Source organism: Bombina bombina, chromosome 4 (genome assembly GCF_027579735.1).
Source record: "Bombina bombina isolate aBomBom1 chromosome 4, aBomBom1.pri, whole genome shotgun sequence".
NCBI lineage: Eukaryota > Metazoa > Chordata > Amphibia > Anura > Bombinatoridae > Bombina > Bombina bombina.
The window spans coordinates 667,761,021-667,833,109 of record NC_069502.1 but is presented as its reverse complement, the minus strand read 5'-3'; positions in this window follow the sequence as shown (position 1 = coordinate 667,833,109).

Genomic DNA, 72,089 nt, shown 5'->3' with positions numbered 1-72,089 from the left:
TGAATCCCAGTGGGTCACTGCTAAACCTAGTGCGCAACAGGCGATCAATGCAGAGAGATCGCTAATGCATCAGATAGCTGAGCCCTTTGATCAGCCTCCTGAGTCAAGCACACTAACGGCATGGGCATGCCTAAAATCTCGTGTAATGCTACCAGGTCAAATATGCACTGCATATGCCAAACGGAACTCCAGCCTCATATGCGATACTGAAGCTAAGGGTGGTGGACTTTCGGAAGTGAAATTCCTGTATAGATTACCTGCTACCAACCAAAATGTTGAGACTGATTTCTACCCATGGAGCAAAGATTGCACTTATATACCATCTCCCTCCTCCTATACTAAAGCTGGCATAGGCTAATATGATACTTTCTCTTGCATACCTATTGTCTGCCCCTAAGTATCCCTTTATTGGGCCATATGACTGACTCCCGTAGGATTCATGACGAGGGCCCATTACTAGAGTGTTATTTGTAGATGCAGTACCCATTTTAATTTATACAGATGTCATGCAAGACCTGTTCTATAAGGGGCATACAAATTCTAGTACCCTATATAAGAGACTGGACTATTTATTTTACTGGAGTTATTTGGTCAGCACCAGCACAACATTATTAACCCACAGTTCTCCCAATGTTCTGTATTTTTATGCTGCTTTTTGATTATGCCGTTAGGGTTATATGAATGTACCACTTAGCATTTAGGAGTGGGTTAGCCTGACAGCTTGCCTATAAGTTTGCATGTATTTCAGTGTTGTTTTTCTATATCATAATACTTAGAGAATTGTCTGAATGGGTATAAAGTGATCTGCAGTAAAAGCTGTCCCAATACCTCAAAAAAAAAAAAAAAAAAAGAGAGGAAAGAAAAGGAGATAAGTGGCTTCCATTGGCTTACAAGCCTTATATTTCCTTAGCTGTTAATTTACATTGGTTTTATTGTTAATGTGTTCTATCTTTAGATTTGTAGTTACTGCCCCCCATGTACTTTATTGCCCTCAATGTTTTACAGCCTTATTGCTGAATCAGTCTGACATTGACTTATATGTGCTCACCACTATCCACATAGGCAGCGTTATATGTATTGATACTGTTTAATCACAGTGAGTCTCCTAATAAGGGTCAAGTACCCATTCCACACTGCAAAGCAGGTATCCTTCCTATATGTAACTAGGCTGAGCATTAGAGATATATGTATAGACTGTAATCCTATTTCCCCAAATTAAGGTCAATTATTACATTACTATTTCAACTAGGCTATTTGATTTTAGTATGCTGTGGGTTGTTACATCAATATTTCTGAATAGAGTTCAGTGTTCAGGTCTTATCCCCATAATACTTAGCCACTAATATGGAGTTGACACACCTCATTATTAAGCACTACACAACATAGCTACTCCAAGACAGCATTCTCATAACTATAACCAGTATATATAAGCTAGCAGCTTCAGTAGCTCATCTTAAGCGCTACAGTAACAAAGTAAGCTATTCATTTAAACTTATTACTCCTGACTTAGAAATGTTTTATGCCTTGCAATACATATACTGGGCTATCACTTATACCAATTAGAAGTTTAACTGCTTAATTTGTTGTTTTAAAGTGTTGCTTATGTCCTTGCTCAGATATACTTGAAGTTTAAATATATATATTAGGGTATATCCACCTTGGAGGATTATTTAAAAAATCTGTAATGTATGTGTCATGAGATGCAGGACATATGCAGGACACAGCAATGATGGTACAACTCTATTTTATTACAGAGCATAGCAATACACATCCAGACAGGTTGATTGTACTAAACTAACTGCGACACAGACACCGGACCTAAGCCCCGCCCACATGCTAGTGACATCACATCCTGCTCTCATCACATCTTCCCCTTTTTCAAAGGCAAAGCATACATTCGCATATATTAAATAACAAGGTACACCAACAGGGTATACAACAACATTTTGTTTTAGAACATTATAAAAACAGATAGATTAGAAAACATGAACAAATAAATTACATCCTGACTTGGACATCGGGGTAGACTACCCTAGTCCACAGTGACCATGGGATTATTCTGCCCATACTTCCGGTCACTGTTCTAGCTAAAGTCAGTCCCTGTATCGGGCCGGAAGCCTCACCACTCTTCCGCTTGATGTAACTTTGCATGAACTGTCCTCTGATACAGAAGATGGTGAACAAGAGTCTGCTGGAGGCAAAGATATATCCCCGCTATGATCTTGCTGAGGGGAAGGCACCTCTCTTAGAACAGGGGATCCCACCGGCGGTGGTACTGAGGTATCCGGTTCCAGACTCTCAGGTACGGGCTGAAGATGTCTTCGGTTACGGCGTGTAACCGTCCCTCCCTCTGTAAGGACTGTGTAAGACCTTGGTTCTGGAGAGCGGCCCACTACCGTAGCAGGCGTCTTCCATTTCTTCTCATCATCCAGTTTAATTCTGACACTTTGGCCCGCTTTCAGTTCCTGTAAAGGCCTGACAGAATGTCTCCTGTCGTAGAAGAAACGATAACCCTTTTTGGCCTCTTCATCCCTCCTAAGGACTTCGTCCCGAGGAACAGGGCCAGGCGGCTTGAAGACACCCACTGAGGGTAAAGTGGTGCGAATCTGGCGTCCTAGCATCAGCTGTGCCGGGCTAAACCCGGTGGCTTGAATGGGCGTCGCCCTGTATGACAAGAGGGCTAGGTACGGTTCAGATTGCTTTAGAATGAATTTTGTTGTTTGAACTGCCCTTTCAGCCATTCCGTTGGCCTGCGGATAATGTGGACTTGACGTGGAATGTACAAAATCATATTCCCTGCTGAAAGCACTGAACTCTGTAGAAGCGAACTGCATGCCATTATCACTCACCAGCTCCATTGGAATGCCCCAGCGGGCGAACAAGCTCTTCAGGCGAATGATAACGGCCTGACTTGTGATATCATTCAGGGGTGCTATTTCCAAATACCTGGAATAGTAGTCGATAACAACAAGAAACTTTTTCCCGTGCAGTTCGCACAAATCAGCAGCTATTTTCTGCCACGGCCCCGCAGGCAGCGGAGTAGACATTAAGGGCTCCCTTCTCTGAGTAGGCCGGCGTTCCCGGCAAAAGGCACATTTAGACACGTGATTTGCAATGTCGGAGCTGATCCCAGGCCACCACACAGCTGTAGCTGCTCTTTCTCTGCACTTTGTAATGCCTAAGTGGCCATCGTGAATCCTGTTTAACATCTCCTTCCTCATGCTGACAGGAATTACAATACGGTCTTGGAACAGCACCAACCCCTCCAGCTCCGTGAGCTGCGACCTCTCTGGCTGGTAAGCATTTAAAGACATCCAGGCTGCCCGGCTCTCGGGCCAGCCATCTCTTATGTACCTTATAACTTCTTGCAGATCTGTGTCCAAATATGTCTCTTTCTTTATCTCTTCCAGTTTCCTTGAAGAAATGGACTTAGAGGCCAGAACTGAATCAACATACACTTTTACATCCGACTCTGTGGAGGATTCTTCAGCAGCAGCCAGCGGGAGCCTGGACAGTGTATCTGCCACAACCAGCTGCTTCCCCGGCACATGCACTGCCTGAACATTGAACCTGAGTAGTCTCATTAAAAGTCTCTGGCATCTCAAGGGTGTTTTGTCGATGTCATAAGAATTGATAAGAGGGACTAGCGGTTTGTGGTCAGTTTCCAGACTAAATTTCTCCAAACCCACTAGATAACGCTGAAAGCGCTCACAGGCCCAAACTGCAGCCAGGCACTCTTTCTCAATTTGAGCGTATTTTGACTCCGCAGCCGTCAGTGTGCGGGAACAGTAGGCGATGGGCTGTAGTTTGTTGTCATTCAGCTGCAGGAGTGCAGCCCCCAACCCATAACTGCTTGCATCAGCACTAACCACAGTCTTTTTTGAAGGGTCGTAGAACCCCAGCACTGGGGCAGACCCCAGCAGGGACTTAGCATGCAGGAACGCTTTTTCTTGTGAGGGTCCCCAGACCCAGGCAACATCTTTCTTAAGCAACTCTGTGATAGGGTGCAAAACTGTAGATAAATCTGGAAGAAACGTGCCCACGTAATTTACAAGGCCCAATATCTGTCTCAGCTCATGTACATCAGAAGGGCTTTTCATCTGTTCGATAGCCCGAATTTTCTCGGGGTCCGGCTTGATGCCATCCCCGTTGATGATATGCCCAAAGTAGCATAATTCAGTTTTCCTAAAATGACATTTTTCTTTATTCAGCTTCAGCCCAGACTCTTTGATAGCCTGCAGCACACAACTCAAACGCTGATCATGCTCCTCCACTGTAGACCCATACACTAGAATGTCGTCCATGACGACTGCTGTGCCCACGTGGCCACTCAGGAGAGAACTCATTTCCCTCTGAAAGATCTCAGGAGCGGAGGATATCCCAAAGGGAAGTCTGCAGAAACAGAACCGACCTACCGGAGTGATAAAGGTAGTCAGTTTGCGGCACTTTGGATCCAGGGGGATCTGCCAAAAGCCGCTAGAAGCGTCTAATGTGGAAAAGAACTTCGCCCCAGCCAACTTCGGGGCTATATCTTCCAGTGTCGGCAGCACAAATCTCTCCCTCTTCACTGCCTCATTCAACCTTTTCAGGTCCACACAGATGCGCACCTTTCCGTTTTTCTTTTCAACTGGAACAATGGGGGCACACCAATCAGTTGCTTCAACAACCTCTTCAATAACCCCCATAGACTTCATGCGCATGAGCTCTTTCTCCACTTGAGGCATGAGCGGGAACGGAATTCTACGAGGAGTAGAAATACTGTACGGGACTGCGTCACTTTTAAGTGCTATACGGACAGGTTTGCAGCTCAGTAGGCCCAACTCGCCAAACATATATTCAGAGATCTCATTCACTCTGGCCACGAGGCCCAAGTCACAGGCTGCTTTTCTGCTCAATAAACTGTTAACACACTGACCTCGGATCACATGCACCCACATGGTGAACTTCCTTTGTTTGTACTCACAGCTGGCAAGAAATTTCCCCACACAATCAATGCGGCCACCAGGACTATGAACATTTGTAGTAACCTTCGCCAGCTGGGGCTGTCGAGGCAGTTTCATAAATTCAGCAAAAGACATTACAGTGATATCAGCTCCTGTGTCAATCTTAAAATCAACATTGGCTCCCATTACAGTAAAGGTAACTTTCCAATCTTCCTCTGAGCTTGTCCGTTCCACAACAGACCCCACAAAAGACACTTCCTGACCCTCCTGGTCACTGTCCACCTGCATCTCCTTAATGTATTCAGTTTTACACACCACTTCAAAATGGCCTATTCTGTTACATTTTCTGCATCTTTTATCTCTGGCCGGGCATATAGCACTCTGATCATGAGCCCGGTAGCACCGTGTGCATCGGCCATGTTGCGCCCATCCACTTCTAGGCCTTTCCAGTACTTTAGATCTACCGCTCACACTGTGCCTTTCACTAGTAATTTTCCTAGACTGTTGCACTTCATCCACAATACTCTCAGACCTCAGATCAGCACTTTGCTTTTTCACCAGTTCACTCTGGCGGGCCATCCTAATAGCCCCGTCTAACGTTAAATCAGGCTCTAACTGCAGCTTCAGGGAGACTTCAGCATCTGCAATTCCAATAACTATTCTGTCTCTGATTTGCTCTTCTTTAGCAACACCAAACTCACAGAATTCAGCTAATTCATACAGGCTGCGCACAAATGACTCCACAGATTCTCCCACACGCTGATTACGTTTGTGAAAACAAGCTCTCTCATGAATCACATTTCTTTTGGGCACAAAGTGGGCACTGAGTTTATCCATAACTATATCAAAGTTAACTTCGTCCCCTTCTTGGAAAGTAAAAGCATTGAACACTGGCTCTACATCTTTCCCCATAGAATATAAAAGAGAATTAACTTGTACTTCACCACTCTCCTTGTTCAGTTTGGATGCAATCCTGAAGCGCTGAAACCGCTGACGCCATGTGGGCCAAGCTGCAGGCTGAGAAAAGTCAAAAGGCTCAGGTGGGGTAAACTTTGACATCGTCATCATCAGAAACAGAAGCGTAGTCCAGAACTTCTGACACCATGTCATGAGATGCAGGACATATGCAGGACACAGCAATGATGGTACAACTCTATTTTATTACAGAGCATAGCAATACACATCCAGACAGGTTGATTGTACTAAACTAACTGCGACACAGACACCGGACCTAAGCCCCGCCCACATGCTAGTGACATCACATCCTGCTCTCATCACAGTATGACCCCCTTAGTATGTGCCTCATTGCATATTAGTAAGGAAACTTATTTCTATAAGCAGTTCTGTTGTGTATTCTATTTTCTTAAACTTATATCTTACAGTACTCCACACCTTAAATATACACAGCGTTGCTTCTCCATCAAGCCATAGAAATATATATTAATATTTTTTTTTTCTATTATTTTTTTTTCTTTCTATATATAAATAGTCGCATGCAATGCTTAGCACTCTAACTACACATGGTACTGCATTTCCATCTTGGCATAATATTCTTTGGATAATGACTACATTTGTAGCTTGATTATAGCTCTCTTAAGCTAACTCTATGATGTATACCTCTAATATCTTGAAGATGGGCAGATTTGATTTGCGCATGTTGGGCTATAATATTTCAGCAGTATATTTTTTAATGACAAATTAACGTTGAGCATGTGTCCTACTAACCATTTTTAGATGTCCCCCAGTGTGTAGGACATATCACAATGTATTTAGCCCTAATTAGCACACAGCCATTAGCCTTCATCTCAAATGATCCAATTTTAAGTTAACTTAGTCCTTAAGCCTAAGTCAAGTCACCCTGCTCTATCATTATCCGAATAAGCTACCTTACTTAAGCTTATTGTAGTTACTAGTACCTCAGGGGTTTAGTTTTACAACCCCTTTTATATTAAAGACTGACCTGATTTTGTCTCGCCTGATTCTATGGAGCTCATACCCTGAACTAAATTGTATTTGTGGTATTCCCATAATATATTTGGGACACACTGACAGCAGTTGATAGCCCCTCCCTACTTATCAGTTATATATATATTGTTGATACACTGGTTATACTGCCTATCTTCTCTGATTTTGGGCCTTAAGCCAGAATTGGTTCCATGTGATACTGGCTTTAGTTCTAGTTGTACCCCCACATACCAGTTTTATAGTTCAGTAGTTGGGGCACACAGTTATCAGATTCTCATAAGCTGAAAGTTAGTTTCAACATATAGGTAATATTTATTACGCCATGCTAATTACCTTTGTCGCCCACTTGTATAGCAGTTAATGTATGTATGAACATCTATATATGTATATGTATATGCTATCATTATTAGTCACTGTAGAACTGTCATCACTAGCTCTTTCATAGTTTTTTCCACATTATCAGTATACATCACTTGTCCATTATAAGCCTCTCTCCTCCCTTTCCCGCCGGAGCTTATTGCCGGTGGGTCATATCCCCACTCCTTTTTCCAGCTTCGTCTATAGATGACACTCCCCTAGGAGAGGGGCTCATCCGGAGATCCCCTATACCCCGAACATTCTACAGCCCCCCTCTCCACATAATACTACAGAGTGATTGTTGAGGCCCCTTACCTCCCATAATTGAGCTCTGGATCTATCCTGGTCGCATATTCTACACAGTTGCCATTACTTTCTCATTATATGAGCAAAACACTATATTTAGATAATTACTTCACTCTGATGGAGCCATGCCCATCCCAGTAGTCATGTAAATAACAGGTCCCCCCTGTAAAGCCCACCCTTATAACTATCTAATAAGTCTTTTCATACCTACTCTCATGTCCTATTTGGCTCCGCCCCCACCCACCCCCCTCCCCACTCCACTTTGAGCGGCTCCTGCCCGCTGCGTTCCCTTATCCCTCTCCCCGCTAAATTGGTCCATAAGTGGCCAAACACAAGCTAATCCACGTTTATCCTACTTTTACTAGATTATATAACGCTATAAATGCTTTTTATGATAATGTGGAGAATATACTTTATCTCCCCCCTCCCTCTACCCCCATAAAACCAACCCTTCCTTGCTTCTATATTTATCCATCACAAGGAGGGGTCACTTCTAGTCTGCATATCATATAAAAAATAAAACTGAGGTCTTAATCTGGATAGTCCAAACTCTTCACTAATACCTTTAATAAATGGGATTTATATGCCCCTTCTATCTAGACCTATTGCCTAGTAAACTTCCATGCTCCTTCATAACTCTAACCAGCTATAGCTTCTCCATTCTTTTACTACTCACCATAGAGTACTACTCTTTAAATTTATGAATGTATACAATGTTGGCATAACTTGTGCTGTTTAACTGGCAAGATCATGGTATTAGTACTGTACTTTTCTCCTTTGTTACTATTATTGGACGTCTCATTATTGTTATATTTGTGTATGACTTCAATAAAAAACCATTTTTTTTAAAAAAATCTACCCCTAAATCTCTTTTCTCCAGACTTAAAGGGACATAATCTTTATTACCCTTTCCCCAGTTTTGCATAACCATCACAGATATATTAATATACTTTTTACCTCTGTGATTACCTTGTATCTAAGCATTTTCTGACAGCCCCCTGATCACATGACTTTGTATTTATTATCTATTGACTTGTATTAACTACTGTGTTGTGCTAGCTCTTAAATAACTCTACGGGCATGCACACAATTTTATCTGTATGGCCCACATGAACTAGCTGTCTCCTGTTGTGAAAAAAACTAATAAAAAGCTTATGATAGGAGGCTGTCTTTAGTGGCTTAGAAACAGGCAAAGGTTTAAATATTATAAAGTAGTTTAATATAACAATGTTGATTGTGCAAAGCTGGGGAATGGGTAGTAAAGGCATTATCTACCTTTTAAACAATAACAATTTTAGTGTAGACTTTCCCTTTAAATTGCCCAAAACAGTTTTCTTGGAATAAACAGAGCTTCTGACACTTCTGTATATGGGCCTTGAATATATTTATATAAAGTAATCATTTCACATATAATCATAAACATAGATAGTGATGGCAGATAAGAGCCATAGGCCCAGCAAGTCTGCCTGATATTTCCTAAAAGTATAAACTTATCTAGTTTGTAGGATAGCCTTATGCTTGTCCCAGGCATTCTTAATGACCACCACAGTGTTTGTCATGACCTCTTGTGGAAGTTTATTACATGAGTCAATCACCCTTTCTGCAAAGAAGTGCTTCCTCAAATTACTGCTGAATATACTACCCTTCAGCTTAAGATCATAACCCCTTGCTCTTGAATTTTCATTTTTATGTAAAATACTCACTGGCTCAGTTTTGATAAGCCCTTTAATATACTTAAAAGCTGCTACCATATCACCTCTTTCCTCTCCCTCCTCTAAGCTATACATATTTAGGTAATTGAGCCTCTCCTGGTAGTTTTATTTTTTAGACTATGGGGCCGATTTATTATGGCCCGTATTGTGTCTAATGCACATGTTTCCGTGCAAGCCTTCAGGCTTGCTGGAAACAGGAGTTAAGAAGTCTTAAGATCGCTGCTCCTTAACTCGTCCGCTGCCTCTGAGGCTGCGGACATCAATCCGCCCAATCTCATACGATTGGGTTGATGGACACCCCTTGCTAACTGCCGATTGGCCGCAAATCTGCAGGGAGGGCATTGCACAAGCAGTTCACCAGAACTGCTTGTTCAATGATAAATAAAAAAGCGTATGCTGTCGGCATTTATCGATGTCTGGCGGACATGATCGCTACAGTGGATCATGTCCGTCAGAGACTTGATAAATCGGCCCCCATGTCCCATTTTGGTTGGCCTCCTTTGAACAGATTCAAGTTTGTTTATATCCTTCTGAAGAAATGGCCTCCAGAACTGCACACAATACTCAAGATGAGGCCTAACTAATGATCTGTAAAGTGGCATTAGAACCTTATTATTTCTGCTGTAAAATACCTCTACCAATACATCCAAGCATTTTGATGGCTTTACTCACTGTAGTACTACATTGTTTACTAACTTTTAAATAATCTGAAATAATAAGTCTCATTCCTCATTTGTAGCAGTCAGTAAAACATCATTAGCCTAAAATTAACGTTTTGATTTTTCTTCCTTAAATGCATAATTTTACACTTTGCTGTCTTAAACTTTAGATCCCAGTCACCTCTCAAGAGCCTTTTTTCTAGAGAAAACAGTCCGCATTTGGATAGCCTCTCCTCATAGCTCAAATTCTCCATTTCCTTTATTAGATTTGTGGCACTTTTCTGAACTGAAATGTCTTTTTTAGAGATTGTTCCCCAGAACTGCACTCCATACTCAAGGTAAGATCTTACCATGGATTTATATAGTAACAGAATGATGCTTTCCTCTCTTGCATCAATGCCTCTATTATTACATGCTAGTATCTTATTAGTTCTAGAAGCCACTGCCCTGCATTGTGCATCCATCTTTAGCTTATTATCTATAACTACTCCCAAATCCCTTTTCTCCTCTCTCTCTAAATCTAATCCCATTTAAATAATAGGTTGTCTGCTTATGTTTACTTCCAAAATGTAGAACCTTACATTTTCCAGTATTAAATCTTATTTTCCATTTACCTGCCCATTCTTCTAATTTTTGTAAATCCCCTTGTAAAGAAATTTAATTCTGAACTGACCTAATGACCTTACACAACTTTGTATCATCTGTTAAAACATAGATGTTGCTATTAAATCCTTGCTCTAAGTAATTAATAAAAATAATAAAAAGAATGGTATAGCATTTTAAATTTCACTTTTATTTTGACATTTTAGATTTCATAGAATAAAGAGTTAGCACTACTCCTTGGTGATGCAATAATTCTCTACACTTGCATCACATACAGGAAGTTAAAGTGTTTCTATTTGAGACAGAATTCTAACTTTGGAGGCCTTAAAAGCTACATGTGTGCTATCAATAGCACCCAATATGCGGAGTACATCTCCTCTCTGCAAAATCCTCTTCACAAATATTTAACCTTCTAGTTTATTAAAAACATAAATGAGGGGGCGTGTCCATATTTGGTTGCAAACTTTAGTAGCTCCTGATCTTAGGTGGATAATCTGCCGATTATTCCTGCTCTAATTCGAAAACCAAGACTTTATTACATAGCGGCAACTCTATGAAGTGTATCTGAACTGAGATATGACAATTTTTTGTGACGATCACAGCTTCTGGGGACTAAATCAGACATCTGGCTAGGTGAGGCGGTGGCCTCATACCATCATCCTACACCCCATCTAACTGCTATTTGTAGTTGGTGGAATCTACTTTAGCATGGATCAGACTTCACACCAGATAATCCAAGCCTTGGTGGCAGCCCTTACTAAAAGAGTGGTTGACTCCTTCGCTCACCTCACATCTATAGTGAAGGGCCAGCCTCTAAAGAAAGGGGATGCAGAATTTAAAATGGCGGATGAGATGGAAATGACTACACAGCAAAGCTACCTACAACCTATCTCCAACATAGCAGCGACTGCCCGCGAGATGATCTATATACGTAGCTACAGGAAGCAAATTCACCTTATCAGAGGCATGAGTATCCTAATGCCACATCTACACTTACTGCTGATAGGCACAGAGGAGCACCGAAGGAGAACAGCTAGCGTGGGTGGATGCAGCCGGCCACCCAGCGCGACGGGGAGATCCACAGTGTGATCCGGTGACAACCGGGGACCCTAAACTCTTTGCAGTGCTCTTGTCAGCAAGGACGGATGTGACTCAGAGCACTTTTACCTATCCAAGTTTGGAAAACCAGAGGCTTTCAGAAGCATGTTCCCGATGGTTCCCTTGTACTCGTGACTCTAACCATTACCCCTACTATATATGCTATTACCACATGGACACCCGGTCAGGGATTGGGTAGTGGTATTATGGCCTATGTCCTAAAACCTACTTAAAGGGACGATATTGCTTGTCACCTAAACATGCATGTAATAATGATGACCTTACTGTCTGATATATCTATACAGCAATATATTGCTCCTTCCTGTCTGTATGATGAAGGCTACTGTTTATGTGTGAATATATAGGATGTAGACATATGGTGATTCATAGATAGCTAGCGTTATACCTCCTTTGTATACTCAGCTCTCTAAGGGGACTGTTCCATAAGATTGCCCAGTGGGTACCTATATTTATATTAAGTCACGCAAATCTTGTGTACACCCTAAGTGATATTGCTAGTAGGTGTCTCTGCTCATCCATTTTATATAGTGGGTTTAATTATGTGAAGGGTCCATTCAGGATACCAGCCAATTAGCCTCAGTGGATCTCAGTGTCCTCCACACCATTAGACATAAAGATTAAGATTATGTTGTGTTAGAAGTACACCCCCTATTTTACCCTACCTTGATCACGTAAGTATGGGTCTTAAGCTAAGTTGAAGAGGGCAATTAGCTATTGTGGGGCTGGACTTCTCATGGAGGACCACTAGACATAATCACTTATGAAATATTGGTTTAGTTTTTGCCAACTAGATTAATTTGACTACTCTATTACAGTATATCTCTGGTTATTGTGCTTTCATCAATTTCATTGTAAATGCTAATTATATGTAACCTTTAAGATACCATATTATTTAAATTCCATAAGCTAATATTTTGGAATATTCTTATGTTACATCAGATGCTAATGTACTTATCAGTTCTATGGTCCAAGAGTGACCGCTACAGTTGGAATATCCCTTACTTTTATATTATAAGTTCAGAAAGGTCCAAGAGAGGCCTTTAGTTATCACGGGGAGCTATACTTGATATGAAAGTTAAAAACTGAGGTTTCATTGTTATATGTCCTACACAGCTGTGTTCACTAGAGGATAGTTATTTACATCGCTATTTTTTTTGTTTACTTTTTACCTAGTGCAGTTTATTCATAGTAGAACATGATATTGATGCCTATATGATTAAGATATATGACACAGTACTATAATACTATATTTTCTACTTCGTATAGTAGAACATAGCCTATTGTATAATTCTTATTTTCATTCTTAGATATAGTATCACACAGGATATGACATGGCGTTGGTGTTTTCAATAATTGTCTCTGTGTGTATATGGTCATGTGTATGTATTGCACTAGATATTTGCAAAAATATTTTCTCCTTCTTTTTATTTTTAATATGAGCTTGTTGTCCGGACATATATTTTTTTCTTTATATGTTGTAACCAACCATAACCTCAATAAAAAATTATAAATAAATAAAAAAAAACATAAATGAAGAGGTCACCATTTCTACATAATTATATGTGAATAGTACATCAGGTATTATAATGGCCATGGTCCCAATTCCTCCCCTTGCTCTGCACAGCATCTCCGCTCTATTGCACAAGTGTGTGTGATTTTGAATTGGTTGACACCTATATAAAATAAATGAGTCATTACTTGGTGTCAGTGTTTCTTGTAAATTGCTTTGCTATCCTGTGCATTGCTCTCAATTATCTATTGTCTAAATTGTTATTGTTCCGTGCCTTGATTTCTAGTACCTAGCAGTCTAGTGCACTATTGTACTGTACATTGCTGTCAAGAGCCCTGCTGACAGTGTTGCAGTCCAGTACCTACTCCCCCAGCATCTTGCTTTCTAGTGTCCTACCTAGTCATTTAGTGCCTTACTGCTAGAGCTCAGTTTTCACTCTGTCAGGTGGATAAATATAATCTCTGACCCATTCCAATAATGTATGACTGACCTTATCTTTTGCTACTGAGGTTCATTATTGTAAATTTATATAATTATAATAAATATAGCAATTTAGAAAGATGAGTGCTTTCCATTGCAGAATAGTTATTTGTATGAACTTGAACTACATCCCATCAGTTGTAAGATTTGAGGAGTGAGTGCTGGACTATTGACTGCACTCACTCCTCAAAACTGTATTCTAATGAAAGACTGTTAGAATACATCATGAGATATGCATTTATTTTTCGCAGGATATTCAGCCATGTATAAAATCTCCCCCAGGATAATTTACATTCTATAGAAAAACTTTATAATTAATACTTATCCCCATAACTTAACTGACATATGCCTGTGTTGTATTTTTTTTCTTTCCTTTGACATGGACATTTACCAAGTGTCTTTCACAATTTTGGATTTCCAACAGTTCCCCAGTTAAGGAAGCCCACGTGTTACAACCACTGGCAATTACTATAAACACCTCTCCTGAACCAATATTTTTTTTATGTACAGTGAGCTCCTGATGCTAAACATTGCCTACCAGATATGGAGGCACATACATTCAAGAGCAGAACATTTCAGATATTTAATTTGCAAGATTGCAAACATTATTTAAGCTGTCATGTGAGGTTACTCTTGTGAAATAAAGGGTTATTACCTTTCCATATTTGGTTCTTTTGCCCCTCTGTCTGTTATACATGAGGATAGAGGCTCCCTCTTATAAAAAAAAGCCTGCCCTATGCATGGTTGTGGCAGGTTATCATGATTATCATTGTATTAATCACTAAATTAGAGGGACATATGATCTCACTATACAAGGGTAAATCAATCTTTCAAACAAGGATACAAAAGACAGAGGGGCGCCTCATGTGTAGCTCAGAGATATAACAAATCCCACACTGAATAGAAAGCCAAATGGATACTCACATTTAGCTGAAACACCCTTGTGTGCTTGTGGTAGCAGGCTAATAACTCAAGGTGTAGCAGGTAACACTCAGGAACACCAGATGCAATACCCAGATGGAGTACTGAATGCAGTTCGCCCCAAAGAGCGATAGGGATAAAAGTAAGGTGCTAACAGTTGGCTTATGTAAAACACAAGGTTTATTAAAACTCACATAAAAACAAAAGCTTCAACTGATAGTAGGGCATAAACATGTAGCCCCCTAATGCAACAGGTTTCTCGGCTATAAAATTGCTGTTTCCTCAGGCATATAGGCACCTTACTATCTTCTAAACCTTTATACAATGAATAACCAATTAGAACAAAGGATAAAACACACCCCCTTGGAGTTACTAGTTACTTTTATTTTTGCATAAAACTTAACTTTGTGGACACAACACAATATTACAATCAGATATTGCATATAGGTGTGATTAGGGTGCTATACTGTAAGTGTTCCATAAGATTTCAAATATGTGTTATACATTGCAATTGTTATTAGGTACTGTTTCACAGAGAAACTTTAATTGTACACACATGTGTTTAATCATGCCTCCAAGGGTGTGTGTTTTATCCTTTGTTCTAATTGGTTATTCATTGTATAAATGTTTAGGAGATAGTAAGGTGCCTATATGCCTGAGGAAATGGCGATTTTATAGTCGAGAAACGCGTTGCATTAGGGGGGCTACATGTTTATGCCCTCCTATCACTTGAAGCTTTTGTTTTTATGTGAGTTTTAATAAACCTTGTGTTTTACATAAGCCAATGTTAGCACCTTACTTTTATCCCTATAGCTCTTTGGGGCGAACTACATTCAGTACTCCATCTGGGTACTGCATCTGGTGTTCCTGAGTGTTACCTGCTGTCTGGGTTAGCTGATACACCCTGAGTTATTAGCATGCTACCACAAGCACACAAGGGTGCTTCAGCTAAATGTGAGTATCCATTTGGCTTTCTATTCAGTGTGGGATTTGCTACATCTCTGATCTAAACATGAGGCGCCCCTTTGTCTTTTGTATCCATGTCTAGAGCCTGATCGAGAGTGATCTGCAATAAGGAGAGCAGCCCTGTATCTGGAAATTATGGACTAACCGCTTGGTGAGATAAGAATATCTCTGACCTGTCCTCTCATATATTAGACTTGTACTGTAGTTGCAATATTTTATATTACTTTTTATGCATTTGCGATCGATCAGATGCATTTGTGATTGATCTGATGCATTTGTGATTGATTATATGTTTATTTATTTATTTTATTTGTTTTAATTTATTTTGTGTTTTTTTTTTTTTGTTTTAAATGGTCATATATTCATTTATGTAGTAGAGAGCACCCCCTAGCTTGGTTAATTTTAATCTTTTAAACAAGGATTTGTAGTACCATCTACATATTTGAGGAGATCAAGGACCGGTGATAGTCTGATCCCTCTCCACAGAAAATCTCCTTGTCCTGTGAGACAGAGGATCACTTTTCCCCCCCTGTAACCACCTGACCCCTTGGGGGACAAGTGTGTTGGTATATGTATTTATATGAATAGAACTAAGATAACGTAAACCAATATTTGACATTAAATATGTGTGTTTTATGTGTATGTGTAGCACAATTTTACATTCTATGTAAAGGATATAATTATTGACACAGTTGATAGGACAAATGGGAACTAAGTCACTAGTAACAAGTAGACAATGTCTTTACAAATAATTTAGTCTTTCCAGGATGACAGCCTGTGCCACAAAAACATTTCATGTGACAATATATAAAAATAGGAAAGCTTATAGTGATACAGGAGAGTTTGAGTGGATGGTTGTAGGCTACACACACACACTGGCACACAGTACACATGCATTAAAGTGACTGAAACACAGTACACATGCATGCACACACAAACACATATATTCATCTACACAAACATTTATACTAAAAAGGAAGAAAGAGGTTTTATAAAAATAGATAAGACACAATGTGGTTTGTGAGTGTGAGCGAAATTGTATTTTAAAGCTTTAATTCTGTAACCTCTTAATTTTGGCAAATTCTAATGAAAATCTCTCTTTTTGGTTAATAGCTGAGTGTCTGGTAAATTATTTTAGCTTGGAAGTAATATTAGTATTAAAGGTATCACAAACAATACAACTATAAACTCATCTTGGAAAAAAAAGAATCTCTAAATAAATTTCAATTATTTTATGCTATTGGGGGACAAAATATGACAGACAAGCCATTACAAAATAATCCCCACCATTTCACAATATGATTGACCATAGCTGTATTAAGGGCAAGATTACAGTTGGAGCGGCATTTAGCTCTCCCTCTGAAGTAAGCTTTTTGTGTGTCGGGTAGCACATGTATTACAAGTTGATAGTAAAAAGTTTGGGCGCAGACAAACCTAGCTACTTAGAATATTGTGACAACATTAACGTATTCTCAGTGTAGACTTCAATGGAAGAAAAAAAAAACTAACACTTATTGCTCACGCACAAACCTGACAGGAGTTATGAATATTTCCCATTTCAATGTTCTTCACATAGAGAAAATTTTAATATTTATTGCAAATAGATATTAATATATATATATATATTATATATAGCAAATGTAAAAAAGGAAAATCCAGGGTCATATAAAATTCAAAACTTTATTGTAATCCACTTGTGGATAAAAAACCCATGGGGGTCTGAAACATAGCGACACTCCAGCTGACATGTTTCGGTGTGATACCGTAATCATAGCTGATGGAATGCACAGGTGCTGCTTCATTTAAAAGCAGAGGAACATCCTGATTGGTTAATAACATAAACAAAACTGCGTGTGAGTGTGCAAGCTAATAGTTGTTAGAAACATTAACCATTTACATACCTGGTGAATCAAATCATATGTTACAACTAAAAGAGAACAATTGGACATTTGTTTAGAGCATAAAGCTTGAACTTAATTTAGAATTAAACCTGCAATTGCAAGACACACATTGCATATATGAGCAGGTTTTTCAAGTCCCATAATATTGAACAAAGGATAAATGAGAACAAAGACTATTGGGAATTATGCTCAACATTGTTATAGCAAATTAGCGCTTAGTGTGAATTATGTTAAAATGCAATATATGTAATGTCAGTATCCTAAGCTAATCTAAAGCTAATCAGGATAGTAGATATTCTGATACATATTCTACTGATCAAAAACTGTATGCAACACATATAAATACAATCAACCATCATGGGATATAGTAAAAATTAGTGTGTAAAGCTAACAGAATAGATCAAAATTAATGACATATCACATCTGAAAAACAGCGCTGCATTACTAAAATACGACTAGCAAAAGCAGAACCAGTAAAAGCGGAAAAGGTGGCAAGACTAAGTATGTAGTTACCAAGTGTATAGTGCCTTTAAATACTCTGTAAACTACTATTGCCAATAATTAATCAGATCATATTCTGAATTAAGTCCCTTGGGGACACGGGTCTGCAGCTTAAAAATCCAGAACATCTCTCTTTTACCTAAGATCTGAGCTCTGTCACCTCCACACAAGGGAGTGGTAACCCTTTCAATGGCCTGCCACCTAAGTGTGGCACTACTCTTGTTATGCATGAATTTAAAGTGTTTGACTAGTAGGGGTACTAGCTTCTCCAATTTTAATGGTAGAAAGGTGATTGCGAATTCTGGTATTTTCCTCAGTGCTAGTGAGCCCCACGTATTGTAAATGACATTCTATGCATGTGAGTAAGTAGATGACATAGGGAGATGTACAGTTGAGGCATGCCTGGATTTTGAACACTTCGCCTGTGATAGTCGAATGGAACTCATCCGAAATTATGGCCGAATCACACGGTTTACACCTGGATTTGCCGCATCTGTACATCCCCCTATGTTTCAACCATGATCCTTTTCATTTTTCAGAGCAGGGTGGTAACTCTGAGGGTGAGAGGATATTCCCCAAGGTCTTACTCCTTCTAAAAGAACAGCGTAAACCCTTCTCAACTGTACTCACAAGCTTATCGTCAGCTACTAACATTTTGAAATGTTTATTGACTATACTGCAAATATCTTTGTATTCCATGCTTTAGTCAGTGACGAAGGTAACCTTATTGTCTGTCCTTAAAGCCTGTGCCTTGTCTGAAGTTTTAGATCCTTTGAGAAGTGTCGTCCTATCTACTTTATCAACTTGTGCATGTGCCTGTTTGATGACATGTTTAGGGTATCCTCTCTCTCCGAGCCTCTTTTCAAGGTCTCTTCTCTGTTTTTGAAATATTGACTCTTCAGTACAATTTCGTTTGAGCCTAATCATTTCCCCTTTAGCTACTGCTAATGGTACATGCTTGGGATGACAACTCCTAGCATGGAGCAGGGTATTTCTTGTGATTGGCTTTCTGAACGTACTGCTGTGAATTTTGCCTGACCTGTCAGATTTAAGGGTGAGATCCAAAAAATTCATCTCTGTGTGATGTTGTTCAAATGTAAATTTAAGGCCTACATCATTGTCATTTAGCCTGTTAACAAAATCAATAAGGTCTGAGGGCGATCCACACCACACAAAAAGGAGATCGTCGATATACCGCCTAAAAAAGGCTATCCGATCCCTATAGGGATTCAAATCTCCAAAGATGTGGGACATCTCCCACCAACCCATAAAAAGGTTGGCATATGAGGGCGCAAGTTTGGCCCCCATAGCTGTCCCACATCTTTGGAGATAAAAAGATTCCCCAAAGCGAAAATAGTTGTGTGTAAGCATGAAATGGGTGGCCCTTAATATGTATTCGATAAAGGACCTATCTAGGGAGGAAAAATTCTCCAAAAAATATCTGATGGCCTTCATACCCTTTTCATGCGGGATGGAGGAGTAGAGGGCGACTACATCCATGGTCAACCAAATGTGCACCCTAGTATCCCACGGGAAATCTTCGAGTAGATTCAAAAGATCTTTAGTGTCTCTCAAATAGCTTTGTAAGCTTTTTACAAAGGGAAAAAGGAGAGCATCTAACCATTGTGATAGATGTTCAAAGATGGACCCAATTCCGCTTATAATTGGTCGACCCTTGACTTCTGTCAATGTTTTATGGACTTTCGGAAGATGGTGAAAGATGGGCACCACTGGGCATTCGACGTACAAATACTCAAAAGTAGCGGAGTCAAAGTGCCCATCCTCCAAATCATCATCCAAAAGTCTTCTCAAATCCCTTTGGAAACTTAGTGTGGGATCCCTGTCTAACTCAAGGTAATTGTCTGTGTCATGCAGCTGTCTATGTGCTTCATGGATATAGGCTTCTCTATCTAGAACAACTATCGCACCTCCCTTATCAGCTGTACGTATCACTATGTTGTTGTTTTTCTGTAAATCAGAGATGGCTTTTCGTTCAGTGACCGTAAGATTAGACTTGGTTTTAAATTCACCACTGGTGTCAGTTCTAGAGGCAAGTTGAGTAAGATCATTCTCTATTCTCTTGAAAAAAGTTTCAAGTATGGTACCTCTAGACTGTATGGGATAAAACACCAATGGTTTTTTAAAACCACTGAAGCTTGATATGTTTTTAGAAGGATCTGAGACTTCTCCTTGTCTTCCCAAGTGTTGAAGTGTAATGACATCACATGCCTCTGAAAAATCAACAAACCTCAAATTTTCTGAGCCTTGCTGTATGTGAACATCGGGATGGTCCTGTGCCATTGTCATATCCCCTTGAAAATGCTTTTTCAAGGTTAAATTCCTGATAAGCTTGTTCACATCCAACATTCTTCTGAATAGATCAAAGGTACATGTGGGTGCAAAAGACATTCCATAGCTTAAAACTCTAAGTTGTACATCTGAGAGTGGTATAGTAGACAGATTGATAACATTATATTTATTGGTGTTAGCATTCATCATTGGTATTTGGTTGCCTTGTTGCCCCTCAAAGGGTACCTGTCCTGCTTGACCTGGCCTATTCCTGTTTTGTCCCTGGACTGGTAAAAAACCTGTTCGAAAACTCTCCTATCCTCACCTGTGTTCGTAATAGCTTGGTGGGGAGACTGATGTTCACTACTCATATATTTGGTGTGTGAATTCTTACCATCTTTGGTGTTCTGGGGTGCAGGCTTAATAGATTTATTAGGTATGCTCTGGTTAGATTTATGCGTGGGTGCCGGTGTTTGTATATTGACTTGTTTACCAGTGGTCTTAAGTATACCTTTTGGTGTGGCCCCTGCCATTTCCCTTTCTGATGTGCCTGCATCTTCCCCTGAATCTGGCTCACTGTCAGTGTACTGAACTTGTCTCACCTGAGAAGTGTCGGTGTTGTTTTGATGATTGCCCCCTCTACCTCTATTCCTGTTTCTACTCCTAGATCTACCTCTTCTGTTGCTAGACCTCCTAGGATTATTGTTAGAGTGACTCCAAATATAAACAGATTGATTATCATAATCTGACTGGTCTCGAAGGTATTTTGAATGCTTCGTATTAAGAATAAGGTTTTTAGACTCAATGAGTGTAGCCCTAAGAATACCATCAAACTTAAGGTAATCTAAATCTTGTTTTTTGTCATTCAATACTTGTTGTAGTGTGCCAATTTCTGTTCTAGTGTTGGCTAGTAATTTCATTTTGTACAAAATCAACAGATTCATCAACCTAAAGGAGCATTCTGTCAAAACAGCATTCCATGTGTCAATAAATTCACTATCAGTGACTTCAAAAGTAGGAAACTTGGCAATTCTCAGTCCCCTTGGTATAATATTTAGTTTGATATATTTCTCAAATGTCCACACATCGAATTGTAGTCTGTGTTCTTTGACTAATAAAATCTCCATTTTATCAAAAAGTTCACTTAGGGAAAAGGTAGTGATATCTGTAGAAAAGATAGAGTCCAGTTCCTGATCTCCATATCCTCTTTCATTCACAGGTAATAATGAGTAATAATTAACAACAGACCCCTCCATGGTGTAACAAAGCTCAAAAAGTGCACTGAACTAATATGCTGCCAGAAAGCATAGAATGTAATCAATTGACTAGAGAGAGTTAGTTAAGTGCACTATTAGAAAGCACCCAGTACAGGGATGAATGACAACTCTCACTTGCAAACTTGCAAACTTTGCCCAAGATAAGGGAATAAACCGTCTGTAGGATAAACCAGCAAGGAGTTCAAATGTATACACACTCTTACTCCCGACTCTTCAAACAAACCAACAGCAAAATGAAATAATCCATGTGAGACTTGACAATGTCAAATTACAGCCGCTGGCTATACTCACTGCATTTAATGCGATGCTGCGTTGTTACTTTCCGTCCGGCTCCGTGTGTTACAAACAAATCCCTGATGCTCCTCCGCTGATCTGAAGTCATCTGTGACGTGCCGTGTTCAGTGTGTATCTCTTCACACGCTGTAAGCGTCCAATGACGCATATGCAGCCGGTCACGTGATATGCGGTGGCCAATCGGAGTATCCCTTATCCTGTCATCTGGTAAGAACGTGAAGACGTAGTTAGGGCTGAAAGAGCAGGTAAATCCAAATTCTGCTTGCTAAGTGAGAGGCTTCCGAGCCTAAGGACCCCAGATGCTGGCAAAACGTAGCAAATGTAGAAAAGGAAAATCCAGGGTCATATAAAATTCAAAACTTTATTGTAATCCACTTGTGGATAAAAAACCCATGGGGGTCTGAAACACAGCGACACTCAGCACTTGTTGCTTCCAGCTGACATGTTTCGGTGTGATACCGTAATCATAGCTGATGGAATGCACAAGTGCTGCTTCATTTAAAAGCAGAGGAACATCCTGATTGGTTAATAACATAAACAAAACTGTGTGTGAGTGTGCAAGCTAATAGTTGTTAGAAACATTAACCATTTACATACCTGGTGAATCAAATCATATGTTACAACTAAAAGAGAACAATTGGACATTTGTTTAGAGCATAAAGCTTGAACTTAATCTAGAATTAAACCTGCAATTGCAAGACACACATTGCATATATGAGCAGGTTTTTCAAGTCCCATAATATTGAACAAAGGATAAATGAGAACAAAGACTATTGGGAATTACTTTTGGTTGACCGTGGATGTAGTCGCCCTCTACTCCTCCATCCCGCATGAAAAGGGTATGAAGGCCATCAGATATTTTTTGGAGAATTTTTCCTCCCTAGATAGGTCCTTTATCGAATACATATTAAGGGCCACCCATTTCATGCTTACACACAACTATTTTCGCTTTGGGGAATCTTTTTATCTCCAAAGATGTGGGACAGCTATGGGGGCCAAATTTGCGCCCTCATATGCCAACCTTTTTATGGGTTGGTGGGAGATGTCCCACATCTTTGGAGATTTGAATCCCTATAGGGATCGGATAGCCTTTTTTAGGCGGTATATTGACGATCTCCTTTTTGTGTGGTGTGGATCGCCCTCAGACCTTATTGATTTTGTTAACAGGCTAAATGACAATGATGTAGGCCTCAAATTTACATTTGAACAACATCACACAGAGATTAATTTTTTGGATCTCACCCTTAAAGCTGACAGGTCAGGCAAAATTCACAGCAGTACGTTCAGAAAGCCAATCACAAGAAATACCCTGCTCCATGCTAGGAGTTGTCATCCCAAGCATGTACCATTAGCAGTAGCTAAAGGGGAAATGATTAGGCTCAAACGAAATTGTACTGAAGAGTCAATATTTCAAAAACAGAGAAGAGACCTTGAAAAGAGGCTCGGAGAGAGAGGATACCCTAAACATGTCATCAAACAGGCACATGCACAAGTTGATAAAGTAGATAGGACGACACTTCTCAAAGGATCTAAAACTTCAGACAAGGCACAAGCTTTAAGGACAGACAATAAGGTTACCTTCGTCACTGACTAAAGCATGGAATACAAAGATATTTGCAGTATAGTCAATAAACATTTCAAAATGTTAGTAGCTGACGATAAGCTTGTGAGTACAGTTGAGAAGGGTTTACGCTCTTCTTGTAGAAGGAGTAAGACCTTGGGGAATATCCTCTCACCCTCAGAGTTACCACCCTGCTCTGAAAAATCAAAAGGATCATGGTTGAAACATAGGGGGATGTACAGATGCGGCAAATCCAGGTGTAAACCGTGTGATTCGGCCATAATTTCGGATGAGTTCCATTCGACTATCACAGGCGAAGTGTTCAAAATCCAGGCATGCCTCAACTGTACATCTTCCTATGTCATCTACTTACTCACATGCATAGAATGTCATTTACAATACGTGGGGCTCACTAGCACTGAGGTAAATACCAGAATTCGCAATCACCTTTCTACCATTAAAATTGGAGAAGCTAGTACCCCACTAGTCAAACACTTTAAATTCGTGTATAACAAGAGTAGTGCCACACTCGGGTGGCAGGCCATTGAAAGGGTTACCACTCCCTTGCGTGGAGGTGACAGAGCTCAGATCTTAGGTAAAAGAGAGATGTTCTGGATTTTTAAGCTACAGACCCGTGTCCCCAAGGGACTTAATTCAGAATATGATCTGATTAATTATTGGCAATAGTAGTTTACAGAGTATTTAAAGGCACTATACACTTGGTAACTACATACTTAGTCTTGCCACCTTTTCCGCTTTTACTGGTTCTGCTTTTGCTAGACGTATTTTAGTAATGCAGCGCTATTTTTCAGATATGATATGTCATTAATTTTGATCTATTCTGTTAGCTTTACACACTAATTTTTACTATATCCCATGATGGTTGATTGTATTTATATGTGTGGCATACAGTTTTTGATCAGTAGAATATGTATCAGAATATCTACTATCCTGATTAGCTTTAGATTAGCTTAGGATACTGACATTACATATATTGCATTTTAACATAATTCACACTAAGCGCTAATTTGCTATAACAATGTTGAGCATAATTCCCAATAGTCTTTGTTCTCATTTATCCTTTGTTCAATATTATGGGACTTGAAAAACCTGCTCATATATGCAATGTGTGTCTTGCAATTGCAGGTTTAATTCTAGATTAAGTTCAAGCTTTATGCTCTAAACAAATGTCCAATTGTTCTCTTTTAGTTGTAACATATGATTTGATTCACCAGGTATGTAAATGGTTAATGTTTCTAACAACTATTAGCTTGCACACTCACACACAGTTTTGTTTATGTTATTAACCAATCAGGATGTTCCTCTTCTTTTAAATGAAGCAGCACTTGTGCATTCCATCAGCTATGATTACGGTATCACACCGAAACATGTCAGCTGGAAGCAACAAGTGCTGAGTGTCGCTATGTTTCAGACCCCCATGGGTTTTTTATTCACAAGTGGATTACAATAAAGTTTTGAATTTTATATGACCCTGGATTTTCCTTTTCTACATTTGCTACGTTTTCCCAGAATCTGGGGTCCTTAGGCTCGGAAGCCTCTCACTTAGGAGGCAGAATTTGGATTTACCTGTTCTTTTAGCCCTAACTACTTCTTCACGTTCTTACCAGATGACAGGATAAGGGATACTCCGATTGGCCACCGCATATCACGTGACCGGCTGCATATGCGTCATTGGACGCTTACAGCGTGTGAAGAGATACACACTAAACATGGCACGTCACAGATGACTTCAGATCAGCGGAGAAGCATCGGGGATTTGTTTGCAACACACGGAGCCGGACGGAAAGTAACAACGCAGCATCACATTAAATGCAGTGAGTATAGCCAGCGGCTGTAATTTAACATTGTCAAGTCTCACATGGATTATTTCATTTTGCTGTTGGTTTGTTTGAAGAGTCCGGAGTAAGAGTGTGTATGCATTTGAACTCCTTGCTGGTTTATCCTACAGATGGTTTATTCCCTTATCTTGGGCAAAGTTTGCAAGTTTGCAAGTGAGAGTTGTCATTCATCCCTATACTGGGTGCTTTCTAATAGTGCACTTAACTAACTCTCTCTAGTCAATTTATTATTATATATAGGTATAGATGTCTATTTTACATTAACATTATTATATATATATATATATATATATATATATATATATATATATATATATATATATATATAAATACAAAATTAGTGGAGTGAAGCACTCACTGAACTTCGAAGATCTGTGTTAAAATTTTTATTTGTGACGTTTCAGGGCCTCAAACATCCCTTCTTCTGACACCCCAGAAGTACAAGTGAGAAAACTTATAAAGGCCTGTAGGCCCCTCCCCCGCTACGCTCACCAATCACTGGAGACCGTGTGCAAAGAACTGGGGGCTATACCATATAGATAGTCCAACATGTGAATCATAACAATATTATTAAACAGATCATATATAACAAACTGACCTATGTGTTAATGCAATGAAATAAAATCTTAAAATGTTAGTCAAAAACAACAGTGTGTGTCTCTAAACCATGGTACGAGATCCCACTCTCTTCACGCTCCCACAATCAGTACGTCCCAGAGGGCTAACAAAAAATGGAACAATCCACGTTCTAGACCTAAATATTAGTTAAATACCAACCGCACATCCCACTTGAGTAGTCTTGATAACCACTGTAAACAAAACAGCCCAACCAGAAGTCATTGTCGTCCCTATGGTCACAACATTCTACACTCAGGGCATATATCCCTTTATAGAGGCCACAATGGCTATTATCACACAGCCAGGATACATATCCCTATTAGTACTCTCAGATAGACCCTTCAAGATCAGCTGTCATGCTGAGATGCAGGGAACGCTCTCAGACGGACTGCTAAGAGGTACCTCCCCCCAGTTTTGATAGGTGCATCCAAGGCACACCCCACTTCCTATAGGTTAGGAAGGTAGTAGCCAAAACGCGACAGCAACTCAAAACAACACACCTCTCAAAACTGTCAATATGGCACCGATCAGTAAAAAGGGAAACATTACCCAGCTTTTTATTTAACACAATGGAACTCAACATAAAACATGCCCATCTTGGCAAAATCTAGTAACTGCCAATGGACCAGACATACAACGACTCCACCTCCAATACCATTCTGTAAATCTGTAAGTTAGGTGCTAGATATGTGCCCAGCTTTACATAAACAAAATCCACAGTTCTATTATAATAATCCACAATGATCTACAGCTAATATAATAAGAAATGGATAACCCAAAAAAGACTATCATACATAAAAAAGGCTATCATACATAAAAAAATATAAGAAATCTATACAAAACCATGCACACTCTCCCATACTCTTAAAGGCTTTATATGCGGTCAAACTAATCGACTGACCACAAAATATCCACCTGCAACACTCTATCGAATAAAACATTCTATCGAATAAAACATCTTTATAAAAAAATCTATATATAAAAAAATGACCAACCTCTAACAGACAGACTGTGACCAAAGTACATATAGAAAAGGTAACAAATGTGAATCTCCAAAGGAAAATACCTATAGTAAGCAAGGGTAAATTTACCTGAATATACCAAATCGTACCCCGAGGGTCATTAATAAAGATCGTGAATATAAATATATATCATAGACCCATTCTGATGTGTACTCGAATACCACTATCCCACAATGAGAGCTAAACTAATACCTTATCTAGGAATGGAGAAGTGGGACCACATCCTCAGTAAGTGTAAACAAAAAGGTGAACAAAAATAAGTGTAGGGAAATCCAAACATTAACACATACAATAAAAATTGAGACCAAAAACAGCCTCACATTAAAACCAAAATATCCTACATGCAACATTATACCCACAATGGGTTCCACTATGTTTGGATCATACACCTTCATGTGTAGAGTTTCGTATTCAGACATGTAGAGATTCGCCAGCGATGGGGCCACATTGGACCCCATCGCTGTTCCTGTGACTTGGAGATAGAACTTATTCTCAAAGTGGAAAAAAATTCCTTTGTAGACAGATCATCAAAAATTCTATCAAGACATCTTCGGGTGGGCTAATGTATGGCATCCGTCTCAAGCAATTGGTGACTGCTGAAATGCCTGCTGTGTGAGGAATTACTCTATAAAGGCTTGAGACGTCCATAGTGACCAATATATCAGACTCACTGATGTTGCCCAGATTAACAATGTGTTGGATAAATGTAGATAAATCCTGTACATAAGACCTCATGTGCTTCACGATGGACTGTAGAAAGTAATCAATGAATTCAGCCAAGGGTTGTAGAAGTGATCCTCTGACTGAAACAATCGGTCTTCCGGGTTGGCTCTTCATATCTTTATGAATTTTTGGCAATGTGTACAATATCGGTGTGATTGGGAAATCCCTTTGGATGAAGTGTGCTTCCTGCTCCGAGATGACTGTAGCCTCCTTCCATTCAGATATTCTGTTGTCAATTTCACACTTTAATGCCGAGGTGGGGTCACCCTGCAGAACTATATAGGTTGTGCTGTCAGGCAACTGGCGGAAGATCTCTTTCTTGTAATCACCCACATCCATCACAACTACGCCACCACCTTTATCCGCAGGACGTATCACTATCGTAGCATCTTCACTGAGTGCCCTCAGCACTTGTCTCTCATCTTTAGATAGATTGTCATTCCGTCTTCTGGTGGTCATAGGTTCTTGACTAAGTCGTGTCAAGTAGTTCGTATATGAGGTGATGGAAGAATTGTTAGAAGTGGGGTCAAATGTCCCTGCTGTGCCAAATCTTGACCTCTCATCCACGTCACTTCTGAAAAACTCTTTTAGACGTAATGATCTTCCAAATTTCTGTATGTCAATAAATTAGTTAAAAGGACTCATCTTCATAGTTGGTACAAATGACAATCCCTTATTAAGTAGTAATGTTTCTGCATCATTCAGTGGTCTTGTACTGATGTTAAAAACGTTACTCACTATCTTCTTTGGATTTGGATCGTGTGCGGCCGGGTCCTTGTCCTAAAAAAATGATTAGATATTGAATATGCGGCAAGTGGTGGTCGTATAAGGCCCTCTTCTTGGGTATTGTCCCATTGTGTTGGATTACTGGTTCCTCTTGATCTAGTCGTAATGCCCCTAAAAGGATGTATTTCAGGATTCGTAGAGCCCTCTGGGCCAGAGCTATCACCCGAGCTAGTGTCCACCGTATTGACGGTTTTCTTAGTGTACCTTCTCTCCCTTTTGGTTCTAAAGTTTCTTCTCTCCTCTGGTGCTAGTATCCAGCGGTACACTCTCTTGTGTGTATAATCCAAGCTCACTGTTTGGAGTCACAGGAGTTTTCTGACCTCAGCTTGTTAAGTTGCTCGCTCTCAAAGGTGTGGATCTCTGTCTTGACTTCCTGAAGCAATCTACCAGCTTGCCGCCCGTATTATCAACAACATCAGATCAAATGAGCACTTGTTTAGAATTTTGCACCAATTTGTGCAAAACTCTATGCTTGACCTTCCAAGTGTGGGGACAACTCGAAAACCTCTTGGCAACATTCTTCTCTTATGGTACTCTGATAAATAGGTACCGTGAAGGTTCAGATCAATCTCACGTTGTTTGAGCTTTGCCCATGAATTGTATAGGGATTGATTAGATTCCTCCACCTGCTGTTCCTCAATAGAGCCAAAGCTAATTAAATCCGCATCTGCGTCAGAAAATATAAAGATGTCATCATCCTTATCTTCCAGGGTATCACCCCCAGTGGCAATATCCACCTCTGTTGGATTATTAGTGGACTCCATCTGATATTGAAGCAAAAAAGAGGACAATAAACTGAAGGGAAACTGGGTGGCAGGCGTTTTTATGATTGGGTTGTCTTCTCTAGGAAAAATATCACAGGAGGCCTTAAGAGAGTCTTTGGTCACATTCAATCACGAGAGTACACGATCCTATGACAGCATATAGTGTCTCAGGTGATTAGCCTGCTAACATTAACGAATATTAATTAATTTCTACTTATTATGTTGATTAATGTATTATCCAACTGTTTGCTACAACACTGTGGGTTCCAATGTCAGTGGATCCCTGTGTTGATATAATCTTTCAAGGTGAATATTTATTCATCAGGTTGATGTATATATGCTCCATCTGTTTGTTATAACACTGTAGGATCCAAAGATAGTGGAACCCAGTGTTCGTATAATGTTGCATGTAGGATATTTTGGTTTTAATCTGAGGCTGTTTTTGGTCTCAATTTTTATTGTATGTGTTAATGTTTGGTTTTCACTACACTTATTTTTGTTCACCTTTTTATTTATACTTACTGTGGACGTAGTCCCACTTCTACGTTCCCAGATCAGATATTAGTTTAGCTCTCGTTATGGGATAGGGGTATTCAAGTACACATCAGGATGGGTCTATGATATATATATTTATATTCACAATCTTTAGTAATGACCCTCGGGGTACAATTTGGTATATTCAGGTAGATTTACCCTTGCTTATTATAGGTATTTTCCTTTGGAGATTCGCATTTGTTACCTTTTCTATATGTACTTTGGTCACAGTCTGACTGTTAGAGGATGGTCATTTTTTTATATATAGATTTTTTATATATAGATGTTTTATTCGATAGAATGTTTTATTTGATAGAGTGTTGCAGGTGGATATTTTGCAGTCAGTCGATTAGTTTGACCGCATATAAAGCCTTTAAGAGTATGGGAGAGTGTACATGTTTTTGTATAGGTTTCTTATAATTTTTATTGTATGATAGCCTTTTTTATGTATGATAGTCTTTTTTGGGTTATCCATTTCTTATTATATTAGCTGTAGATCATTGTGGATTATTATAATAGAACTGTGGATTTTGTTTATGTAAAGCTGGGCACATATCTCGCACCTAACTTACAGATTTACAGAATGGTATTGGAGGTGGAGTATTTGTACGTCTGGTCCATTGGCAGTTACTAGATTTTGCCAAGATGGGCATGTTTTATGTTGAGTTCCATTGTGTTAAATAAAAAGCTGGGTAATGTTTCCCTTTTTACTGATCTGTGTCATATTGAAAGTTTTTGGAGGTGTGTTGTTTTGAGTTGCTGTCACGTTGTGGCTACTACCTTCCTAACCTATAGGAAGTGGGGTGTGCCTTGGATGCACCTATCAAGACTGGGGGGAGGTACCTCTTAGCAGTCTGTGTGAGAGCGCTCCCTGCATCTCGGCGTGACAGCTGATCTTGAAGGGTCTATCTGAGAGTACCAATATCGGTATGTATCCTGGCTGTTTGATAATAGCCATTGTGGCCTCTATGAGGGATATATGCCCTAAGTGCAGAATGTTGTGACCATAGGGACAACAATGACATCCGGTTGGGCTGTTTTGTTTACTGTGGTTACCAAGACTACTAAAGTGGGATGTGCGGTTGGTATTCAACCAATAGTTAGGTCTAGAACGTGGATTGCTCCATTTTTTGTTAGCCCTCGGGGACCTACTGATTGTGGGTACGTGAAGAGAGTGGGATATCGTACCATGGTTTAGAGACACACTCTGTTGTTTTTGACTAACATTTTAAGATTTTATTTCATTGCATTAACACATAGGTCAGTTTGTTATGTATGATCTGTTTAATAATATTGTTATGATTCACATTTTGGGCTATATATATGGTATAGCCCCCAGTTCTTTGCACACGGTCTCCAGTGATTGGTGACCTTAGTGGGGGAGGGGCCTACAGGCCTTTATAAGTTTGCTCATTTGTACTTCTTGGTTGTCAGAAGAAGGGATGTTTAAGGTCCCGAAACATCAGAAATAAAAATTTTAACACAGATATTCGAAGTCCAGTGAGTGCTTCACTCCACTATTTGTGTTTATACTTCTTAAGAGCACCCTGGCAGTTGCAGGACGGTGGTGAGAGTGCATATACCTTTCGAACTTTAGAGTGCATATACCTTTCGAACTTTTGCTTATATATATATATTATATATACACATTTAAAAGTTAAATTTTTCTATGTGAAGTACATAGGAATGTAAAATATGCGTAGCGCGATTAAGGGTTTCACGCTTTAGGTGTAATGCGGTGTTGGTATATGAAGAATTAGTAATCTTAAAGCCTGTTCTTGAAATATTAAATATAAAATACTAAAAAATATTAATAACAATTATTAAAAATTATTAGACATACTGTAAAAATTCACAATAACCCATAGAAAAGAAAGAAAAAAAAATATCACCATATCATATACCATTTTGAGCTCTTATAAAAAAAAATTATATTTATATGAATACTTTTTATCAGATAGTATTTATATGAGTGTAACTGTAATTTTAAATGTATTTATGCTGTGTTGAAAAACCAAAATTCCTAAGACAGGGTGCACTCTGATATAATTTCAAAATGTACATGTTAGTATCTGTGCTAGCAGTCCCAAAAAACATATTTAAACCTTATGTAGGAAGAGTTCAATATCCGGTGCCTATATACATCTGACAAAACCTCTATTCCAGTCCTGAAGGGGGAGGGGCAAAATGTGTAATATTTGTAGTGTGAAGGTTTGAAGCGGGGAGCTAGATGTTATTGCTATCAAGCAGCTCTGAATTGGAACCTACGGACCTACGAATCACCCTACACATATGACTGGCAAGTGAGGAACCCCATCGGCACACAGAACGTATGTCCAGAGAATATAGGTGGTCAGGAAACAGGAGGAAACAGGCTTCGGATATTGAACTACCAAGTGAAGATAAGCCATGCGGAATCAAGTCTTGCAGTATGAGTAGAGGTATATCCGATCCCCAGCTATAAGAATCTGGTTCTAAAGAGGAACCGAGATTGGCTCACAGAGACTAACGGCATTGAAATCCAAGACTGGGTTACCCTGTGGGACAGTGTTATTTTCCAGTCTGACCGGAATGTGCTTTAACACTTAAGTGCCCGGTGTCTCTCAGGACTGTCATTTAGCCGGCTCTGGGACATGCTAGCATGTGGGGTATATGTAATGTGCATCTGTGTGTTCTATATTTCATCTGCTGATGTTTTCATTGGTAGAAAGGGTTTTTAAAAAAAGGCATACCTTGTGTCTTTTTTATGTCTCAATAAAGTGAATATTTTGGTATTTGGTGCAGCCTTGTCCTGCTTTGGTTTAAGTGGTATTAATTTTCACTGAACTCTTCCTACATAAGGTTTAAATATATTTATGCTGTGTTTACTGCAACATTTTAATTCAACTTTCACCTTGTAATATGAGCTCTATTTCCGCTTCACGCAAAAAGCGTCATTGCTTGCACGCAACAGTTAGCATGCCACTATTTAGCCCTAAGTGTCATATAATATTAGCCATGTCTTGTGAGCTGGTTTATGGCCTGGCATAAAAATGTGGCTTCATTCCTTGCCTCTCTCTGAAAGAGGAGTGGCCAAAAACCTGGCAGCCAAAAATGCATTTAATGATTTTCTTCTTTATATTTGAAATCTGTTTGCTTTGGTGAAGTTTTGTGTGTTATTTTTTATATAAAGGCAATGTGGCTATTTTTTTTTGCCTTTTTTAATATCTGAACCATGTTGCCCTGGAGACAATTATTACAGTGTTTTTTAGATTGATTTCCAAATTTAGTTTTTGGGTTTATTAAATCTGACCCATATAATAATTCTGGATATGGTGGTGTTGATAGGTTAGTTTAAAATGAATAGGTGAGTTTTGCAGATTTTATAGGTCTAGTACAGACTAGAGTGTACTGTATTAACCCCTTTCCTCAATTAACTAAGTCAAAATTTCAAATAGATTAGCTAGGCAGTGAAAACCTGGTTAAAGCTGCAGGGTTGGTAAACTCTGGCTGTTACAGTCATTCTCTTCTTTCAAAGGAGGATTTACTTGTCCCTCCAGCATGATTAGGGAATGAGATCATTTAGAGCCCCCTCTAGGTAAAAATTACTTTTAATGCTACTGCACTGTTTTTAAAGCAATCAACTGCATCTTACAGGGTAATTAGATTCCTTATTTTAAAGGGCAGACTCTTTTCCTTGTAAGAAGTCTGGGGGCTGTGAAGTATGTTGCAAAACCCTGCCCCAGTGACCACTTTACTAAGCTTTACCAAGAGGAAAGCCCAGTAAAAAACATGGGTGTAGAGTGTTAATCTAAACAATAGGAACCATACATACAGGGAGTGCAGAATTATTAGGCAAGTTGTATTTTTGAGGATTAATTTTATTATTGAACAACAACCATGTTCTCAATGAACCCAAAAAACTCATTAATATCAAAGCTGAATAGTTTTGGAAGTAGTTTTTAGTTTGTTTTTAGTTATAGCTATTTTAGGGGGATATCTGTGTGTGCAGGTGACTATTACTGTGCATAATTATTAGGCAACTTAACAAAAAACAAATATATGCCCATTTCAATTATTTATTTTTACCAGTGAAACCAATATAACATCTCATTAGATTTTCTTCTTTTATACCCTTTCTTGCCAGCCACGCTGTGGAGTACATGGACGCGTGTGATGGAGCATTGTCCTGCATGAAAATCATGTTTTTCTTGAAGGATGCAGACTTCTTCCTGTACCACTGCTTGAAGAAGGTGTCTTCCAGAAACTGGCAGTAGGACTGGGAGTTGAGCTTGACTCCATCCTCAACCCGAAAAGGCCCCACAAGCTCATCTTTGATGATACCAGCCCAAATCAGTACTCCACCTCCACCTTGCTGGCGTCTGAGTCGGACTGGAGCTCTCTGCCCTTTACCAATCCAGCCACGGGCACATCCATCTGGCCCATCAAGACTCACTCTCATTTCATCAGTCCATAAAACCTTAGAAAAATCAGTCTTGAAATATTTCTTGGCCCAGTCTTGACGTTTCAGCTTGTGTGTCTTGTTCAGTGGTGGTCGTCTTTCTGCCTTTCTTACCTTGGCCATGTCTCTGAGTATTGCACACCTTGTGCTTTTGGGCACTCCAGTGATGTTGCAGCTCTGAAATATGGCCAAACTGGTGGCAAGTGGCATCTTGGCAGCTGCACGCTTGACTTTTCTCAGTTCATGGGCAGTTATTTTGCGCCTTGGTTTTTCCACACGCTTCTTGCGACCCTGTTGACTATTTTGAATTAAACGCTTGATTGTTCGATGATCACGCTTCAGAAGCTTTGCAATTTTAAGAGTGCTGCATCCCTCTGCAAGATATCTCACTATTTTTGACTTTTCTGAGCCTGTCAAGTCCTTCTTTTGACCCATTTTGCCAAAGGAAAGGAAATTGCCTAATAATTATGCACACCTGATATAGGGTGTTGATGTCATTAGACCACACCCCTTCTCATTACAGAGATGCACATCACATAATATGCTTAATTGGTAGTAGGCTTTCGAGCCTATACAGCTTGGAGTAAGACAACATACATAAAGAGGATGATGTGGTAAAAATACTCATTTGCCTAATAATTCTGCACTCCCTGTAATTCAATTCTATTGTGTGCTTTAAAATAATACATTTGAAATATTTTTACTGTGTTTTTGTGAATCTAAAAATGCAAGTAAACCATGGTAGGCTTGTAGACCAATATCTACTAAGTTTTCCATATAACTGGGAATGCTTATTTTTGGAGTAGAAAATTAATTTACTCATTTGATAATATAGACAACTAATTTCGCTACACAGCATTTATTAAAACTATATTGTGTTTAGGTCCTGTGTTTTGTCTCTTAATAGAAAACAAGCAAATAAAAACTAACTAAATTCTTGTTCTGCTATTTTGTCCTTACACTCCGACATCTGATTTATCTGTGTCATAATCTGACCTCCTATATCGAGCAACTACTCTTGTAAATCTCTTGTTTTAGCCTTTAGCAGTTCACAATCTGCTTGTTTATCATTTTCCTTTTGCTTCTTGGTCTCTGAGTTTAAGGTACATCAATTTTAGAAAATAACTCTATCTCTGCAGGAAAATATTTTCAATGTAAAATGAGAGATTTAGAAACCTTATCAAAACATATATATATTTTTTTAAATTATAAATAATACTGGGATTTTATTTAGATTGTGGTGCACTTTTATTGTATGCTACATTTTTACTTAATAACATATGAACTATAATTTGGACTAGTGTTTACTCTAGTATGCTTTATATACTTAACCATTTTGATCATTTCAGCTTTGTAAAATAACGTTGCTAAAAATTTACATATTGGGCTATGGAAGTAGACTAATAGTGCATGAAATATTCTTTTCCAAGGTTTTGATACATTGTTTCTTATGCGGTTAAAAATAAAACTAAGGAATTACAGTGTCAGAGCATTTTGTGCTGACTTTAGACAAAACTTTTTCGGCCCAATCTTTCGTACTGAATATTCAAAATTTGTTGCATTCTTTTGGGTTAACGAATGTTTATTGGTTACGAAATGACTCCGCTAGAAGTAAGCTTTTTGCACGCGTTGGGTAGTGCTTGTATTACAAGTTGAAAGTTATCTTTTTTTTCTTATATATAGCTATATATATATATATATATATATATATATATATATATATATATATATATACATTGGACTCTCAAATATTTACAGTAACTACACACTATAACACTTTATTAAAAATGAATATTGCATAAATATGTTTTTACATGTTTTCATATATATATATATATATATATATATATATATATATATATATATATATATAAATATATGTATATATAACCCTGTATCAACCAAGTCTATGTCCAACATATATACACATATAAACACATAAATACAAATGTATATACATATATAAACACCTATATATATAAACCACTATCAAAAAGATTATGAGTTACTGAAGGCTCAGATAGATTATGGTTATCATTTTTTTAGCAATAAAGTACTTTTTTAAATTAAGGTATGTACATTGTTTTTTTTTTAGATATAATGCTATTGCACACTTAATAGACTACAGTATAGTGTAAATATAACTTTTATATGCACTGGGAATCAAAAAAATGAGTGTGACTCACTTTATTGCTATATTCATTTTATTGTGGTGGTCTGAAACCAAACCCACAATATCTCTGAGGTACATACATACATACATATACATATTTAGACATGTGTATCTATATATCTCTATGTTAAAGCCATTTGCCTGTATAATTTTTTTTCTGATATCTGAGACCTTATATCTTTGAGTCTTTATAACTTATTTGTGCAAATCATTTTTATTAGACAGTGTTATTTTGAGTGTAACTGTACTTTTTAATTTATTTTGGATGTCTTTTGTGACACTTTTTTTATTTCACAAAACAGTTAACCAGAGCTCTGAAGATGCGGTAATAATTCTAGCATAAATTGCAATTGTGCTTATGCATTCACATTTACTTTCAACTTGAAATACAAATTCTACATCTGACGCACACAAATAGCCACGAAAAATGTAATATCGCTTGTTAGCACGCCATTCATAATCTAGCTCTATAGGTTTTATTTACTTTGATATCACATTAAAAAAAAAATTTATAATAGTGTATAAGAGAAATTAACTTGAATAATTCATATTTATATTCTTAGACTTTGATATGTTACTAACCAAATTCAAGGTAAAATACATTAAAAACAATGTCACTGTTTTGTAGTCCATAAATATAGTTAACACCCCTAAAAGGTCATTATCCCTTATTAAGTTATTTGAATTGAGAAATTTTATAAAGTGCACAACTGGTAAACAGGGCCATGGGAAAAGAAAATATTGACTGATAATTGACAGCTACACCGATATATTGATGGACATTAACATATACAACAAACCAAAATGAAATGTAAAATGTCTCAGTGACCTTTTCTCTATGAAAAGTGCTTGTAGCCGAAAAGTGTAAGCGGTTCATGACCTGCTAGTTGTCTTAACTAGATGTGAGCGAGCTCTTCACAGGGATGTTTCATATGTTTTACATGGATTTTAATAAATGTAACGTTTTGTTAATGCTTCTTGTTTTATTATGGTTCAGTGATCCTTTTACACACCTCTCCACAAGTGCACAATCATCAATTTAGCTGATAGTTAAACTTGTGTATTCCTGGTGATTTTTTTTTATTTTCTAAATTAATATTTTTATGTTTAAACTTTTTAAAGAATTAGAAATATTCAAATTACTTTTGTTAAAAAATATGTTTTGAAATCAGCCAATAGGAATGAGAGCTGCTTAAATTTTATTGGCTGTTCAAATCAGATTTTAATTGTTCAGCCAATAGGAATGCAACAGTACCCCAATATAAAAGGGGTACCTTGCATTGAATCCTCAGTGTGCGAACCTCGCATGAAGAGGACCTTCACGTTGTAGCGCTGGACCTCTGCCTGGATCTCCGTCTGGACGTCCGCCTCCACACATCGACCCCTCCACCTCCACAGGGATGAAGAAGATGCTGGTCCCGCAATGGATAAAGATGGAGCTGCCTGGATAAGATGCTTTGCCGCTGGGATGAAGATCTTTCGCCGGACTTCAGCAACTGTCAGTACCGACTTTGAGGTTAGTGTTAGGGTTTTTTTTAAATTATTTTTATTAGATAGAAGAAGCACATACAGGCATACAGATAGCAGGGACTTGTGTTCTCTACTTCAACAGTAGGAGTTATGATATAAATACATAGGAAACCATTTAAGTGCATCAGCCAGTTATACAGTCTCTGAAGCAATTCAGTAAAGAATATGCATGTTCATAAACATTGAGAAAAATAATGGTACGTATGTCAATTAGGTCATGTGACTTCTTCCATCATTTTCAAAAAATTTTTTTAAACATTTATACAAACAGTAATAAAACAAAATTAATAAAAACGTATCTGGCTATTCTCGTACCCTGTTACTGGCCCATCTCCCCTACCAGGAAACACACAAATACGGTTAAAGTATGTTACTCCACTCGCCTCTGAGCGTCGCCTTAATAAACACCTCATGATTTAAGAAAGGTCTCAGCACCTGTTTTTGTTGATTAAGAGGGAGGCTCAGTATGTAACTCTGCCATTTGCGTAAAAAGTGTCTTAGCCTACGTTTGGTGTCTAACGTAGTATCAAATTGCTCTATATACATGTGCCGCAGCATCTTACTTTTGAATTGAGTCAATGTGGGTGCGTTTTTGGAAGTTCACTGAGCTAATATGCATTGTCAGGCCAATAGGGTGCTAAGGGTAAGCATGGAGTGCAGTGATTTGTTTTGTACTTCCCACGAGAATAGGAAAAAAGGAGGTCAATATTAAATGTTTTCTTAACCCAGTATTGTAAGCGTCTCCAAAATTGATTTACATAAGGGCAGTCAACAAAGTAATGTTTAAGTGTAGGCTCTGATAACGAACATTTAAGACATTGGTTTGGCAGGTCTTTGTTCTAATGAAATCTACGTGCAGGTGTGATGTAGTCCCTGTTTAGCATCCTTACCCGCATTTCCCTAATATTTACTGCTAAGCTAGCTGTCTTTGTTTTTTCCAGGCTGGCAAGTATATCTGCAAGGGATATGTCCCCTAGCTCTTCTTTTTGTAATTTGGTCAGCATATTTTCCATGACATTACTAGAAGCATGTGTGAGCAGATGGCGGTATATAGGTGAAATGGAGAAATTGCCCAATTGGAATGCAACATGAACATGAGCCCAGGGAGAGGAGTGCCAAAAATCTTCATGGCATGACATCAGTGTGTTAGTATAATGTCGGGCCTGGAGGTATGCATAAAAGTGTGAATTTGGAAAGTGGTATTGGTTCTTAAGACTCTGATAAGTCCTGACCGTGTGCAACAAGGGGTCCAAGAGGCCACCCACAGATGTAACACCCTGAAGTTTCCATACATAGAAGGGGGCTGTTTCATTCCCCGCAGGGAAGTCCACATTCCCCGTGAGCGGAATTTATTTAGGGGTGGGGGATCTGTTCCCCAGGTATTTAAATGCTAGTCTCCATGCTCTCAAGGCATCTCTGTACATAAAGTTATTCTTAATGTCAACAGGCATGTTTGTAAAGGGCATATAAGGTAGGAAGGCTAAAGAGTGTGGGGCGATAATTGCTGCTTCCAGAGACGGTTCCTGTGTGGTTGCAAGCTGCCAGTTGATTACCAGCCTGAGTAGTGCTGCCCAGTTGTAGAACTTAAGATTGGGAAGCGCAAGGCCCCCATTAAGAAATGGTTGCTGTAATGTTGCAGCTGCTATGCGTGGTTTTCTACCTCCCCAAATGAAGGTTTGAATAGCTTTATTTAGATTGGTCAAGTCAGCTTTAGTAAGCAAAAAGGGTAACATTAAGAGCGGGTAGAGGAGCTTAGGCAAGATTGTCATTTTAAACAGATTTACCCTACCCTTAAGACCCAAGGGTAGTTTGGCCCATGCCTTTAGTTGGAGCAGTTGGAGGTGCAACTGTGTACATTGTTTGGTAATATTCATGTCATATAATTTTTGTGGGTTCCTATGTAGGGTGATACCTAGATATGTGAGTGTATGCAGTTGTATAGTAAAAGGGCAGCTATGTCCCGTTAGGACCACTTTAGCCGTCTCCCAAAATAATTGTGGATTCGAGGAATGCGTGGAATTGTCAGTATAGAAATCATTCCAAGCATGGACCAGATATTTTTGGAAAGATTCGGAAGTGAGAAGGTAGGAGGGGAAACGTTGTGTGTTTCTATTGGGTTTATTAGTGAAGACACCCACCATGAGTTCCACGGGGGCATGGTCAGAGATTACAATGTTGTGAATCTTATCAGACTGAACCTGGGAGACCAGGGAGTCCGTGATAAGGAAGAGATCCAATCTAGAGAGGGATGCATTAGACTTAGAGAGACATGTAAAATCCCCATCATCAGGGTGTCGTCTATGCCAAATGTCGCACACAGACAGGGTATCAGAGAGTAGGTTGAACACCCTAAGTTCAAATGTTCCCTTATAGCGAAGAATACGTTTGTTAGTCAGGTCCTCTGTAGGCCATGTTCTATACAGTGTGGGCGGCGGGGTTAAGTTAAAATCTCCCCCCATGATAATTTTGGTGCCTATGAAAGGGGATAAGGCCTGAACTAATGATTTCCAGAAGAGTAGAGAGTTAGTGTTGGGGGCATAAATATTACAAAAGGTGTAGTTACTCTCATTTATAGATGCTTGACGCATAAGGAACCTGCCGTCAGGGTCCGTAATTGTACTCAGAATTTCCACTTGCAGTCTACGACCAAACAGGACCACTATTCCCCTACTACTATGTAAGCTACTTGACCCACCCATTCGCGGTGTAGTTTCTCATGCTCCTTATCTGTGAGGTGAGTCTCTTGGAGGAATGCGATATCCACATTAAGCCTGCGGAGGTGTGTTAAGATATATTTCCTCTTAACCGGGGAGTTAATACCTCCCACGTTCCAAGTGATTAGTTTAAGAGCCATTTTGTTACATTATAGAGATTCAGGTGTTCCAAGGGTTGAGTGAACACTGTTGTATATAGGAGAGTGAGACAAATAGGGTGGGTCTTATGTGGCTTCCCTCCATATGAGAGGTAAGATATCCGCACAGGGCTTACTAGGATGTCCCTCTTGGGGTGGGGGGGTAGTGGAAAAATTTTGAATTACAGACTCTGGTGGGGAGATGTGCCAGCCAGGAGCCTTGTCAAATGAGCCCATGGCAGGATCATGTATGAAGTACTCAGGCAATTTCAGTAACAACACAAACATAATGAATATAAATACCATAAATAATATTTTAAACATTTATATTAGATTGACATAAATGTATGAAGCCTGTGGGTCTTATACAATCCACAGCCCACATCAGTAGCAGGAATATTCGTTGGGAGAAAGACAGCACAACATTCCACATATACATTAGGCTGTAACCAATTAGTGTGAGTAAGTGCAAATATTTTGACCATCTATAGGCCAGCTGCAGGTCTGACCTGGGAGAAAAGGGCCAACCCAATATTCGTGTGTCAGTATCAAAATTAAGAGGGGTGCTACTAGGCAACATTTTGAATAGCAACAGCATTTTAAACCATGATACTAGAATGACATAGATATATGTAAGGCATGCAAAGACTACATAGTCTGGGGCTATAGTTAGTAATGAAGGCAGTGCTTGGGATAAAGATATTGTCTCATTCCATACATATAATGATTTCAAATCAAATAGTGTGAGTATATGCAAATATCCCAACATTGAGACCCGTGGTAAGATAATATAATAAGCTACATTGCCCTCTGAGTTTGTCATGTCAGTACCATGATTAGATGAATGGCATCCAGTGAACACTAATAACAGTAACAATAACATTCTACACATTTCAAACATTAGTACAGGAGGTGCTACAGATAAGAGCATATGAATCAAGCATAGAAAACTTAACAAATTTAAACAAATATAGTGTGTATACATTACATATCTTCATCTGAGATGAGACACAACCTTTGTGCCGGGATACAGTCAATTAGAGCTGTGGGGGTGAGCTCTCAGCATCAGCACACTTTTCTGTGGCCAAGTATGATTCCAAGGCCTGAGGGGAATGAAAAAGTTTGGGGCCAAAGGGAGTCATGAGTCGCAGTTTTGCAGGGTTTAGTAAGGCCACTTGTCTACCCTGCTCGTGGAGTTTAGAACAGTGTGGGGCAAAGTCCCTTCTTTGTTTAGTGATCTCAGCGGAGTAGTCCTGGAACATTAGGAGCCGACAATCTTCAAAAAGGACCTTGTTCTGCGATCTGTATGCCCTGAGGAGGGCCACCTTCTCCGGAAAGTGGAGACATTTAAAGATCACTTGTTGTGGTTTATTCCGTTGATCTGCAGGATTGTCACCCACTCGGTGAGCTCTCTCTACATCAATAGGAAGATGTTCAGCTTGTATACCTAATAATTTTTGGAAGGTAGATGCAATAAATTCCATCAAGATTTTGCCTTTAATTGACTCAGGCACCCCCACAATACGGAGGTTGTTGTGGCAGCTTCTGTTCTCAAGGTCCTCAACCCTGTCCAGTAGATATTGGTTTTGTTTCAGGATTTTGAGTGAGACGTCCATGTTAGCCTGTCTATCCTCCGCATCAGAGATGTGTGTTTCTGTCGCATTTAAGCGTAAGGAGAACTGTCGCACCTCACTAGTTAGATTATCCATTCCTGCTTGAAGTGAGTCAATCTTTGGTAAAAAAAGGATTTTAAATCCTGCATCAAGGCAGAGTGGTCCCCTGGATGTGATTGTGACAGTGGTTGATCCACCCCAGGTGGGCTGTTTGTATGTACCTCCACCACATGACGGTTTTTCTTATCCGCTGTTTTTGATCTGCCACTCATGTCTTCTGGTAAGCAGGTAGAGATCTTGGAGAAGTACTTGTCGACTTTCATGAGAGTATTGTTATAAGAAAAGGGGCTAATATACCGTATGTCGTTAAACTATTCACTAGGTTGGAACTGTGCCACTCCCTTGATTTAAGTAAACAGAGGTACACTCTTGTCAGGGATAAACAAGTAACGGGTATGGGCACTGGGTCACAAAACACTGAAACCTTATCCACAATTGTATGGGTCCCCTTATCCAAAACAGCCATAAGGAATCTGCAGGGTAACCTGAGCGTTAATTTTCAGCTGCGACTACTTTCATCCAAGTATCTGTATAGCTGCCCATAGAGACCCAAGGCTGCGTGTGAACCAGGCCCAGAAAACTTGTGTACTATGTACGTGTATATTCCTGTTTAACAGGTGTCCTGCGTAGGAGAGGTGTTTATAATAAGGTCCTTAGATAAATGTGGATACTCGGCGCAGTATGGGTACAATTTGTGTGATATTGTTGGTGCTGTTTATACTCACGGCACCTTGTGATATCTTGCGGTCTCTGTCTTGCAGGTATAAGTAACCCCTGCTGTGTATGTCACTTGTACGTTGTCAATATGCGCTCGTTATTCCGGAGAGGTGCACTGCTGTACTTCACTTTCTCCCCTCAGGCAAAATGGCGTTAGTGCTTTCGCGCTTCTTGCATATTAGCTGTCCGGGTGCTGGGGCACTGGTTTTATACCCACACGCTGTTTATGGCTGACACCAACCGATCCCCAGATGTTAGGGACCTTTGAGATGTATAAGGCTAATGCGTGGGAGCAGTATTTGCGGCACTAAATAAACTTATAGCCGCTTCTGTACCGGAGCTCTCAGTCCCTGCTGCTGCTCAGTAACTCCGCCTCCCGGAAGTCATTTTTTTTTTTTTAAGATTAGGGCTTTGGGCCAAAAAAGTTTAGTTAGGTTATTTTTATTTTGTGGGTTTGGGGTGGGGGTTTGTAATGTTAGGGGTTTTTTGTTTTTATTTGTTTGCAAAAGAGCTGTTTAACTTTAGGACAATGCCCTACAAAAGGCCCTTTTAAGGGCCCTTGGTAGTTTATTATAGATTAGGGTTTTTTTTATTTTTATTATTAATAATTTTTATTATTTTGGATAATTTTGTTTGTTATTTTTTGTAATGGTAGTTTTTTTATTTTTTGTAATTTTAGTGTTTATTATTTTTTGTAATTGTAGTTTTCATTATTTTTGTAATGTTAGGTTTTTTATTTTTGTAATGTTAGGTTTTTTATTTTTGTAATGTTAGGTTTTTTATTTTTGTAATGTTAGGTTTTTTATTTTTGTAATGATAGGTTTTATTAGTGCAAGCTTAGGTTTAATTTTTATTTCACAGGTAAGTTTTTATTTATTTTAACTAGGTAGTTAGTAAATAGTTATATTGTAGATATCATACGCCTAGATTACAAGATTTGTCAGTAAATACTTGCAGGGCTAACGCTCCTTTTTTCCAGTGCTCCCTTTAAACAACGCTGGTATTACGAGTTTTCTAAATGGCTGCGTTAGCCTCAGAAAAGTGAGCATTTAGCAAAATTTAGCTCCACTTCTCACCTCAATACCAGCGTTGATTATGGTAGCGGTAAGCTGGAAAAATGTGCTTGTGCACGATTTACCCATAGGATACAATGGGCCTGAGCTGGTTGAAAAAAAAAACGAACACCTGCAAAAAAGCAGCGTTCAGCCCCATTGTTTCCTATGGAAAAACACTTTTTATGTCTACACCTAAAACCCTAACATGAACCCCGAGTCTAAACACCCCTAACCTTAAACTTATTAACCCCTAATCTGCAGTCCCCGACATCGCCGACACCTACATTATATTATTAACCCCTAATCTGCCGCTCCATAAACCGCCGCCACCTACATTATCCCTATGAACCCCTAATCTGCTGCCCCTAACATCGCTGACACCTACATTATATTTATTAACCCCTAATGTTCCGCTCCCAACGTCGCCGCCACCTACCTACACTTATTAACCCTTAACCTGCTGACCGGACATCGCCGCCACTATAATAAATTTATTAACCCCTATACTGCCACACTCCCGTCTCGCAAACACTATAATACATTTTATTAACCCCTAATCTGCTCTCCCTAACATCGCCGCCACCTACCTATAATTATTAACCCCTAATCTCCCGCCCCCAACTTTGCCGCTACTATAATAAAGTTATTAACCCCGAAACCTAAGTCTAACCCTAACCCTATCAACCCCCTAAGTTAAATATAATTTAAAGAAATCTAAATAAATTTACTATAATTAAATAAATTATTCCTATTTAAAACTAAATACCTATAAAATAAACCCTAAAATAGCTACAAAATAATTAATAATTACAATGTAGCTATTTTAGGATTTATATTTATTTTACAGGCAACTTTGTATTTATTTTAACTAGGTACAATAGCTATTAAATAGTTAATAACTATTTAATAGCTACATCGTTAAAATAATTACAAAATTACTGGTAAAATAAATCCTAACCTAAATTACAAATACACCTAACACTACACTATCAATAAATTAATTAAATAAATTACCTACAATGATCTAAACTAAAATACAATTAAATAAACTAAACAATATTACAAAAACAAACAAACCCTAAATTACAAAAAATAAAAAAATATTACAAGAATTTAATCTAATTACACCTAATCTAAGCCCCCTTGAGCCGTGTTCACCCAGCCGGGCACCGATGGGCCAGAAGAAGACATCCCGACTGGCAGAAGTCTTCATCCAATCGGGGCAGAAGAGGTCCTCCATCCAGCAGAAGTCTTCATCCAAGCGGCATCTTCTATCTTCATCCATCCGGCGCGGAGTGGTTCCATCTTCAAGACATCTGACGCGGAACATCCTCTTCTTCCCGACGACTAACGACGAATGAAGGTTCCTTTAAAAGACGTCATCCAAGATGGTGTCCCTCAAATTCCAATTGGCTGATAGGATTCTATCAGCCAATCGGAAATAAGATAGGAAAAATCCGATTGGTTGATTTAATCAGCCAATCGGATTGAAGTTCAATCCGATTGGCTGATTGGATGAGCCAATAGAATTGACGTCACATTCCCCTCTCTTTTGCGCTCTCTCCCCCCTCTCTCTCTCCCCCTCTCTCTCTCTCTCTCTCTCTCTCTCCCCCTCTCTCTCTCTCCCCTTTCTTTTTATCTCCCCCCCTCTCTATCTCTCTCCCCTCTATCTTGCGTGAGCGACCGCGCCCGGCCACGCCCCCTTTACGTCTGACCACGCTCTCTTCACGGCCCTTCACGTCTGGACACGCCCACTTTTGCTGCAGATCAGGTAGGGACTCAAAGGCCAGGTGTGTTTGTCCTCTTGCTGTCTCTATTGTGCATGACAGCTTCGGACAAACACACTTGGCCTTTTATTATATAGGATAGTCAATCCAGTATTGCTAAGAAATATGACATAGTCGATCCATTTAATTTCATACATTTCAATGTGGGTTTAATACACTTGGTTTAATGTAACAAATGAAAGGGACAGTCTACTCCAGAATTTCTATTGTTTAAAAAGATAATCCCTTTATTATTGATTCCCCAGTTTTGAATAACCAACACAGTTATATTAATATACTTTTTACCTCTGTGATTATCTGTCAAATGCATTAGATAAGAGGTAACCTTCAAGGGCTTAGAAACTAGCATATGAGCCTACTTAGGTTTAGCTTTCAACTAAGAATAACAAGAGAACAAAGCAAATTTGATGATAAAAGTAAAATGTAAAGTTAATACATGCCCTATCTGAATCATGAAAGTTTAATTTTGACTAGACTATCCCTTTAAATTTACATTTCAGATAAAAAAAACAGTCAGTCCGATTGGCTGATTGGATCAGCCAATAGAATTGACATCGCATTCTATTGGCTGATCCAATCAGCCAATCGGATTGAAGTTCAATCCCATTGGCTGATTAAATCAATCAATCGGATTTTTCCTACCTTAATTCCGATTGGCTGATAGAATCCTATTTCTTGGATGACGTCATTTAAAGGACCAGTCATTTGTCGGGTAGTTGTCGGCCGAGGAGGATGTTCCGTGCCGGAGGTCTTCAAGATGGAGCCGCTCATCGGTGCAAGGATGAAGATAGAAGATGCCGCTTGTATGAAGACTTCTGCCGGATGGAGGACCTCTTCTGCCCCGATCGGATGAAGACTTCTGCCCAGCTGGAGGACCACTTGTGCCTGGATCGGATAAAGAGTTCGGCCCGGCTGGGTGAAGACGGCTCAAGGTAGGGTGATATTCAATGGGGTAGTGTTAGGTTTATTTATGGGGGGGATCGGGTGGGTTTTAGAGTAGGGGTGTGTGGGTGGTGGGTTGTAATGTTGGGGGGGTATTGTATTTCTTTTTTTACAGGTAAAAGAGCTGATTACTTTGGGGCAATGCCCCGCAAAAGCCCTTTTATGGGCTGGTAAAAGAGCTGGTTACTTTGGGGCAATGCCCCGCAAAAGGCCCTTTTAAGGGCTATTTGTAATTTAGTTTAGGGTAGGGAAATTTTATTATTTTGAGGGGCTTTTTTATTTTATTAGGGGGCTTAGATTAGGTGTAATTAGATTAAACTTCTTGTAATATTTTTTTATTTTTGTAATTTAGTGTTATTTTTTGTGCTATAGTTTAGTTTATTTAATTGTATTTTATTATAGATAATTGTAGTTAATTTATTTAATTAATTTATTGATAGTGTAGTGTTAGGTGTATTTGTAACTTAGGTTAGGATTTATTTTACAGGTAATTTTGTAATTATTTTAACTAGGTAGCTATTAAATAGTTATTAACTATTTACTAGCTATTGTACTTAGTTAAAATAAATACAAAGTTACCTGTAAAATATATATTGTAGCTATTTTAGGGTTTATTTTATAGGTAAGTATTAGTTTTAAATAGGAATACGTTAGTTAATAATATTAATATTATTTATATTTATTTAAATAACAATTAAGTTAGGGGGTGTTAGGGTTAGACTTAGGTTTAGGCGGTAATACATTTAATGTAGGTGGCAGCGGTGTAGGGGGGTTAGATTAGGGGTTAATATACTTAATGTAGGTGGTGGCGGTGTAGGGGGGTCAGATTAGGGGGTAATAAATTTAATGTAGGTGGCGGCGGTGTAGGGGGTCAGATTAGGGGGTAATAAATTTAATGTAGGTGGCGGCGGGGTCCGGGAGCGGCGGTTTAGGGGTTAAACATTTTTTTTAGTGGCGGGGTCCGGGAACGGTGGTTTAGGGGTTAAACACTTTTTTTAGTGGCGGCGGGGTCCGGGAGCAGAGGGTTTAGGGGTTAAACACTTTATTAGGTATTGCGGTGGGGGATTGCGGTTGACAGGTAGATAGTCATTGCGCATGCGTTAGGTGTTAGGTTTTTTTTGCCGGCCTTTTAGGAAGTTACGGGGCTCCCATACTCAGCGCAAGGCCTGCTACGGCTGCTTTTTATGGCGAGGTGAAAATGGAGTAAGTTTTCTCCATTTTCGCCACGTAAGGCATTTCGCTGAATATTGGATACCAAATTGCGCGGGTTTTATATGTTAGTCTATGGGGAGAAAAACTACGTCCGCCGGGTGAAATATAAGTGCCACATTTATAGCGGTGCTGTATATAGGATACCAAACCCGTGCAAAAAACGGCATCGCCGGCTTTTGCGGGTGATGCTGCATATCGATGGGGCCCTTGAAGTGCATATGACACTTTTAAATAAATAATTAGAAACTGGTGAACTTTACTTTAACTCCTTCAGTCTCTGGACCTAAAGATCTAAACTTCGCCTGACCAGACGTGGTTTTTCAGGCTAACCCTCGCAGGGGCTGCTCTCATAGAATTATCTTAAAAAAGGGACAGTTTCTGTGATCGGCGAGATGTCTACTTTAAAAATAATGACGATTGCTGGATAGGTAAACTTCACTGTCTAGAGCAAAATTAGCAGTAAGCAGGGAGTGCATTTTAAAAATTAAATCCTGCATAAAAAACATAACATTGTGCTGCTTTTTGCGTAAAACGTTTTACAATATATATATATATATATATATATATATATATATATATATATATATATATATATATATATATATATATATATATATATATATATATATATATATATATATATATATATATATATATATATATATATATATCTAAATATATCTAAGTTGTGTACTCTCACTCCATCCAAAAACTGCCAGGGTGCAAGTGAAATCAGTAGATGCAGACAAGTCTCTGGTCTTTCAATGAAGTAATGATTTTACTGTGAACAGTGACGTTTCGGGATAAAGGGATACTTTGTACACAAAATGTCACTGTTCATAGTAAAATTACTTCATTGAAAAGACCAGAGAGTGCATTTTTTTTGTCTGTATATGTATGTATGTATATATATATATATATATATATATATATATATATATATATATATATATATATATATATATATATGTATGTATTTATGAATGTATTTATGAATACATAAAACATATTCTGCTATGTAAAGAACATTGGAATGTGAAATATTCATATTTCAAGTTAGGTTAGTGCACTTGAGAAAATGCGATTGGATTTGCGCTCCATTGAAGTCTATGGGGGAATATGTTAATGCGGTTACAATATTCCAATTTTGGCTGTTAAGCTTGTGAATGGGAGCGATAAGTAGTGCTCCACTCTTATTCTAGTCCTTTATATTTAAAAAAATATATTTTTGTTTTAACTAAATTGATTTAACATTTTAAATAAAAAGCATACATTTGAGATATATTTATTGATTGATTTAAAAATACTAAAAACAATATATATATTTTGTATTCTATGTTAAATTTGTAAAAATGCAGAACCAACGGTAACATAGTAACATAGTAACATAGTAGATGAGGTTGAAAAAGACCGAAGTCCATCGAGTTCAACCTATACAAATCTAAAATATATACAAAAAGCTCCAGTTAAGCTTAAATAATTTCACTAAAAGGTGACCCATTTAATACTAGCAATCATATCCATGAATTTTGTTTATAGACAGAAATGTATCCAAATAATTTTTAAATGTATCTAGGGTATTGGCATTCACTACCTCCTTTGGTAATGAGTTCCAAAATGTAATTGCTCTTACAGTGAAAAAACTTTTCTGTTGCAGGAGATTAAATCTCCTTTGCTCCAACCTTAAATTTTGACCTCTGGTCACAAACAATTTTCTTGGAATAAACAGCGCTTCTGCCATCTCTGTATATGGGTCTTGAATATATTTATATAAAGTAATCATGTCACCTCTTAAGCGCTTTTTTTCTAAAGAAAACCGACCCAGTTTGGCTAGCCTCTAATCATAGGTTAAATTCTCCAATCCACTTATTAGCTTTGTGGCCCTTCTCTGAATTTTTTCTAGTTCTGCAATACCCTCCCCATATTTTTACTTCCAAAATGTAGAACCTTGCATTTTCCTGTATTAAATCTCATTTTCCATTTACCTGCCCATACTTCTAATTTTTGCAGGTCCCTTTGTAACGAAAGTTCATCATGCTCTGACCTAATGACCTTACTTAATTTAGTATCATCTGCCAAAATAGAGATGTCGCTATTTAATCCTAGCTCCAAGTCATTTTTAAAAATATTAAAAAGAATATGGCCCAGCACTGATCCCTGGGGTACTCCACTGATTACCTTTGTCTAATCTGAGTATGATCCATTTACTACTACTCATTGCTCCCTATCTTTATTCCAGTTATTTATCCACAAACTAACATTTTCAGCATATTTTAATGTACCTATATTGTATTTCTTAGATTTTTTGCTATTTATGTACTTAAAGAATCTTTTAGGGTTAGATTTAGAATTCTTTGCAATTTATTTTTCATTTTAAATTTTGGCTAATTTGATTGCTTTTTTGCATGCTTTGTTACATTCCTTATAAATATGGAATTTTGAGTCTGTACTATTTTCTTTGAATAATTTAAATGCCCTACGTTTTTTTCCTAATTTCTCTTAACACATTTATATTTAGCCACATTGGCTTGGACTTTTTATTTTTATAACCATATGGTATTTGTTGATATGTATATTTATTTAACAAAGTTTTAAATGTTATCCATTTATCCTCTGTATTTTTATTAGAGTATAATTTGTCCCAATTTATGTTATTTAATGATTCCCTTAAATCGTTGAATTTTGCTTTCTTAAAATTAAAAGTCTTTGTTAAACCTTTAAGACACTGCTTATGAAAGGAAATTTTAAATGTGACCATGTTATGATCACTGTTACCCAAATGTTCTTTGACTTCTATGTTTGATATTATATCTGTATTATTTGATAGCACTAAATCCAATATAGCGTTACTCCTAGTTGGCTCCTCTATTAATTGTGACAAGAAGGTATCCCTGAGAACATTGAAAAATCTATCCCCCTTAGCTAAATTACTAGTCTCATTGGCCCAGTTTATATCAGGGTAGTTAAAATCTCCCATAATTACAGCACTGTTATTAGCAGCCTTACCTATTTGTATTAGTAGTTGAGTTTCATCCAGGTCACTAATGATGGGGGGATTGTAGCATGTTCCTAGTAATATTTTTTTAGGATTTTTCCCCCCACTCTTTATTTCTACCCACAGGGTCTCTACATTGTCGCCTGTATCAGAAATATCTTCTCTTATTGTAGGTTTAAGGTTAGGTTTAATATACATGCAGATTCCTCAACCCCTTTTATTATTTCTGTCCATTCTAAATAAAGTATACCCCTCTAAGTTAACTGCCCAGTCATGTGAAATCATCCCCACCAAGTTTCAGTTATACTGATAACATCATAGTCCTCTTCTGCAACTAAGAGCGTCAGCTCCCCCATTTTACCCATCATGCTTCTTGCATTTGTTGTCATACATTTAATTTTTATGTGCTTTCTGCTGATACTTGGTGTGCTTTCCTCCATACTTTCTAATGTGACATTTCTTGTCATCTCTTCCTTGAGATATCAAAGGACTGACAGATTCACAGACTGATCTCTCTATTCTATTGTGTTCTAACTGACCCTCCCCCCTTTGCCTAGTTTAAAAGATTCTCTAAACTTGCTACCATCCTTTCCCCCAACACACCTGCACCCATGTAATTTAGATGCAATCCATCCTTACTGTACAAATTATATCCAAGTGAAAAGTCAGCCCAGTGCTCTAAAAAGTCAAACCCCTAATTTTTACACCATGTTTTTAACCATGAATTAACAGACCTTAGCTCCTTCTGCCTTACTGAATTAGCACACTGCACTGGTAATATCTCAGAAAATATTACTTTGGAGGTCCTTGCTTTAAGCTTGCTACCTAACTCCCTGAAATAATTTTTTAGGACTCTCCATTTCCCGCTGATTCCTTCATTAGTACCAATATGTACCATGACTGCAGGACCAGACCCACATCCCTCTAACAATCTATCAATACGCTCCACAATATGCCTAACACAAGCCCCTGGAAGACAGCAAACTGTTCTATTTTGGTAGGGGTGATTGTGATTACCAAAGCCATTGCTGTTCATGCATCTTTTAGGTGATTTTTATGCTATTTGCTTGGATCTGATCGGAACTTTTTCCAGTATGGAAATGGTGTCATTGCTTGGTTTGTGATCACTCAGAACTTGAGAAACACAGATTGGGAGCCAAAAAAACAAAAAAAACTCAGTTAAATGGAATCAGAAACATTGAAATTGACAAAAAAATGTTTACTTCGGCCAACTTCACCAGCTTTGAAATAAGGAAGTTAATTAAAGGTTTTCTCACTCAAAACTGTTAACAATTTATTTTGCATGTCCCTCTCACCTACAAGAAAATCCTAAACACAGCCTGGGAACGCCTTGTTCTACCTCAGTACTGTAGGTTTTATGTTATATGGGAAAAGCTTTGTATATACAGTACATGCAACTATTGACAACTGTTTTCCTACTGTTGCCTGTATACATTGTTGCAAACATTGCTACCATCTAGAGTTCAAAAGTATATCATAGTTGAAAACATTGCAAAAAGCACTGATGCCATATAGTGATCCAGACGTGTACTCTACTGAGCTGTTTAACAAAGAATATCAAGGTTCCCAATCTAACTTGTGGGTAAACTAGACCTACATTCACTTCTACTACGCCACTGAGATCCACTTTATAATTGTTCTAAATATTGTTCCTCTCAATAAAACCAAGTCTGGTACAATCTATAACCTATTATGCTTCATACTGTTACTGTTTCTTGGTGCAATTCTTATTTTTCTTACTACTGTTATATTACTAATACTAATGGCATATTTCTATACTAAGTAAAAAAAAGAATACATCATTATGTGGATCTTACATAAATAAAATAATGTACAATACTGTTACATTTACAGTTAATATTCTTTTTTTTTTTAAATACAGTACTGAGATTCTTGGAGCCTACAAAAAAATAAATCATTTTTGCAGTGAGACAAAGTGATTTGACCAAGGTCAAAGAGAAAATTAATCATATTCTAAACAGGTTCACCCGCATTAAAGTTTAATTGCATTGCCACTGGAGGTTTTTCTTCTAAGTAAAACTGAAAATTTACTTTTTGTAGAGCAAGGAAATATTTAATTATTTAATCAGTTCTCCTCCTGAATGATTTTTTTATTAGTTTTAAAAATAAATGGCTACATCTTATATTTAGAATTTTATGATACTGAATGAAGATTGTGTAGATTTGTAATAATTATGAAACTGTTGCTTGCAAGAGCATATCATTATTCATTTATATTCTTTATATATATTTTTTCTGGAATGGACAGGTTAGATTTTTTATTCTTATTCTCAAATATGGAAAGGGAGAAGACTGAGCGCAATTTTACTTTTATATATCTGATCAAGATTTCAAAAGGTATGCAAGCTATAGCAGCTGTCATCAAGTGGCGACATTCCTGCCTATATCATTTTAATTACACAGGACATCAAATTGGAGGTAATAATAACTATCACCATCTACACACTAATATATCACAGTTTTTTGCAGCTGTCATTGTTTTCAATGAGTGCTGCAAAATATCTTAACAACCTGTATTATAGCAAATGGCAGGTAATTGCAACCAGTAAATTATTGTTCATGCCATCTAAAATATTGTATAAAGCATTTAATACCATGGCCCCAATTTATCAAAGGTCTTGCGGACCTGATCGGACACTGCAGATCAGGTCCGCAAGACCTCGCTAAATGCGGAGAGCAATAAGCTCTCTGCATTTAACATTGCACCAGCAGCTCACAAGAGCTGCTGGTGCAACGCCGCCTCCTGCTGACTCGCGGCCAATCGGCCGCAAGCAGGGAGGTGTCAATCAACCCGATCGTATTCGATCGGGTTGATTTCCGGCTATTCCTGTCCGCCTGCTCAGAGCAGGTGGACAGGGTTATGGAGCAGCGGTCTTTAGACCGCTGCCTCATAAGTTGTGTTTCTGGCGAGTCTGAAGACTCGCCAGAAACACGGCCCTTCAAGCTCCGTACGGAGCTTGATAAATGGGCCTGCATTCGTTAAAAACTTAGTGAACCTCACAAAAAGCACAGTTAAACAATTAACACCAACAGTAAATGCCTATCCGATTAAACCTTACTGCACTGTCAATCACAACATTAGCCACTATTTTCTGGAACTTGTTCAAGCAACACTAATCACTCTATTGCTACTGCATTACTCTACTATTTCTAGACCCCCAAGTGAACTAATCATAACTGCAGTTAACCAATCAGGTTATGTAGAAGGTATCAAACTCTCAGTTGTATAGGCTGTCACTATGCACGTTAGACCCAGGGGGTGAAGTTAGATGTAGATATAAACCAAACTAAGCCCTTCAATGGAGCCTTGGATGTGATCCACTTCTTCAAAACAGTAACATATACTTATGGAAGAAATCACTTAGCGCCTACTACTAAATGAACCCTTAGCTCTGATGGGTGACCCCTAGTGGTCAGAATCGTTTAAGGAAAATCAGAAAATATCAAAGCGCCAGCTGACCGGCTTGGGTTCAAAAATGTGAAACCTATTCCTTCACAGTAAAGTTAAAACAAAATAGTTTATTTAAAACAATATTAAAATATTAATACATTAAAACATAGCTCCTAGGCACCTTTTGGAGTTAAAAAGTTAGTGTTCCTAAGGCAGATGGTGAACAAATTCGGTATACATATAGTGGATTATCTTACATACATCCACATGTTACAATTAACAATAAAACAATAAAAGGTGCCTTCGAGATGAACAATAAAACAAATGGTCCTATAGCAGTGTTACCTGTTGTAATTATGGATAACTTAAGTAGGGTAACTTAGAAACATCCAGAAATAAATAAACTCTCCTATAGCAGTGCTACCTACAATAGTTTTCAGACTGGTTTATGGTTTATACAATAAAGCATACGGTTTTGTAACAATGTTCCCTGCTAGAATTCTTACACAGTTCAAAACAGACCGGTTAGGGATATCTCTAATACGGTTATGCTCAAAATTGCTTTTACACACAGATATAACCAGAGCAGTTTTGTCCCTCTGGAGATATATTTCTAAACAAGTTAAAAGTGGGCTATGGCCCCAAAACGTACTAGTTCCTTTGGTGCTATTAGCTGAAAGAATAGAACTGATCTACTGTACCTCACAAGGATCAGTGACCGTTCTCCGCTAGCGGATTGAGAAGAGGATGTGTGCTAAATACACGCTAAATATGTGACATAATAATTCGTGATAAAAGTTTAAATTAGAAAATTCGATTGTTGCTAATTAACAAATCCCAGATGCAAAAAAAAGCAGAAAACTATACAGATAATTCAAAAATTAGTGATACTAATAAACAATGTGAGACGATATTTCTAACCAAAAATTCAGCAGTGAAAAAAGGTGTATAAAAATCAAAAACTTTAAAACACAGATGTCTCCCAAATGATAAAGTGTACTTCAGAGGATTCCTCAGATATCACTAGTGACCAGCAGGATTCCAGCCGACAAAAAAATATATATAACAAATAACAAAAAAATAGTGAATACAAATAAGGTAAATCCGTAAATAGTCAGTATCAAAGTGTTCCAGGTTACGATAATCCCTCTTTCTGTGGTTTAACAGTCTGTAGTTTAACAGTCTATGTGAGGTATTTATTGCCTGTAGCGGGGATTGGGCTTCAGCGTCAATAGACAATTTTCAGCTCCAGCGTCACCCAAGTTTATATTCCTTCTGCCGAAAGAAATAATAATAGTGCAGATGGTTTTTATAAACAAATGAATGAATTGAAATGCTACTCACCAGTCGACGCGTTTTGGTCAAACATAGACCTTTTTCAAGACTGTCTTGAAAAAGGTCTGTTTGACCGAAACGCGTTGACTGGTGAGTAGCATTTCAATTCATTCATTTGTTTATAAAAACCATCTGTTTATAAAAACTATCAGCCAATCGGAATTAAGGTAGGAAAAATCTTATTGGCTGTTCCAATCAGCCAATAGAATGCAAGCTCAATCCTATTGGCGGATTGGATCAGCCAATAGGATTGAACTTCAATCCTATTGGCTGATTGCATCATCCAATAGGATTTTTCCTACCTTAATTCTGATTGGCTGATAGAATTCTATCAGCAATCGGAATTTAAGGGACGCCATCTTGGATGATGTCATTTAAAGGAATATTCATTCGTCGGGTAGTCGTCGGCCTGGAAGGATGCTCCACATTGGATGTCTTGAAGATGGATCCATTCTGCTCTGGATGGATGAGAAGATGCCGTCTGGATGAAGACGTCTGCCCGTCTGGAGGACCACTTCTGCCCGGCTTCTTTGAGGACTTCGGCATGGTTGGGTGAGGCTGTCTCAAGGTAGGGTGATCTTCAGGGGGTTAGTGTTTTTTTAAAGGCAGATTGGGTGGGTTTTAGAGTAGGGTTGGGTGTGTGGGTGGTGGGTTTTAATGTTGAGGGGTATTGTAATTTTTTTTACAGGTAAAAGAGCTGATTACTTTGGGGAAATGCCCCACAGAAAGTCCTTTTAAGGGCTATTTGTAATTTAGTATAGGGTAGGGCTTTTTATTATTTTGGGGGGGTATTATTTTATTAGGGGGATTAGATTAGGTGTAATTAGTTTAAAATTCTTGTAATTATTTTATTATTTTCTTTAATTTAGTGGGGTTCTTTGTACTTTAGTTAATTTTATTTAATTGTAATTAATTGTAGTTAATTTAGGGAATTTATTTAATGATAGTGTAGTGTTAGGTGTAATTGTAACTTAGGTTAGGTTTTATTTTACAGGTATATTTGTATTTATTTTAACTAGGTAGCTATTAAATAGTTAATAACTATTTAATAACTTTTGTACCTAATTAAAATAAATACAAACTTGCCTGTAAAATAAAAATAAACCCTAAGCTAGATACAATGTAACTATTAGTTATATTGTAGCTAGCTTAAGGTTTATTTTATAGGTAAGTATTTCGTTTTAAATAGGGATAATTTAGATAAATTATAGGAATATTTATTTAGATTTATTTAAAGTTAGGGGGGTTTAGGTTTAGGGTTAGACTTAGGTTTAGGGGTTATTATGTTTATTATAGTGGCGGCGGTGTAGGGGGGGGGCAGATTAGGGGTTAATAAATATAATGTAGGTGGCGGTGGGCTCCGGGAGCGACGGTTTAGGAGTTAAACAATGTATTTAGTTGCGGCGGGGTCCGGGAGTGGCAGGATAGGGGTTAATAACTTTTTTAGGTGGCAGCGGTATAGGGGGCGGCAGATTAGGGGTTAATATGTATAATGTAGGTGGCGGTGGGCTCCATGAGCGACGGTTTAGGGGTTAATACATTTATTAGAGTTGCGGCGGGGTCCGTGAGCGGCGGTTTAGGGGTTAATAACTTTATTTAGTTGCGGGGGGCTCCGGGAGTGGTGGTATAGGGGGTAAAACAGTTTAGTATAGTGTGGGTGCTTAGTGACAGGGTAGCAAGAAAGCTGTGAAAAAGCCGAAGAGCAGCAAGATTGATGACTGTTAGTTAACAACAGTCCGCTGCTCATCGCCCCGTACTTGGTGCGCGGGTTTTTGACAACTTTTTTGATAATTTTGGAGAGCGTATTTAGGTCCACGGCAGCGATGTTAGGCGAACTTAGGCGAGCGTATTGGTGCCGTTGAATGCAGGTGAGTTGACGGCTTGATAAATAGAGGCCATTATCTGAACTTTTGATTTATTCTGTGTGTTGTGCTTGATATTTTTGTGGAATTTTTCATATTGGGTTTGCACCCTGGATTGTTTAGGGTTAACTGCCTGAGTCACTGAATGGAAACACAGCTGTCTTTGAATGCTGATGAGCTCACAGAGCTATGAGTTTTGCCAGTGATATGGGATGTGTATCCATTACTGTGTGAGAGCGCAGTCAATCTCCATGTTTTGTATGTGTCTATGAAAATTATAAATTGGCTGTATCACCCTTGTCTGCATCTCGTTTTGTTTGGCTTGAAGTTATCACACATAACTCTAAATAAGGCGCCCAGGGAAGAAGAAACATTGAACTGATTCATGGGCTTATCACCTATTGGCCAAATGTTGTAACTTACCTTTCATGTTATGCTTAAACCTAGCTGTATGCATGTATGGGAGTTCTGGTAGTATGTGGCCATTCTGGGTATTGAGTTTGTTATTTTTCTGTAATTTGTTATATTGGACTTTGAACCCAGGTGTATCTAGAGTTAACTGCCTGAGTCAAAAAAGGCAGACACAGCTCTCTGTGAGTGTTGGTGAGCACCCACAGCTGTGAGTTTTGCCAGTGGCATGGGAAGTGTACCCATTCCAGTTTGAGAGTGCAGGAGTACCCAGGAGACACTGATAAAGAGCATACTAATAGTAATATTAAGCCCTTAACTAGTAAGGATTTGCCTTGTTTTGCAAGTTTTGTTTAGAGACTTTTATAATGAAAGCTTGTTTTTTATGACTACTTACTTTGTTCAGGGTTGAGTTTGGTTTGTTGTGCCTTACATCTGTTTATTGAAGTGAACTGACTTTTTTTTACTTTTCCATATTTGTATACAATTTATTAGACTAATTGTGTAATCCAGTATCTACTTAGGTGTCTTTACTTGTCTCTGCTGACCATTTAGTGTGTTCTTGGTTTTAGCTTTCTTATATTCATTACCTCATTCTCCGACCTTATCTCTATCTTTTTCATAATGTGATAATTATTGTTTATAGTTATCATTTTGCTTATTCCCAATGTTTTTATTTTCCTTGTACTTTGTAGCTAACAATTGCATTTTCACTACAGTGATACTGGTAGAAATTACCAGAGAGTATAGGAAGGAATATGAATGTGATACAGGGATAACGTGAATGTGAAATAAATGATTCAGGATTCAGCAAAGTGTGAAGAACAAGATTAATGGTCTTGTAGGTCAGATGGTTCAAACTAACTTACTGGAAGTTTATAAGTCTTCAAATATTAAAAAAAAAAAAAAAAAAAATGTACAAAATTGGCTCATGATAATAAATTATATTGAACTTTGAAAACACAGGCAATTGGAATTTCCCACATGAATTTTAATATACAGCAAAAAAAAATGAGAATTAGAAGACTATGCATGTGAGGCTATTAAAATGTTGGCAAACGAGGCAAACATAAAACTAATGTTCATTATTATATTGTGATATCAAAAGGAGAGCTTTGATACTTCAAATAAAAAGCTTTAATATTTGTGAGTGTTAAAGGAAATTTTGAGAGAAATACTTTGGTCTGGTTATGCATTATAAAATATATATAAAATATTTTTAATATTTGTATTAAAAGTACTCTAAATAAAATAATTTCAAAATAAAATATCTGACCTAAGCCATCCTTACTGAGGGCGTAAGCTGCTCCGGAGCCCTCATGGGTCAGGTTCACACATGCAAGCCTGCTTCTCGCAATGTAAGAAGCAGCAGTCATCAGAACACTGCTTCCGAAATCTCTGGCATCTCTGAGGTGGTGGAGAGAAATCAAGCCAAACTGGTTCTTTCAGGGTGTTTGACAGGCCTTTCTCTCATGCGATTGGATGCGCAAGAGAAAGGGGTTGCATTACATGCTCACTCTAATGTGTAATGATACATATGGGCAGCAGACGAAGAGGAGTCATTTTGAAGTAATCAATGACTCCACACAAGTCATCAGAATCCATTCTGAATTATGCACAAAGGCCAACATATTTAAATGAGATGTCGCTAGAGTAATTTACTGACTGTTCATGTTTGTAAAGTAACGAGTAAGGTTATCTGCTAACCATTCTGAAGTCATCACCCAGAATTGTTTTAACTTAGCTGATGACTTTACAAGACTGATGGTGTCTGATGATGTGCAAATGACTTCTAAAGTAGTTTGATGATCATCAAATGAGTTCAGGATGGTCTCTAACATAATCCTTTTGGTCTTGGGTTATTATATGGAGGCCTAAATATCATTCTGGGTTATTAGATTACTTATCCAATATAAATAAAATGGCATACTATGAAATATGCTAAATACGCTGTAACTGTTAAATCTATTCTTAATATGCCTATGTGATATTCAAGAGCCCTGGATTTATGTTATGTTATAAAGAACATACAAAGACATTTCATATTTAATTCAGTACTATAAAAACATTGGACTCTATTATTTATTAGCTGAACTCTGAACTTAATTGACTTTTAAGATTTAGAATAATGGTATAATTTCACTATAGCTCTACATTTCTTTACCTAAAATGGTAAACAGCTTTAAATGAATATGCCTGTTTTCCACTCTTTACTTTGAAGTGATGGTAAATCTTAGCTTTTTTGAAATGCTAGATTTTACCATTGCTAAAAATAAAGGGCATTTTCCATCATCATGGCCGCCCATGGTAAAGCGCTATTTTCACAATGAGCCATCTTAGCTAATAGAGTGCTAGCAATCCGGCATAATGGTGGTGAATAAAATGAGTCCAAAACTAATAGGTGCTTTCCAAATAAGGATAAACCCTATAATATGTTTATTACTTTTTTTTCTTTTCAAATGATATCACTGTGAATGTCTACTGTCAAGAGCTGAAATTATGAATTGAAAAGAAAAGATCTTATGAAACCCAGAAATTGCAGTCTCATCTCTTACCATAAACCGTTGCAAATAACTACTGTTTCAGAACCCTTCCATCCGTGTCCCTTTAGCTTTGGAATAATTTAAGTTTGTTAAATGAGATTGTATATTGTCAGTATTATAATACAACTTTTTCATATTTGCAATCTAATTGCATAAATTGAAATAATCTTCTGGCTAAAAAAAAAAAGAAACAATATGAGATAATGCATTGAACTATATTAGTCATTATCAGATTAATATCAGTGCATAATAATGTATAACAAGAAGTGCAAAGCAGTAATGATTATATTTGGATATTTTGCTATTATCTCAGACTAATTTAAGTTGACGGACAATGAAAAATGTTGTTAAAAAGAAGTGAAAGGTATTAATATGTCTTTGTTCAGGAAAGCAATTTCTAAAATGATATTTCCATTATAGAAGCAAATATTTTTGTCCTACTTAAATTTCTGATAAATTGACATCATGGTGTGACTGTTATTCATTTTTTTCAGAAAGCCAAAAATAATCACAGATAACATCCCATTGATATTCCTATTTGTGGTTCATTTTAATTCTGTGAATACTGAAATAATATGCAAGAGTTATTTTTTATATATTAACCATTTAACCCCTAATTAGAGTGTATTGGAACTGGATGACCTTGAAGAGGTAATCAAACAATGTTTATTGCCCATCTTATGACACAATATATGACATGCAATTTGTTGGAACACTATTGTGTTAGAAATTTAAGGTTTTTGTTTAATTACTTGTGCTTACTGCTCCGTGAAACAAAAGCATCTCAAGGACATCTATTTGTGATTTTGCGCCAGATGAAGTTTCCAATTTCTTCCAATAGATGACATGATAAATCTCAATGTCGATACAAATGGTCTCATTTCCCAAGACGTGTAATTTACTTGAAACTCAATTACACATATTATACATAGCTTTACAATTGAGGAGACTTTATAGCATGCCATCAAATTCTGAAATGAGTTGTATTTTAATTAGGTTACACTAAAATATACAAAAGTCTCTTTATTAAGGGGACAGTTGTCAAATGTCTTGAATATTTAATGGGACTTGAAAAGAAGGAATATTGTCCAATACCATTACAAAAAGTAACTATAAATCATAGAAGAAGAATTTAAAAACAGAACGAAGGGCTCAATCCCATCAGCTCATAAAACTATAGAAAGGAGCCTTTATGTCTTAAAGGGACAGCATTTAATTGGTTTCCCCTTAATGTGTTTTCAATGACTTGCTATACTAGCAACAGAGCAAAAAAAAATATGAGCAATTGCTCTTTTAGTTTAATTTTTCAATATAAAACAGTGGGTTTTATTCTTTGACACCAGGATCTATTAAAATGGTCTGATCTTGCAGGGAAATCAGGACTCATTTTTTTTATCACATTCTATACACCCTTATAATTCTTTATTTTATCCCTGTCTGTAAATCAAAGTCCAATACTTAGGCCCTGATATTCGAAGCATCAACAGACCTATGAGAAAATGCCTTTCTGGCCTCTTCAGCCTCGCAGTCCTTCAGTCTGTCAACATATTCTAAGAAAGGGCGTGGATCCGGAAAGTGCCGGCCAGTGGGGGTGTGTCTCCCAAAGGAAATAATAGGGATCACGGTTTCTGCAAAACTCCACTGACATTGCCTCTTGTCAGCATTTTCAGCTGGTGAGGGGGGGGGGATATTAGAAGTATTTCTACACAGCATACACACACACAGACAGGGCATTCACTGAACACAAACACATTTTCTGTGTAGGTACACTTCAACTAATACATACCTAACCTTACTGTAACTAATCCTACACTACTTGCCTTACACTGTAAAGTCTTGCCCACTGAAAGGTGGTGAGACAAGCATGGCTGGCAACCTATAGCTAACCTGGAGGGCGGCCCTTGGAATATATTGCACAACTGGCAATATATTCCAAGTAAAATGCAGGTTATTTTTCTGGAACGCCTACCTAACTCCTACAGAATACCTACATCTATGTCGTGCCTTTGCTTTACCTGACTAATAACGACAAAAGAAAACTTTTTTTCTATTATAACTATAGGAGCTATGTTGATACATGTATATACAATATTTAAATTATATACATTTTCCTGTATAATGCATATTAATTTAAATATTGTATAGATTTTAAACTTTTTTTTTAACACAGAAAGAAAAACTTGTAAAATCTATACAATACTTAAATTAATATGATTTATATAGGAAAATATATATCAGTTAAATATTGTATAAATATAAGCTGCTTCTATTAACCCCTTACACACCCTCACCCCCAACGTATCCTAACTATGGTATACTATAACACCTAATCTGCCATAACCAATTAACCTAATAATCCCCAAACCTATTAACCCCTAAACTGCCAATACCCCCACCCCAGGAAACCTCCTAATCTATTAACCTCTAAACCATCACAAGTCCCCCCAATGCAAAATATCTATAAAACAACCTAATAAACTAACAGCCAACCCCCCCCCAAGACCCCTAATCAAACAACCCATAAGTTACACAAAATGACAAACACTAACGTTGCAGAAAATGTAAAAAAAACACATTTAGTCCTATCCTAAAACTAAAGTCACCTTTAAAAAAAAGACTACCCCAAAATAAAAAAAACTTTACTAAAATTTCCATGAAAAGGGCATTTTTTAGGGCATTGCCCTAAAGTGATTAAAGGGACAGGAAACCCCAACATTTTCTTTCATGATTTGGACAGAACATACAATTTTAATCAACTTTTCAATGTACTTATATTATCAGAATCACTCCATTGTCTTGTTTTCCTTTGCCAAAGGAACAGCATTACACTACTGGCAGCGAGCTGAACACATCTAGTTACCCAGTCACAAGAGACAAATGTGTGCAGGCACCAATCAGCAGCTAGCTCCCACTAGTGTAGGATATGTGCATATTCATTTTCAACAAGAGATAACAAAAGAAAGAAGCACATTTGAAAATAGAATTTAATTTAAAAGTATCTTAAAATTGCAAGCTCTATCTAAATCATGCAAGTTTAATTTTGACTTTTCTATCCCTTTAAGCTCTTATACTTGGCACACAAATCCCTAATCTAAAACCAAAGTAACCCCCACATTTGTAATAAAAGAGGTTGCTCCTGAGTTTTTGAGTATCTACAGAACAAGATACTATACTTTTGTTCATTCCCTTATTGAGGGTTTCTCTATTTTTATGCATTCATGGAAAAGAATAACACATTGTCCACTTATGGGCTAAAAAAGTGATTCAAATATATTTAATCTTTTTTTAAGCCAGTAACACAGGAACTACGGTTTTATGTCCTTGATGGCAGCTACACATGGAGCATGTTTTATCTGTAGGTAATATCATTTGCTGGTATTTCCAAGCTCAATAGTTATATAACTATATTATTAATTCCAAATAATGTTTCAATTATATAAATGAAGTGAATTCATCATTACACACAAATACTCAAATAAAAAATATTGACTGTCCAGTGAGTAAATCCTAGGTTCATAAATCTTGAAGACATGGTTAATGTAACATACAAAAAAAAGTATAAATGTAAATAGTTTCAATATTATCTGTATCCAGTAACCCCTTTTATTGTACCACTCTGAATAATACAAATCAATACACAATTTCTGCTCAAAAATAGAATTTATTGACAGTTTGGTGAAGGTATTTTCAGAACATGTACTTTGATCAACTTGGTCAGCTTGGACAATGAGTTTTCAACAATTTTAGGAAGCACATCAATATTTTGTCTCATGTGCACTGAATATTGACTTAAAAGAACATTAAGACATATCTTGAAATAACTTTTATCCTTGCTTTATCCCTTTACATATCGATTCTTTCAATGTAATTTAAAGAAAATTTAAATCAGACTGGTATCAGAAATGACTTCACTCAACAAATTATTATTATTATTATTATTTTTATTTATAAAGCACCAACAGATTCCGCAGTGCTGCCCATGGGAACAAGGATAACAGTACAGTGGAGAAACAATACGATAAGACACAACATTTTACAGACAAATACAGGGGGAATTGAGGGCCCTGTTCCCGTGGGAACTTACAATCTAGACAATTGTAACAAATGCCACACGTCTAACACCATTGCTCTTGTGGTAGAAAGCATGCTATGAAGGAAAGAGTATGTACAAATTAGACTACATAAATATGTATGGAAGAATATTTACATTAGATTGTCATGTATTGTTTTGGTGATTTTCTTTATCCTTCTGTGTTTCAGGTGTCTAATAATAATGTTCCCTTTTGTCTACTGTACCACCTTTACTATGTACAGCCATATTATTCCATAGTTGCCAACATTTAAAAAAAAATCCAGGGACACTTTGCAGCAGAGCAAGCAAGCGGGTTACTGGAGAATTGACGACCTACTGTTCAACTGCTCCGCCCACTCAGTTCTGCAATCAAAACACACCCATTTGAAAGTAACAGTATAATTTAGATTCATCCATAGTTTATTATACAGATTACAGCACCAAGCTCTAACACCTACCCAGTCTCTGGAACACATTCTGGGCATATGGTTATTTTTACAACACAGCATCAAAATTAGAAAGACAAATAATATGTGAACCCATTCAATAATAATAATATTCCATTAGGAATGAATTGTATTTAAATAATACACTATATCTATTTATCATCTATCTATCTGCATATATGTATGAGTGTGTGTATAAATATATATAACAACAAATGTTGTGCAAAAGAGATTTTCAAGGACATTTCCAGGGACAAAAAAAATCCAGGGACATACAACAAAATCCAGGGATTGTCCCTGGAAATCAGGGACTGTTGGCAACTATGTTATTCTCCAGTTTCTTTATTGAAGAAAGGCCGCCATAGATACATTATTCCAATGCAATGTATTCATTTGCAAAGTAAATTATGAGGAGGTTGAGTTGCTTGACATATTCTTATGATGAAATGGATCAGATCAATGTTATCAGTATCACCATTTACCATTTTCTTTTATTTTTCTCCAAATGTGCCTATTTTAAAAAACAATTTTCCAGGCTTTTGTGAACATATTTATTAACTTTTATGTTTTCAAAATAATGTCTGCCTCATAACATCTTTTTTTGTGGTAGAAATATTTACAAATTACAGTGTGATCTACGCTAAAGATTCTTGAATGGCTAGGATGTATTCCTTATTGTTATGTAAGTTATATGGTTTTTATTATTGTCTACAGGAGAAAGCACAGTGCTAATGTGTCAAGTTTTCAACTTTATACTCTGTACTGTGTAAATAAAGAACATCTTTCCCCATAGAATATAAAAGAGAATTAACTTGTAGTTCACCACTCTCCTTGTCCAGCTTGGAAGCAATCCTGAAGCGTTGAAACCGCTGATGCCATGTGAGCCATGCTGCAGGCTGAGAGAAATCGAAAGGCTCAGGTGGGGTAAACTTCGACATCGTCATTACTCAGGAAACAGAAGCGCAGGAAAGTACTTCTTACCCCATGTCATGAGATGCAGGACACACCATAGAAGGTACAACGCTATTTTATTGCAGAGCATAGAAGTATACAGCTTGTACAACACATCTAACTTAGTAACTGCGACATAGACTATAACTGCTATATGCTACGCCCCCATCCGGTGACCTCTTACCTCCCACTCTCATCACAACCTTCAAAATCTTTTTACCACAAGTTAGAAAAAAATACAAGTGCAATATGATCCAGGCTTATGTATTTTAATGTTAAAAATTATTATCTATATATACTGGTGAGTCATAGCTTTCTCTATATAAGAAATAAAAATGAACCAAATCAGTGTCCATATTTTGTTTTAATAGTTAACCATAAAACATATGGTCCAAATTTTAAGTAAAAAAAAAACATAGAAAGGACAATTCAGTGATCAATGATCCTCCTAAAAATATAAATCCATAAATAAGTAAATAAATACATGATAATAATAATAATATTTGTAAAGATAACACTCTCTGTTCATTAATGACAGCTAAAGGGATTAAGCTCATAGCTCGGTGTGTGTTACTGGCAGCAAAAGGAGCATAACATAACATTTCACTGCTTTGTATGTTTTACTGGTAGCTGAAGAGATAAAATCACTGCGGGGTTAGTATAATGTTTGTGTTTATTCTTGTCAGAATTCAACGCTTATATTACTATTCTAGAATTCTTAGATCCAAGAGATTAAATGATTGCATGATGATTCTGATAGAAAAAAATATAAAATAACTATTCTGCGTGTGTTACTGACAGAACACATGGAATATAATTGGTTAGTTTAAGTCACTAGAATCCTTACAACGTAGCTACATGGTTTGTTCTGAGCAGATGTGGCATGACCACGAGGCATTCAGATGATCACACTAAATATCTGAAACTCCTGGTCTTAAATATTCCTAGAATTCATCAAAATTTTTAATAATTGAGTAAAAATGGTTATTACTACATACAGTGTATTCTATTTGATGCCATTGGAGAAACAAGATTTGGAAAGAGTGTAAACGAGGAAGGTTTTAAATTAAAAGGGACATAAAAGAACATATTTTTCTTTCATGCTTAAGATACAGCATACATGTTAAACAACTTTCCAATTTACTTCTGCTATCACATTGTGTTTGTTTTCTTGTTATCCTTTGTTGAAAAGCGGGGCAGTAAGTTCAGGAGTGTGCATGTGTCTCTATTATTATATTGCAGCAGTTTTGCCACAATGTTATAGATTAGCAAGAGCACTAGATGGCATCAGTATTTCCTGTCATGTAGTGCACCAGACTACTTATCCCTTCAACAAAGAATAACAAGAAAATTAAGCAAATTAAATTATAGATGCACATTGGAAACTTTGTTAAAATTGTATTCTCTATCTGGTTCAGGAAAGAAAAATGTTGGTTTTCATTTCCCTTTAACATGACACACTATTTGCTTCTATTGTTCTACAGCACTATTTGTTATGATGAGTATAATGTGGACATTTTTGATAGCCTTTCCTATATGCTCAATATTATTCTTTTCTGTGAAAATCCACTTTACAAATTTTAACAATAACTTACTTCAGCACTGAGCTTTAAGAGAATTAATGCACTAAAAAACACTTTTGAACATATTTTCTCAGGACATTAGGACTGCTTGAAAAATCATGTTGGTCTGTTTAAAATGGCGTTGTGCTGTAGATTCTATTGGTCCTCTAGAAATAAATAATAATAATAATAATATTAACAATAATAAAAAGAATGATAATGATATCTTGCCTGTTAGCAAAGCGTTTTGCCATTATCAAAGTCTTGAGCATGCTCAGTTTACTTGTTAACAAAAAAGATTGGTTGTTGTTTAATGAAATAGAACAATAAAGCTCAAATAAAACTTTCAAAGTGTAAAAAGCTTAATAATGTATATCAGTACGTTCATTTATGATTGTAGTTACCATTAGCATCATTCATTTTTTTAAACATCACCGAATTCATTTGCTCTGGGTAAAGCAATAAAGTGTTGTTTGGACAAAAATATTAATTATAAAATTACAAAAAAAATTCATGCATGTTAAATGCACAGTTTTTATAAATTGATGCTAATGGTAAAAAAAAAATGCATTCAAACATATTGGGCCTATTTTCCATTAAAGTATTTATTTCCACTGAATCAGCATCCTGTTATAATTTATTTTTGAACAAGCGTCAAAAGTGGAGCAATCACTAATTCAACTAATGAAAGTGTATTGCTGTGCAATGACAATCAATGTCTGTATAATGAAGCCAATATCCATTGTTGCTTGTAATGGGATTACATGTATAAATATTGCCAAATGCAGACACATCCCGCTCTACGAAGAATGAACGAACTTCCTCACCAATGCAGCAGCTCAATTCCTCTTCAAGCTGTGTGTGTCCGCTCTTCCCAATGGCCACTTCCCACTCCTCCGATACCACTGCAGTGTCACAGTTGACGTCACAGATTGCTCAAAAAACGGCATAAAAATACATGTTCAGGATGTTGCAAGAGCCTCACATCTATGAGTTTTGGCCTTAGTCATAGATGCTGACATACACAAAATAGCCCATACATTTAAACCCGCTACTTGCCTGTCATTGGTACAAAAAAGTCACGTGATGACTTGATTACATTTATTTTAATGCAATATATATTGTTAAGAATGGCACAATATGATCAGAACACAATCCCATTGTTCACTTATACTGTTCATTTATATGTTACTATATGATATTTTTTTCCACTTATATCGAAATACCACTTTCTGCGACAATTATATCTGTCATATGGTTATCCTCAAAAACTCTATAGTCACAACTATAACTTTCACTATCCATTTCAAATATGCCAATATTTAGCCTAATCATATGGAGCTGCAACACATACAGGGAGTGCAGAATTATTAGGCAAGTTGTATTTTTGAGGATTAATTTTATTATTGAACAACAACCATGTTCTCAATGAACCCAAAAAACTCATTAATATCAAAGCTGAATAGTTTTGGAAGTAGTTTTTAGTTTGTTTTAAGTTATAGCTATTTTAGGGGGATATCTGTGTGTGCAGGTGACTATTACTGTGCATAATTATTAGGCAACTTAACAAAAAACAAATATATACCCATTTCAATTATTTATTTTTACCAGTGAAACCAATATAACATCTCAACATTCACAAATATACATTTCTGACATTCAAAAACAAAACAAAAACAAATCAGTGACCAATATAGCCACCTTTCTTTGCAAGGACACTCAAAAGCCTGCCATCCATGGATTCTGCCAGTGTTTTGATCTGTTCACCATCAACATTGCGTGCAGCAGCAACCACAGCCTCCCAGACACTGTTCAGAGAGGTGTACTGTTTTCCCTCCTTGTAAATCTCACATTTGATGATGGACCACAGGTTCTCAATGGGGTTCAGATCAGGTGAACAAGGAGGCCATGTCATTAGATTTTCTTCTTTTATACCCTTTCTTGCCAGCCACACTGTGGAGTACTTGGATGCGTGTGATGGAGCATTGTCCTGCACGAAAATCATGTTTTTCTTGAAGGATGCAGACTTCTTCCTGTACCACTGCTTGAAGAAGGTGTCTTCCAGAAACTGGCAGTAGGACTGGGAGTTTAGCTTGACTCCATCCTCAACCCGAAAAGGCCCCACAAGCTCATCTTTGATGATACCAGCCCAAACCAGTACTCCACCTTGCTGTCGTCTGAGTCGGACTGGAGCTCTCTGCCCTTTACCAATCCAGCCACGGGCCCATCCATCTGGCCCATCAAGACTCACTCTCATTTCATCAGTCCATAAAACCTTAGAAAAATCAGTCTTGAGATATTTCTTGGCCCAGTCTTGACGTTTCAGCTTGTGTGTCTTGTTCAGTGGTGGTCGTCTTTCAGCCTTTCTTACCTTGGCCATGTCTCTGAGTATTGCACACCTTGTGCTTTTGGGCACTCCAGTGATGTTGCATCTCTGAAATATGGCCAAACTGGTGGCAAGTGGCATCTTGGCAGCTGCACGCTTGACTTTTCTCAGTTCATGGGCAGTTATTTTGCGCCTTGGTTTTTTCACACGCTTCTTGCGACCCTGTTGACTATTTTGAATGAAACGCTTGATTGTTCGATGATCACGCTTCAGAAGCTTTGCAATTTTAAGAGTGCTGCATCCCTCTGCAAGATATCTCACTATTTTTGACTTTTCTGAGCCTGTCAAGTTCTTCTTTTGACCCATTTTGCCAAAGGAAAGGAAGTTGCCTAATAATTATGCACACCTGATATAGGGTGTTGATGTCATTAGGCCACACCCCTTCTCATTACAGAGATGCACATCACCTAATATGCTTAATTGGTAGTAGGCTTTCGAGCCTATACAGCTTGGAGTAAGACAACATGCATAAAGAGGATGATGTGGTCAAAATACTAATTTGCCTAATAATTCTGCACTCCCTGTATATCGATAATTCAAATAAATTTCCAAAATACGAGGTTGCGCTCGTAAAAACAATTACTTAAAAAAAACAAATGAAATGTAATGACTTGAAAAGATGTAACAAAAAAAAAAATGTGTACAATAATTTTGCAAAGAAATTCTGATTAATTGGAATATATCAAGTTGTCCATCTTTAATTTTAACAGAGCATATATTTGATCACCAGTATACATTTCTGGCAAAATAATTGTATTGTAAGTCTCTTATTTGTAACGTGTTTCCACGTTTATCTAAAGGTAACAGCCACACATAAACACATAAATACATATACATATCAAAATATATATTGGTGTAAGAACCTGGACAATACAAATTGTATAACTAAGCTTAAATTGTGCATACTTGAAGACCAGGTTTATAAGGGTATACTGTGCAAAATTAGAAAATTGTTGAGAATATAATAATGTTATTGAATTAAATAGAAGGCATCAAAAAGTGAAAATTTTGCTGTAGATGGTAAGAACAGATTCAGGCTACTTTTAAATGATCAATATTATTGAAGTTATATTTTCCTTGGCAATGTAAAACAATACAAGAAAAAAACTGATTGAACTCCACTGTTCCTTATGACTTGAATTCAGTAGTTTCAAATAATGCAGCATTTGTCCTTGCAATGAACTTTCATTTGCTTTTCTAAGAGAGCTTTGAATCTATTGCAGTTTTAAGTAGGTTGAAACACTATGTGAAATATGTTAAAGTACCAGTTTATTGGGCATTAGAGGCCTCCAAGGTAAAAGTTCTAAAATATTACAGCTTTATACCTCTCTTGAATCATAAAAAATGTTGAAAAAGAAGCAAAATGTTGAAAAAGAAGCAAAAATAAGGCAAAAAAAGATAACTAAATATTAATCGAAGAGTTTCAAACATTATTTCTATATCCCTATACACAAACATACACAAAAACACATACACATATATTATTCTATTTGTAACGTCATCACTACATGTATTTACTGTCCAAAAAATGTGTGTATATATATATCCCATTTGGTCTATACAGTAACTGTCTGCTCCTGTCACCCTGGCATATTGAGGAAAAAGTGACAGTTCTTATCCCTGCATACTATATATATATTAACGCTAATGCTGCCGCTCAAGCATTAACTCTGCTAGAAATAAGCTTTTTGCGTGTGTCGGGTAGCACTTGTATTACAAGTTAAAAATAACTTTTTTTTGCTCGCCCGCTAACCTGATGCACGCAAAAAGCCAAACTTAGAATAATGCATGCCCGCTAACGTATTCCCCCATAGAAGTCAATGGAATATTCATGAAAATATGAATATTCCAATGTTCTTGACATAGCATAATATGTTCTATTTATTCATAAATATATATATATTTCTTTCATGTAATTGGCAAGAGTCCATGAGCTAGTGACATATGGGATATACAATCCTACCAGGAGGGGCAAAGTTTCCCAAACCTCAAAATGCCTATAAATACACCCCTCACCACACCCACAATTCAGTCTTACAAACTTT